The sequence below is a fragment of the Balearica regulorum genome, chromosome 1 (genome assembly GCF_011004875.1).
Source record: "Balearica regulorum gibbericeps isolate bBalReg1 chromosome 1, bBalReg1.pri, whole genome shotgun sequence".
Taxonomy (NCBI): Eukaryota; Metazoa; Chordata; class Aves; order Gruiformes; family Gruidae; genus Balearica; species Balearica regulorum.
Genome location: NC_046184.1, coordinates 69,267,640 through 69,330,578, shown reverse-complemented (window position 1 = coordinate 69,330,578; position 62,939 = coordinate 69,267,640). Strand labels below are relative to the sequence as shown.

The window sequence follows — 62,939 nt, the reverse complement described above, 5'->3', positions numbered from 1 at the left end:
TATTCCCAGAGGGGTGGCCTAGCTCTGAGCTGCCTGCTGGTTTCCCTGTAGTACTGTGGAGGTTTGGCCAGAAGGGAGTGCCAGTCACTGCAGAGCTCTGAAGGTTCATGTGCTGAGGGAGGGAGGTTTGAGGGGTACATGTCACAGCTGCTTGCCCCACTCTCACAACAGCCAGTGAACTGTAGGGCAGAGACATGATTGCTCCTCTTCTTCAGGGAGCTGTGTCACTAAGACTCAGGTTAATCCTGCCCTTGAGGAAGGAAAGCCTGACCTGAGCTCTGATGGCTGTATTTCCCAAATGTCTTGGGCCTGAGGTCTCGCTGTTGCCTTCCTGGGCTCCCCAGAGCTTGGCAGAACTGGAAGGGGAAAGGAATTGCCAGAGAAACAAGAAACATCCTTGTTCTCTCCGCTTGGAGCTGTGGGATAGGTGGGGCTAGCAGTCAAGCCAGGGTAGAGGCTACAGGGCATTTGGCCCCAGCTTCAGTAGCTAACCTGTCGGGAGGGAGAGGAAGAAATCCCCTCTGTGTGCACACACATGTATACTAAGAGTAGGTACTTCTTAGGAATGAGATTTGAGAGTGGTCAGGTCTGTGGTCCTGCCACCCCATGGAACAGTGGCAACCTGGTTGTGGGTGCCGCAGGTCTGTGGGGCGCCCCTGCACTGCAGCCTTGCCATAGACAGCGCTGGCAGTGACCTGCAGAGGGGCCCAGCTCTCCCTGTGCCATGAGACTGGGCAGCTGCCTGGCACAGCACCCCCGTTCTCTCCCAGGCAGCAAGGCACACTGAAGTGTCTCTCAGCATTGCCCTCCCCTTCACTGAGCTTAGCTCAGGGGTGCTGCTATCACAGAAACCTGTCACTAGGGTGCGAGACTGGCCCCCGTGCTGCCTTACTGCTCCATGGAGTGCTGCCACAGCAGGCTACTAGCACAGCGCAGGGAGGGCAGGCAAAGGGCTGCTGGTTGCTCACCCACCCCAGTGTAGTGGTATTCAGAGGGGGCCAGAGCTGGGCACCAGGGGCTGTGCCGTGCTTTTCCCCAGGACTGTTGGTGCCAGCTCCTTCCTTGCTGTTAGCACAGAACTGGGGGGGGGGGGGGGGCGCTGAGGGGTGATGGCAGCCGTGCAGTACAGCAGGTGGCAGCGTTGCCACAGGGTTTGTGGCACTGGGGACTTGCAGAGGCTGCTGCCAGGCTCCTCAGGTGGGAGGGTGGGCAGGCAGGTGCAGGGCCTGGCTGTGGTTAATGCTGGTTCTGTTTCTCTCCCTCTAGCTGCGTGAGTGAGCTCTCCAGCCCTCAGTGTGGAGAATGTGGACTCTCGAAGACTTTTTACTTTCATATATGCAAATCAATTTTTCTGTTCTTAACTTCTGAGATACAGCTGTGAAAGGGAAGGCAGAGCTACATAGATAGGCTTTTGTAGACTAGCACAGCAATAACGGTAGTGAGCTGTGTGCCAGCTCTGCCAGTACTTGTAAGGAGTAGTGCTTGCCCTCTCTCATTTTACAATAGTTTTTTTCTTTTTATGTTCTTAGCAGTAACAGACTCTGTGCAGACCCCAGCCTGTACCTCCAGAGGAAATGCTGTGGGCGTGAAGCCTACCTTCTCAGTAATTTTTCTGATGAGCTGTAGCATTTTGCTTTAGTTATGCTCTTCCCAGCCCTGCTTCTGGTGCTGTAGCTGAGCCATGCAGAGTGTTAATTGTTCTCCGGAAGGCCTCAAGCTGTAGAATGGATGGTTGATCAGCACAGATCACCAAGGGGGAAAAAATAATAATCAGGTCTATCTTAGAGGGGAGCTGGCAGCAAGAGGAAACAACCCTAAAGGAGGTAGGGATGTTCAGGGAGCCAGGGAAAGCTGAAGTATCAATTTCCATAAACCCCTGCTTGCTTGAAAAATAAAACTGAATGACAAATTGTAAAGAAAAGGGCAGGGGACAGGTACAAGGAAAATTCTTTCAGGGAATACTACAACCTGGATATGCTTGAGGAAAAGTGTTTAGCTTTAGAATACCTTGCTATAACGAGAAAGAAGGTATCAGCCTTGCATCAGGAAGAATATCTGGCATCTCTTATGATTTGTAGTGCATTCACATCTCAGGTTAAACAAACTTGGACTCAGGTTGTTTAAAACATACCTGTAATTGCAGGTAATTCACTTGTGATCCAGCTGCCTCAGAAGTTTTGAAAGGATGTAAATATTTTGTGGGGTTTTTTAAGTTAAATAAAATTGTCAGTTCTCATGGCAATACAGCTCTTAAGAATTTCAATTTCCACCTGGATTTTTTTGGTGTTGTCAGTTTTTTTGTGCAAGTACTCCTGGCTTTCCTCTGATTTACTACTGCTTATGATGCAGCTGGCAGCACTAGAGATGTGCCTCACATAACCAAATCTTGCGTAAGTAAAACCACCTTTTTTTTTTTTGGTGCCTGCACTAGAACAGGGAGGGGGGGAAAGAAGCACAGAAATGCTGTACACATGGTTTTTGAAAACTGTACCATTTATTAAAGTGCAACCTGGGGGCATGGTCTTACAGCAGTGTCCCATTAGCAAGAGGGAAAAATGGTACATACCCCTTCACTTCAACTGAATGTAGACCAATGAAGCTGGAAAGAACTTTCTTTTAAAGGTGGAAACACTTTTATTAACCAAATGGCACAAGAAGCTTTAGACAGTTTTCCCCAGGAAGGCTGCACTTGCATATTAAAAGGAACAATATGATCAGTTCCTTGGATAATGGGTGACTTGAGGAACAGTCAGGGTCTCTTCCCCCAGGCAGGCCTCTTGGGAACAGAATCAGAAATCCCTGTGAGTGCATCACTACCTGCTTACACCCCGTGGAAGCCTAGTAGAAGATAGCCCTAATGTGCATACTTCAGAGTCAGTCCCATTAGTCTTTGCTACTTAACACATCAAGTGGCGTTCTTTTGGTCTGAGTGGGTTTTAGCTTTACACTTGAATAAAAGCTTATAATGTGAGTTAAAAATGGGGAGAGACCCCCTAAAGGTACAGCAGTAAGATGTATCCTCTGCAGCTTGTTCTGTCCAAATCAATAGTGTTCCTTCCCTCCCCTGCAGATACTGCAGGGAGATCAAAAGCAGCTTCCACTGGAAGCTAACTGTAGCTCCCCCATTTCTACAGCATAACCATAGACCTCTAGCTAGGAGGAAGCAAGTCAGCCTACCTATGAGACCGAGAGAGGGTCACCTCTAAGTAGGGGAAAAAAAAAGTGATAAAGTTATTTAACTTGAGGTGGATCTGAGCAATGTTGGATGTATTGGTAACACTACAGCTGATCCCTTTCGAGCTGGTGCAGTTCTCATTCCCCAGCCAAGTACACTACCCAGGAGAGTTCACTTCAGCACACACAACTGAGTACTGTTGCCTAGAGCTAGCCCTGCCCTCCCTGCTCTGTATGGGCCTGAGAGCTAGCTCTACCACAATCAGCTAGTCCTGGCTTAAATCTTACAAACCCCCCCCCCCCTTTTTTTTAATGGCAATACAGCACTTGCACTTTGAAGCACAGATGCATAAATGGAGTCAAAGCAATACTGTTCTTGTAACCTTCCTTGTGCTGAAATTAAGCAGGCCAAGCCAAATTGGTCATGCACAGCTGCCTTCAATATGTACAGGACATAACGTGCCTCACCTCTCCATGTTTCACTGGGAAATGCTCTCCTGTTGTGTAACCCACTGGAGTGGACACACACAGATGAGTTGACATTCAGCATGTTTTATGCCTGGAATGAGACCTTCTACTGAAGACCTGGGCTCTACCTAGGCATGGCAGCTGGGGCTGTGTTCACTCTTCCACCCCCCCCACATTTCACAGCAAAAGAATCTAGTAATTACACTCTCAAATTCTGTAGCATGAGCTTGCTCTGGTTCAGTGAATGAGAGACTATGCTGCCAGAAGCACTTTTTTTTTTTTTAAACCAGAATAACAACAGCTACCTTACTATGGTTTTGCTAGTACTGCCATACCACTGTAGGTGAAATTAAATGTAGGGAAGGCTTATGACCGCAGATTATGTTGCTACCACAATCATTAAAATGAAAAAAGACCAACCTTCAGAACCTTGCTTGTTTAGTACTAATGAAAGTTGTCATTTGTGACTATTAGAAAGCATTGATTAGTTTAAAAATGCAGCCCAAAGTGTTAGCCTAGCTGTGGTCAGAGCTACCCAAAGAGGAAGGAAACAGGGTTCTGACATCAGAACTTGCCCTATGCAAGCGCACTCAGTGCTACGGCTTTCAACTGTCCCTTGAGCTACAGATGCCTGAGCACAGCCCCCAGCCGGGATGGAAAAATCAAGCCCTCACAAACAGCAAGGATGGATTCTTGTAGTAGTAATTTGCTCTCTAGAAGGCAGGTTAGGAAAGAAACAACCAGCTGCAAACACATCATCAGGCACTTCACTTACTGCCAGAAGTTAAACTGGTGCCCAAGACTAGTACAACACTAAGCAGAGAATGTGCTGCTGCTGCAGCAGCCTGTGGCTCTGTGCTGCGAGCTCCTGCACTGACAGGTAAGTACCTGGAGCAGGCAGCTGCTTGACTGATTCACCTCTGAAGAGACAGAAGGCTGCAGCAGTGTTGCTTCCTTGTACTCTGGCTTGTTTCATTGGGCCAGATCTTGTATTTTAGATCCAAGTTATTTTCACTGTTTTTCAGCAGCCAAATTACCACCCTGAGAACCCCTACTTAGCATCCATCTAGCCTGATGAGAACCAGAAGCTGGTTTTCAAGCCACCTCTCTCTGCCCAGCTATATTCTGACTTTGCCCTAGCTGAGCAGCTCGGCACTGCTGTGCCAGCTCCAGCCTGGACCTTCTGGAGGTGAAGGCCCTGGGGAGGCAGGAGGCCTCAGGTTCTTGCACCGTGTGTGGCTGCAATGGGCCAACGTAGGTCTGTCTGGGGTTTGGGCTTTTAATGCAACAGCAGGGTTCTGGGTTTCAGTCCTTGCTCTCAGCCTGTCGTTCCAGGGATGCTTGCTGGAGCAAGCCCTTGTCCAGGCCCCGGCCACAATGCCCAAGTGAGCACAGGTTAGAGTTAAGCTGGTAAGTTGTACCTCATTGTGAAAGCCTTTTCCTTGACAGCTTCTTATTCAGCGTGCTGTCCACTGCAGGCCCTTAAGTATTTAATGCTTTATTGTAGATCCAGTCCTCTGCTGTTTTAGCATCTCAGCTTTCAGGGTGTGCTGCAGACAAGGATAAAGTGAGGAAAGACTGGGTTTAAGGTAGATATTTTGTTAAGGTACAGGCCACTCGAAGACAGATATTGAGGCACTTTTGGGAAGGGGATAAGCAACACAAGTGAGAGTAAGTCTGTATGCCCTTTCCTAAGCATATAGCTACTGACCCTTCTCTGCCAGCTGCAAGAGATCCACTAAAGAGAGGTTGCCTCACACTGTTTGGGGTAATTAGACCCTCCAGTTTAGGATTACTTTGGGGGGGGGGGAACCCTTCCATTTTCTAATTCACACCTATAATAGAGCAAGCAGCCTGGCACTCAAGTCTGTAAGAAGGCTGTCATCTGAGCTTACCTGCCTTTTGGTGACTTCACAGGGCCTGTCCCAGCTCTGACCACAGGACTCTCAATTCAGCAGAATTCAAGTCCGTAACTGACCTGTTTAGGTAACGGAGTGTTTCTGGAGCAGAGACACACGTACAATACATTTCCTAAATGCGTGGTCAGTGGTGCGAAGAAGAGGGTACAAATTCTTGCTGACTTGTCAAATCTGTAAGACCCTAAAATGATTCTATCAAGAAGGGACAAGCAACCAAACCACACAGTGCAGCTGATGCTCCATTAAGTGTAGCAACACACCGGATACTCCAGGGTTTTGCCCCACCACAGAAGCTTAACAAAACCAAGTAATTTGTTTCCCTTACTACTGCTGCCACCTTCTTCTCACTGCTGCATGTGAAACGAGACATTTTTATTTAATGCCCCACTGGGCTCCTTCTGCCAACAAGGATTTATTCTCATCTGTCCCATACCCATCTCCCACACTACTACCGAAACCACCATGTACGGTGAAGAGCTGAAAGGGCAACTGACACATCTCCCCTCTCGCCCTCCCCATGATTTGTACACAAGTTACACAGAGTGTCAAAAAAAAAATCCACCTCTGCTTCAGTGTGCATGTGGGTACTTCTGTGTAACCTGCTGTGTGGCTACAGGTGGGAGATGTCCCAAACACAGGTGCAACATCTTCAAGTAAGGAGAGGCTGGAGGCTGGGTTAAGAACAACCAGCCCTTCTCCTGCAGCGAACGTGCCCAAAGAAGAACCGGAACCCATCAGCAAAGCAGCAGGAGAAGGGCAAACCAGCCCTGCTTACCAGGCAGTAATGCAGCCCTTGCCACACAGGTGCCTGCACAGATTGTGTCACTTGTCAATAAACACTGTTGCAACATGTGAAATAAAAGAAGCAAAACCTGTAAACATTTGTGCACGTCAGCAACAAAAGAAGCATCACGACACCTCTCCTCCAGACAAGGGGACCGGTGGTGGGCAGGCAGACAATGGAGAGGTCATAGTGGCAGGAGGTCCCAGTGACCCATCCCAGGGACACAGCACAGCAATGAGTACTGGCAGGGCACCAGGAAATGGAAAAAACAAACACCAACCAAAAAAAAAAAAAAAAATCCCTTTTGCAACATGGCAAAGATGTGCTGTGGTGTGGTTTGTTGGGGTTTTTTGGGGTGGATGGGGGAGGGTATTTGTTTGTTTTCTGTTAAGGCCAACTTGCTAGCTTTTGTACACGGAAAAAGAGCAATCAATGATCAAAAGTAAAAAGTCCAGCATGCCAGAGCACCTGAGTTCAGTCCACAGCAGCAGCACATATGTAACAATCCTTCCTCTCAGTAGTCAACTTCACACACACAGAGTTCAAAAGCCAAGGTGGTTTCTTAAAAAAAAAAAAAATCCACTCTCAAAAAAAGCTTAAACAAAAACAATTCCTCAGAATCTGCCAGGTTCTTACTGACTTCCCAGCATCCTGGGCTATGGGTGGGATAGGAAAATGTAGCAAGAATACGCTAAAATAGAGAATGTGCTAAAAATCTCTTCGCTCTCATCTCGCTTAAGAACAGGCTCATTAGGAAACGTACTCTAGATCAGGTTATTTAGAAATAAAGTACCTTGTCTTTGTGCTTTATGAAGAGTGAGCTTCCCGTGAGCTCACGTCTCAATTTCTCCATCATCCCCTCTCACCTACCTCCACCTGGCCTAAGCCACAGTGACAGCACAAACCCTCACAGAAGCCCCAGTAGTTCTGCCTGGAAAGCCTAAGGTCTTCCCACAGAGCTGCCGCACGGACGACAGACACAGCAAAGCGCACTGGCAGAGGAACACTCGCACCAGGATCCGCCATAACTAATGCCTGTAGTAATACTTAAAAGGGTTCTCTTCACACACTTTTGAAGTGGTGTGATTGCAGGAAGAGGGATTTGGCGGGGGGGGGGTGGGGTGGGGGTGGGGGGTGTGTGTGTGTGTGTCCCCACAGTAACTTGCTCATCATTTGCGAATCTGTAAGTTTAGCTAATTACAGATTCAGAGTCGCAAAAGAAATCGCACTGAACAACACGCCGGGTTGGGTCAGGAACAGGCAGATAGAGATGTTTAATGCTGTTTTGCTCAGTTACTAGAATCCATTGCCTTATGTATCTGGGATTCTGTCACAGCCAAGACCAAGTTAGGACTAAATATACTCTGGGAGAGACGATACAAACTGCAGCGTGATATAGGACAGCGTAGCGTTTAACCTTGGAATCACACAGGAGGCATCAGCCTCGTGTCCATGTAGTTTTGCCGTATCTTTGCTGAATATACCCTGGTATCAGAGTACTGATCAGAATGGCACTGTGTCCAGCATGGATTTTGCATCTCTGGTAACTGGAGGGCAGCAGTAAAGTGGGCTGGGCAGGAACAGAGCAAATGGATTCTCAAAACCAGCAAATAGCATGTCCCTCCCACCCTCCTGGGCTGCGGAAGCTGCACCTCTCCCCCAGGAATGCCAGGATGCTCAGAGATAATACAGCTATAGAGAGGCAGCATCTTTACAGGATGGGGCCCTGGTAAATGTCAGGGGCCAAAACCGGTGTGAGCAAAGAGGTAAGAATAAGCACTCTCCCACTGGGGCTTAGGAGGAACCTGCGAGGTTACGAGGAGCAGTGCTGTACCTGAGAGGAAGCCGAGACAAAAGGGAGACCAGCCTCTCGCTACGGGACATGGGTTGGCTAATGTTCGTTAGGGGGAGCTCAGGGGGCGGCGGGGGGGCGCGCGATGGGAAGTGACAAAGACAGCACAGCTGCAATAGCGGTCAGTCGGAGAAGCCAAAAACTCCAGGGGCTGGCAGCAGCTGGCTCTCCCCTTCCCCTGGGGATTCTCTGTTCCAGTTCCTAGAGTACAAGCACCCCTTTCTTCAGCACCTGCACTTAAGTTCTTAAATTTGCAGAATTTATTGTAATTTTTTTTAAAAATACCCCTGTACTTTAATCACGAAAAACCAGTCCCCACCCCAATTCTACTAAAAACATGATTGTCCATAGCTGGAGGCTTACTGAACGACCTCATCCCATCACCATTAAGTTACTCAAACGTCCAATTAAACAGCAGGCAGCTCAACCTTTAGGTAACACAACTAAAAAAATTGGATCGTGCTCTCTTCTCTCTCCCCCCACCTCCTCAAGAGAGCTCTGTTACTTTTTTCTAAGCGCCAGCGCTACTCCGACTGCTACAGCTAATATAGCTACCGCAGCAGCCCCACCGTACAGCAATATAGATTTCCCTTCAGGCAATAAGATAGGCTTCTCCTCTGCAGCGGAGGATTTCTCTTCTATTTCTTCCAAGCGGCCCTCTTTCCCCACTTTTTTTTCCCCTGGAAGCAGTATTTTCTCAGGTTCTGGTGCAGCCTTTTCTTCTGATGGGGCTAACTTTGGGACAGGTTTACTTAATACGGGGATTTCAGGTTCAACAAGCTCTTCAGCCACTTTTCCCTTTTCTTCCTGTTTTGTACGCAGAAGCACGGAGGAATGTGCTTTTTCAACAGCAGCAATTTCAGCTTGAGGTTTTGCTTCCTGTAAAGAAGCAGGGGTTTGTGGAAACGCTGCCTGTATGGTCTCTGCAGCAACGGCTGACACCACTGCTTCCTCAATCCCCTCCTGGATCTCTTCCTTCTCCACGTGAACAATATCTGAGTTGGAAGAGTTGTTCTCACTCCTCTCTTCACCCCCTCCGTTGCTGTCCAGGCTTTTGACTTCTTCAGGATCCATGGCCACTTGCTGCCAGGACTCGGGTCCCAGGGAGACTGGCAGGCTCTCTGTGTGCCAGCTCTGACTCGCTGACAGGGAGACGGGCAGGCTCTCCGACTGCCACGACGTGGTCACCGTGGGGGACTCCGGGGGGCTCACCTGTCCCGAGTTGTCACTGGTCAGGATGTAGATGTCATTACTGTCCTCCGCGATGAGCCCGGGGTACTCTTCCTCTTCAGATTCCAAAGTAAAGACCGTCCCCTGTGAAGGAAAAGGAGGAGACAACACGTGAGCGACGGCTCCAGCATTACCCCCTCTGTACGGGAGGGAACAGGACACCTGGAAACCTAGCGGGGCTGGTGGAAGGAGGAGAGGGCCTCTGCAGGAGCAGCAGCTGCTTGACCTACATTTTGGAAGGGATTACAAAACCCAGCTGGTCCAGCTGGCACTTCCAAAGAATGGAACCACTTATAAGAGCTTTGCCGGGAGCTCCTCCTTTCCCTGACGCGACTGCATCGTCAAGTACATCACCAAAACATACCGTGCAGGTGTTGTTAACCAGAGAACAAGGAACCAGAGTCTGAAACCAAAGAAAGAAAAAGAAACCAAACACATGAGCCCAGTTGAATACCACTCCCCTTTCCATTTTGTGGAAGTGCTCTGTGTTGCTTGTCCGTTTTCATCTAGCAGTGCTTCTCTTCATTAATTTTATTACATTTTCAGTGCTCTCTGAAGCCTGTATTTCTACTTTGTACCAACGATCTGTAGTCTACAGGAATTCTAGTCATTTACTAACATTTACTTTACTAACAACCTTAAACGAGTTCACTTTCCAAGACTGGCATCATAACTTCAAGTCAAGTTGAAATGAACAACCGAGCACAGACATCCAAAGATGCTGACAGGGTTTGCTTGTTTTTTATTTAGCTAGGAAAAATCTATAGATGTCCTAAAACTGTGACAGTGAGCTCCAGTTTGTGAAACTGCAAGTGTAAAATACTGACTGATTCCTTCCTTACAGAAAGAACAGCACTGTTGATCCTAGTCGTGCATGGACTGCTGAGTATGTAACACAGAAGAGATTTACAAGAGGAAAAAAATTAAGTGCAGACGAAGAACCTCAGATGGGTGTGATACCAAGAAATTAAAAACAAGAGATAGAGGCAGAGAGGAACCCGAAAGTTTGCTATGCCATATAATAGAAGTCTCTGAAACCATTAACGATTCAATTGCTCCCTCGCTCCTAACAAAAACGATGCAAACGTTTTGTCAAGTACTGCAGTGCTGGGAGGTCTTGCCCTGTAAATTCCTCATTCAATCATCAAGCTTTCCTGTTCAGTCCCATCGTAACACAAAAAAATTGAAATAATTAAAAATCCATTCATTCTCTTTCTCCCTGCCCCCTTCTGCACACAACAGTTCTCCTAAAGCACTCCAAGCAGTTGTCCCTGTCTTTTTAAGCCCCTCCCAAGACCTGTGAATTTGGGGTTTCATTCTGTTCCAGTCTCCTACCGATGGTTTCCCATTCCAAGATACCCCCTCGATTGTTCCACAACTTTTTATGGATTCATGTGGTGGTCTGTGTCAGGAACCGATCCAAGTTAAAACCAAATTCAGTCTTTATTTTTCTGAGTTGTTTTTAACCCTGATCAGTGCCCAGCCTGGCCCACTGAGACACCCGAGTGTAACCAGGGCTGGAGCAGGGCCAGGAGGAGAAAGAGCCGAATCGATACCAGTGCCTGGCTTAGAGAGCAGAGGGAAAATGCATTTCAGCTTTTGGTAACTCCCAGGTATCACTTAGTTCCTGGTATGCAAGGAGTTCAGGGCCTACAAGTCCCTGGTTTCCAAGTCTGAGTAGGCAGACTGGCAGAGCTCACAGCGCCCGGGCCAGCAGCAACGTGCCTTTCTCTCAGGGAAACACAAGAGGCCCCAACTCTCCAGAGAGACACCAGACACACTGCAAACTCCTCACATCCCTAGAAGGGGGAAGGATCTCCACACACACACAAAAACCCGCAAAGCAAGCTGGCAGGCACAGGAGAGACAGCATGAACGCTGCTGGTCGCTGCCAGTGACAGCAACTGAAGCAGGAGCGGATCCCTGGCCAAAGAGCTGAGCCGGCACTTGAGAGATCTGTGCAGCTTACAGGAAGCAACGCTTCAGTCTTTCATGGTGCAAACTATTACCGTATCAATAAACTTTGTGAAAAGGGGTCAGTGGAGCCTGAGTTGAGTACAGGAGTGAGGTTTCCCTATCCGCTCCCCCAAAACACCTTGCCATTTTGCAAAACTCGACGGCCTCATTCTTGGAGACTTTTGTACAACAGTGGAGGCTGTGGTACAGGACAGCACTTGGAACGTCAAGATTTTGTGATGTATTTTGGCAAGGGTGGGATCTAAATCTCATCTCCTAAGCCCATGGAGTTTTGGAAGATACTTGTGCATGAGTAAAGGAATCTCACACAACACTTCAAAAGGAACTTTTTTTCATAAATGCCTTTAAATTGCTTGGCTATGGGAAGCATCATCTGGCTCAGTAACACGTTCAGAAATTCTAAAGTGAAACAGCACACAGAATTCCTCAGGGGAATGTTAGAAGCGATCCAGACATTCACTGAGCACCTAAGGATCTCCATGAAGTCTTGATGCAGAAGGAAATAAAAATTAAAAAGGCATTATGTTCATGAAAATGTTCAGACACCACACACACACCAACAAATCCAAAGCAAGTTCTGCTCTGTGGGCAGTGACTGAGAATTCAAGACTCCAGTACCCTCTTGAAAGTTGTGTTTCACTAGAAGAACAATTTTTTTTTTTCAAATGCAGCTCAAGCCGTTAAAACAAAATGGAGTTCTACAACCTAGGAGGAAGCAACCAGCGTCACAAAGTAAGGGCAATGGAAAAGAAGAGCCGAGAAGCTTAAGTAACGGCAGAGGTTACTGAATCCAGAAAGAACAACTAGTGAGCCGTGTGGGCCAGGGCTGCTGCACAGCCTGTGAGGACAGGGCTCCACACGCAGCGCCAGCCTGTCCTGTTCCAGCAGGCACTCGAGAGCAGCAGCGCGGGGAGCGGGTTCCTGTGGTTAGCTTCCACCACCCCGTGCTGAGGGCGGAGAGGCAGCCCACTGCCCACACACCTGAGATTGCACATTTGCTCCTGTGATCATCAGGGTTTTCTCTGGATGTTGATTAAGTAGGAAATATTCTCACTGTAATGTAAGTTACTAACAGACACCTACAATCACAGCAATGTTTCTCCCCACAGGCGATACAGACTCAGAACGAGGACAATTAAACAACAAAGTAACTAGAGGTAAAACCTGCAATCTCATGAAGCTCTATACTACATTCCTCTCTGCTCAGCTCTAGCTTTCCACAAATCAGAATCCATTTCTTTCCCACCTGCAGCACATCACAACAAACCAGACTACATCTGTGATCCGACGCTGGCAAAAAGAACAGGGATATGCACAATTGACAACAGCTCTTCTCTTAGCACTGGAAGCGCACCCGTGCTCCTGCAACTGGTTCAACATGAAGCATATAAAAAAATATTCCAAAACCACACTACGCTTCTACAGGCTTGTGCGCTCTGGCAATTGTAGCAAATGTCTTTTCAGTAATAAACTAAAAAAAAGCACCAACTAGGGCCATATGCTGACAGGCTCAATTGCCCTGAAGTGGCGTACTGCAGAGTGGTGAAAGCCAAGGATCTTTGAGCAGTGACTCAGCAGGCCACAGTAGGGAGGGGGGAGCCACCTACAGTCAATGGGGACAATCGGGTAGAGAGACTGTGGAGTCTGCTGACTGCTCCTGACACTGCTCAGTACATATTCCTCCAGCCCCCGCTTCTGCTCTGCTCCTGATCCACCGCTCTCTTAACTTTTCCCTCTCCTAAGGAAAATCGAAGTTGTTCTTTGGGAGGAACCCACAGGTGATTTGACTCTCATGAAATTGAACAAGTAACACAGACAAAGTACCATCACAGCTACTACATGGACCAGTAGCTGCCCAGGCCCAGCAAAATCTCTTACCTCAGTATGATGTGATGTAATGCTAGATCCTCAGTAGGTTAACAAACAGATGGGGAGGCAACATTGACACACCAGGAGCAGGCATTAGTTATTGTAGTTATTCTCACATATCAGGGCATTTTTTAAAGGCCATGTGCTTTGCTGGAACACTTTCACTGGAGATTCTCTTCTCACAAAATACAGGTAAGGTCTGGGATATGCTGAGGGTAATGTGCAGGATAAACTGCTTTGGAGAGGGTAAGGAAATGAAGGTATGGTAATACAGGGAACACGAGCAATCCTCAACATTTCAAATACTTCATTAATACCTGTAGCAATGCTGCATGCCCATCCTGCCTTCAGCAGAAGGGAGGGTCTAGGAGGCTCAAGCATTTTATATATTGATTTATTTATTGTTCCCCTTCTTACGCAGACTGCACTGACCTCAAAAGAGTTATCAGTCGCTGGCTCCCCATAAATCAAAGCCTTTTAAAGCCTGACTGACTCCTTTCTGTCTTTACAGACAACTTAACTTCCATGCCAGTGCCTCAGGGACACAACTCTCCAAGCTTGAAGAGACAGATCGCCCAAGGTTGAGAAACCTGGGGGAAAGCTAAGGTACTGAGTGTCAATGGGCTATTTCACTACTTTTTCATTAAAAGCTTATAAAGTTTTAATTGAAAAGCCAGATAGTAATAGGCATTATTTAGGATACATGATTAATATTTGTTGAGCTGAATTCAGAGTTAATTCACAAAGTCAAGAGGATAAAGCTAGGATTTTGTGCTGATTTGGTTGAGGTTTGCATTTTTTTGTTGGTGTTTTTTTTTCTTTTTTTTAAAGCAGCTGAAATAAAAACTAAATGATATTTAGGACAATTCTCTTGATCTGTCTACAGATGCGACCCAGAAGCAAAGCTCCCACAGACACATTAATTCAGGACAGGATGGAACATGTGGAAGGATTTTTAATAACCTGAGGCCTTATATAAACCCTACACTTTGGATTTAATTGCAAAAAAGGAATGTATGTAAGCATTTCTTTATCTGCTTTATTTATTGTAAATGAATAGTCTACTGCTCCAGACCAGAACATCAGAGTTGCTCTTTTTCAAATTTGGGATGGGAGCCTTGCAAACTTGGAGTGCTTTTCAGCACCCAGCATATACTTAGAGAACCACGTTATCTATGTCCAGAGAAGCAAGAGCAAGTCCTTCACCGCAGCACCCTGCCACTCCTGATCCCAACCACTGCCACTTGAGAGAAGAGTTGGCAGAAGATATGATGATGAGGAGAACTGGATAGTTCCCTTCTTGGCTAGAACACAGCAAGGATGGTCCACAGCACGTGAGGTAGTTTTGAGGAGAAGATCAACTTAATTCTGTCAAGGTGGCACATGCACACCTAAAAAAGGAGCTCCAGAAGTCAATCGCTGTCCTCAAGCCACGCGGTTTGACTTGCAGAAATTTTCCACAAGACTTCTACAAGTAACAGAAAGCACTTCTAACAAATGTGCTAGACTAGCCCTCAGGATAGGTTATAGCCATTATGCTGCAGGGCGAGCTACACTAGACAACTGTAAATTGATAACATAATAATGAATAAAATATCTGAAAGGTCTTCCAATAAGCAGAATCCATCAGTTTGGATTCAGCTGTAGTCCTGCCAGTGTCAGTAATCTCAACTTTGCTGAAAATCACTCTCAGCAGTGGATTCAGAACACTAATAACCTTTAACATATACTGGGAAACTGCTACTTAAAAACACCTGTCAAGTTTCAATTATGATTTAAAAACAGCAAACATAACAAAACCAAAACAAACAAAAAAGAAGGCTTGGAAACTGACTCTCATGATGACTATGCTATTTTTCAGTTTTCTAATAGGTCTGTTATTAAGTGGACACTGTGTGTATTCTTCTAGGGTTCGGTTTAAAGTGTTCTGAAAAGCTCGACTGGTCTCTCTGGTTCAGTTCTTAGAGAAGTATAAACAGGCAGGTTACAGTTAAGTCTGTTCACGAAAGGAATGATGTGGATAGGCAACTCATACAAAACTCATCTTCAAAGACCCTAAAAAGCCTCCAGAAAAGCTATACAGCCCAGCAAGCCACCCATACATCCCAGATCTTGATTTTGTCCAGTAGAAGCAAAAATTCTGTATACAGGTCAGAGAGGAGTGCCACCTTGCGGGAAGAAGTATCTACGTTCCCTGAACTCCCCCCCCCCAAACAAAATAGACCCATATAAAATCCCCAAGAAAAAGAGTGGCTTGAAGTACAGGGGACAACACTGGCAGAACGCAAACGTTCCGGGAGAGCTATCTTTACCATGATAAAAAATTCAGAACGCTCAACACAGCTAGGAAGTTTTTTTACGCGAGAGTACTGACTTTATCTTGTAACACAACGTACCACAGAGAGAAATACGGTTCAGTCATTACTTTCCTTGCACCAACAGCATCACGATGACAATACGACTACCAAGCATTTGCGCTTAAAATCTAGTGTCTGAAAAATGAAAGGCAATGAGTGATGAACTGGTCTGTGGCGGGAATCCCAAGAGATCTCCCTCTGGGGAAACAAGCAAATTTCCCCAGAGCTGGGAATGCGCTTGTCGTATGATTTCTAGCTGTAATAGAGGAGCAGCCGTGTGCCGGTCAAGTGCTGCCTGGGCCACAGGCTGAGCAGGCAAAGGCTGTGCCCACAGATGGCTGCTGGGGTCAGGATGGCTTCGCTCCCGCCCGCCCCGACCAGGCTGCGGTTCTGTCTGCTCTGTGCCTCCGCCCGCAGCCCCGTGCCTCTTCAGACCCTTGCTGAAGTCAGACCTGACAGCGTTACCCTGCTAATCCTTCAGAGAAATGGATTATAAAAGGGGCAGCTGACAACACCCAGATCTAGAACGGTACATTAAAAAAGTCACAAAAATCCCTCAGGCATTTATTGTAGTATTCATCTTTGTTAAACTGTCAAGATAGATGGAGCCAAGAAAAACAGAACAGAGTCCAAAAATAGGACTGTACTTTTTATTAAGGAAAAAATAAAAAAATTTTTAAAAAGGAAAAAAAAGTCATGTGAACCAAATCAAAGCACACTGATATCACAGCCACTGCTCTCATCCGCTTCAAGGAATGCTTTGGCTAGAACAGCCTGCAGAAATGATCCTATTCCTTCCCTTGCCCTCCAACATAACCTCTACTACCTGCAGAGAGTCAGCACCAAAGCAACACCCTTTAAGGTTTCAGTCTTAGCAGTTTAAATTGAAGTAAATTCAGTTATTTAGAGACTGCTTCTTCAGATAGACTGATTTGAAGTTGTTGGAAGGGAAAAAAGAAAGGAGATCTAGTTCCTCCTTGACCACTTAAGTTTCTCATCCTTCAGCCACAGTGCCTAAAAAATAAAAAAACTATTACTGTACCAAAGAAGTTACGTACAAATAAAAGTGGATGTTTCACTGCTGTGGTCCATGATAAAAATGTAAAGTATAATTATTATGAAAGGAAAACTCCTTTCTAGGACTTTTCTAATTAGACTGCCCTTTCTTGCATCTCTACCATATTAAACTTAATTTCTCTCTCCTCCAGTTGAGCATGTCTCTCTATTTCTGCATTGTCATTCTCAAGGCAGACACCTGGACTGCTGCAGAAGGAGATTTTAATCTCCAGTAGCGCAAACTGATCGCTTCGTTTCCCTAGGATGACAAGCATCTCTTTACTCTTTTTCTCCTCCCGATTGTTAGCAGACTCTAGTACTCAATCAGCAGCAGCAAAGAAAATGTCAAAACCAGCAGAAAAGCCCAAGACAAAACACTGGAAACAGAGAACAGCTTTTCCAAGGCTGAGATGTGAAACTGTAAACACCATGCATATTTCAAGCAAATTTACTTTTACTCTCTTCAACATGGGCAAATAACCAGTTAAATTCGAATCCAGATCTGAACATGATGAGACAAGAACCCTGGGAAAGCAGAGACAATTTCAGCTACGGGTCACAAATACAAATACCAGCCTCTTGCAGAGAGAAGAAAGGTTATTAACTGAATACTGATAAACACCGACTGCATGCACTTATATCACCTCTTTCAGACAAGTAAAAAGCAGATGGGCTTGTAGCATGAATCTGGGGGGGGGGAGCAGCTAGCTTCCAAGTAATCTTATACTTTTTCCTCCTTATAGACATTCCCAGACTATTTCAACATAGAGAAAATCTAACCATTGAAAACAGGATCTGCAGAGCTTGAGAAGAAATACATTATTTGGGAGGAGGGGTGGGAAAGGAAAAGGAAAAAAATCCTTACCAACTGACTGGCCTTACTGTGCACTTTTCCAGGAGACCAAGAATTGCTTCTGATGCAGCAGCACTCAGCCCTGGAGAAGTCAGACAGAGCAAAAAGGGAGGGGAGGTACGAGAAGGGAAGGGAGGGGAGGGGAGGAGAAGGGAGGGAAGAGGAGGAGAAGGGAGGGAAGAGGAGGAGAAGGGAGGGAAGAGCATGTACACTGCATGTCAGTTTGTTGAGCCCTAATATTGCCTTTGGGAAAAGAGAAGAAGGAAGCTACTGCTAAATCAGGCTGGGAATTGGTTTGTGATGGCTGAAGATGGTAAAGGAATGAGATCTTAGTACGATCAGGAAGAAATGTGTGTCCTCTCGTGTGTCCCTTTAGAGAATCTGAAGTACCAAACATGCTTATTATTCAAAAAAAAGAGATCCTACTAACACTTAAAATCAAGCAGGGTAAATGTAAGAGCTGCAGCCCAACCTGTCACTGCAATGACAGTGAAAAAAGTGAGAGACAGAGGCTATCCAGAAGCAAGCAAGATTTCCTTCCTTTCCTACAATCCTCCAAACTCACCCTGCAAATCTAAGAGACTGTAAACTAGATGGAGTAGTCATTTCACCTCTTCATTCACGTTTACGTTGCCAGCTGCTTCCAAACACAACATGCAGTGCACTGCAGACATTCCTACTTGGAAGACTGTCACCCCAAATCAGTAAAACAGACCAAGGGGAAGGAGAACAGCATACACAATGGCCAGAATCATAGTATCAAAATATTTTATGCACGTGAACATAAAAATACGCCAGCTGTTCTCTTGCCAACCAACCAACCATTATATCCTAGTCCGACACTACCATTGAAAGTTAGCTGAATTACAATTTTAGTGCCTGCAGGGAGAATGGGAGGGGAACATTCATTGTTTCAACACATCATCCCATCACCACGTCTCTGCAGGACCGGGATGCAAAATCAAAAAGTGACTTCACATCTCAGAGGCTCTATCTCTAGTATCCCAAATTTCCCATTCCTCACAAGCCACACTGACTTCTCGAAATCTACTGCATAGCTATCCAATTTATCAACCTTTATTCCCTTAAGCTAGCAATTTTGCTTCTAGTTAACTGTTGTCCACCATCCTTGCTCAGATGCTTTCCTGGACCTACAAGCCTCCCGAACCCACAAAACAACCTGAAGTCTTGCACGCATGCAGAACCTCGGCAGGTCTTCCAGCCGCATCGTGGCTGCACAGCATGACGCAGCAAGTGGTCCCACTGGATGACACAGCTCTGTAAAACTCTGACTTCACACATCCACAATGGGGCAACAGGAAGGGCTCAGCTGACCCCTTACCTTCAACTGGCTACTTCCCTCCTGGCAAAGGCTGACTCCAATCCAAAAATCGAGGAAGATCCCAAATTACAGGGTGCCAAGGGAAGAGACAGCACCAGAGACACTACAGAGTTTTTCAGGTCTGCCCCTGAAAAGCTGACTCCTGTGAAGCTCTCCTCTGCTTCTGGGCCACAAAAAAAACCCCAGACAGGCTCTTCTGGTAGCTTCTTAGTTTTAAGTAAGCTCTTAGCAGCTGTAGGAAAGACCCATCTTCACACTGCTCAGGAATAACACAAAAAATGAACCCCCTACTGTCACAGCAACATAACTCACTGGAGACTCCCAGGTTTACACATTGCCCTTATGCCTCTCGCAAAGTATTACTGACAACTTGATCCAGCATACAGAGCCCCTGTGGCAGATGCTTATCTTAAAAAAATGCAAACCACTTGCCTGATGGCTGACAGCCTGCCAGGTGGCTCTCCCCCAGCCCTTCTCAGAAACACACACGCACTCTCCCACCCTCACCCCACGCCCTGCTCCCAGCACTGCCATCCCCAGAACACCATCCCACGGACTCGGAACAAACTGAGAAGCATGCCACTCAGTAAAAATGAACATTTTCCTTATAGGAAAAAAAAATACAATAAACCCATATATTCCCTTCCTCCACATAAAGCCACAAGCCCAGTAGGTCCCCAACCCCATCCTCAGAGCAACTCACAATGGGTTAATGCAGCTACATTAATTCGGCTGGAAAGGATTCTCATCACCTTGTCTCTTCCCTCGCCTCTTCTGCTGTTTCAAAAATAGCTCTGGCTTGTTTGCTGTACCGCTTATGTCAGTCTGATTTTATGCCTGACTGGATGTATACAGACAAGCTCATAGCCCATTAAACACCGACTACCCAGATCTGTACATACATGCACAGGCACACAAACACAAAGCCCAGCCCCCTCCCTTGGAGGCCATGCTGGAAAGCTGCTTGTTTTCAGCAGCTTTGCACTGTATTAAGTATGTTTATAGCAGGCCTTAAATGGGGGCTAGACCACAGCCTTTTCTGAGGGGAGAAAAAAAAAAAAAAAAAAGAGCAGAAAAGCAAAATAGCACTACCATCCATCTGTCTTAAAGGTGCAAGTAAGGACCTTCCCTGTGATGAGAATACTTTGAAATGTGAGTGCATATCAACTGACCTAAGGTCATGTGGCTGCATGCTGTTAGTGTTTCCATCCATTAAAGACAAACAAACCCTCCCAAAGGCTTTGAAAACTATTATCCACCATTGCCGGGAAGGGAAAGGATATAGGAAGGTGCAGATGTGCAGAAATTCTGGAACAACTACTCTTAAAAAACACTTCAGGTAAAGTCCTGAAATATGAGAAACTGTCTGAATGAGATTTTTCCTACTAGCACTTTTTAATCACTGGGTTTTCCTAAACGGCTTTTCTCTTTAGAATCAATCAACTTGCTGGAGCCACTTCACTAATCTGAGATTAACTCCATTCAAATCTGGCATCCTTCCCAAACCCAGTAATCTAAAGCTCAGCCACCTTTAGCATAGTTCTACCTTCAAGACCCAGCTCATCGGCTGTGAGCTGCCTCTGTGATGTATTTTTAAACGAAACTCTCTCAGCTTGCCATGACTCAGGAACATTGGGTACCATGAATTGAAGATTTCCACAAGGAAATGCAGCACAAAGAAATCTTGATTGCTCATTCTATCCATGTTCCTGTATAGCTACAAAATCCAATATGCATTAGCTATTTTATAAAAATAAATTAGTATCTACTGACATTTCTGTATGAAGTGCTCCCCAATGACTTATCTGCTAATAACCCTCCGAAATTTAAGAGGAAAAAAACATGTACCATTTCCAGCAGTCACTAGAGTATGAAGATAACATTAAAAAGATGAGCCTCTCAGGCACAGTATTTCTTGTTATGAGTGTTTGCTTCTAAATGCAATTCTGTATGTACATTAACAGGAAAGAACATACAAACAAAACATCACCATATAGCAACATATTAGCATCTTAACACACAGCGTATGAAAACCTGTTATAATTTGACATCTGAGGACCTCTTCCAATTTCAATGGCAATCCAACAAACCATACAGGCAAAGAACTGGAACAGACTGCCTGGGGAAACTGGAGTCCAATCACATAGGTCTTTAATGTCAACATCCAAAATGAATCGGTAAAAGTCACCCCGGTACAGAGGGGTGACATAGATGACTGCCCAAGATCCCTTTCCAACTATATGGTCCTGACTTCCTGCTTTTTGGGGGGCATTCCTTTCCTCCTAGCAATGCCTCTTACCTTTCACTCCTATTAGTATCACACTTAGAAATAAGCTTTGAATAAAGTATGGAAATTAAACATTGTCTTCTTACCCATCCTCCTTGTTGAATGATATAGTCTGCAGAATAGTCTTCTAGATATGTCACCCCAAAGTTCACGAGCGCACTCAGTGGTTCCTGGCCTCGTCTGGTTAATTCCATCAGAAATTGCTGTAGCAGAACCAGGGGTACCAAGACCTTCAAAAAACAAGAATTGTGAATAAATACAGAAAGCATTACTACTGTGTAGGTAAAACAGAAGAATTCATGTGCTCCACAGAAAAGGCCTGAAGCTACAAGTCCAAAGATATCAGGGACTATACACTTCATTTTTGTGAGGACACAAGGCAGAAACACAATACAATTCAGTAACAAAGAAGCACGTAGTCTGTTAAGCCAAACACCACAGCTGAACTTGAGAGTTTCACAAACGGGACTGCAGCGCTTTCTTCAGCCCCATTTTTTTCCAGCACAACATTCAGGTAAAGAAGCAGAACAGGTTGAGAACTTGCTACCCCAGAAGTGGAAAGATGCAACATTATATATAGTTTGAAGGGTTATGCACCCAAATTGTATTTAAACAGCAAACTCATACACATTCTCAAATAGATGCACTGCACTGGACGGTCTCTTTAGAAATTCACACTTGGCTTTCAGACGGGACAGAAACAAACAACTCCTGCCAGCAGCACAACATTACAGACACATTTAAAATGACAAACACAAACCACTCTCCATGTTAAACTCTCTCTCCTATACCAAATTTAACACATCCGTTCCTCCTTCCAAACCTTTTAACTGAATGCTCCGCCTTAACCCAAATGTGAATTGCTCTGGAAGATGTAGCACTCTGTGAACCCACCTCCTTCATATTACAGAGTTCTAGACACTTCCTTATGAAATTATGTTTTTGTTTGCCTAAATGACATGCAGTTGAACTTTTAAACTCTAACTTTATTCTCTCAGAGCACGCAAGTGGCCCTCTGGGCAAAGTTTATATGCAGCACTTTGCCAAGTTCAGGAAACTGGTATGAATTTAAGTCATTACCATCTGAAAAAGCGCTATTATGACACAAGAGAAAAATATTTGTAAGTTTTACTGCACCTAGTTTGTGACAAGTGCATTGCGTATCTATTCACTGTGCAAATAAGAACGTTGTTTGCCAGCTGCGCAAGGTTGATGCAGGCTAATCCTATCCCTTCAGATTCAACTCCAAATGCCTCCTTCCTTTCCCAGTGTCCTCCTCCTTCAGCCTGATTTTCTTTTCTGTAAATATCCTCCATTACTGTTCCCAGAAATCACACCTTGGGATGCAAAGCTGGAGGAAGATTACTAGGAAAAGTAGGCTGGGTTTGAGATTTGTACTAAATTCATGGTGGGAGTCACACTGAGATGGACGACTGGAAACAGATGGGGCTGTAGAAATGCCTGTAATCTGATAAATTTAAGATGTTCCAGTTGATTAACAAGTAAGAGAGTCCAATACTATGACAGACAGGTTATAGTACTGTTCTTCTGGGAAAAACAGTTAATCAGTGTAGTCACTTAACTAGGAATGAGATGGTGCTTGAATTTTAAAAGCTTTGAGGTTGAGTTTCTCATAATTAATCTCAACTCAGAGGCAGAAGGGGTGGAAGCTTACAGTGCACAAACATAAGGAGCAGGTCAAAGTGAAGTTAAGTGTCAGAAGAAACTTCAGTCTTTTTGGATCAAAGAAAAAAAAAAAGCATGCTGTCAAGAGTAGGCATCTTTCAGAGGCTTTGGGTGCACCCACATAACTCTACAACAGCATGAACATTGAGATCTCAAAATATTTGACATTTACTTTAAGATGATGGCAAGAGAAACAACAGCAGAAGAGGCTGCTTAGGAAATGAATGGAGCTCAAATGTTGGCATACTGAACATCACTGCTGCCATCTTCCTTTGCCAACTTAAATATCTAATCCATCCACTCCTCCCAAATTTAGCAAGCCTCTGAAGGCCTCAGGAGCAAGGGACCAAATTCAAACCCTAATATCCAGTCCCATGCACACCAACAAACATCACCTGGTTTTCCTTTCCCGCTGAAATTATTGACACTACCTTCGAGACCAGCAGGAACAGGAACAGGTTTGCATGACACTGTCCCTAAATTTATGAAAGGAACTACCTTCACAGTACTTCATAAAGGTTAACAACAGCTTTTGGTACATCAGAATAGCTATGGGAATGGTGATGAGATTTAACTGACCAAAGTAAAAATATAGCCTTAGCAATTCAAAGCAACTGCAACTCCCTCCACCAGTACACCTGGGAAGAAATGCTAGGGGCTATTCATGTTTTAAATGAAGAAAAACATACGCAATATCAAGCATAGCATGCCAGAAAATAGTTGGCTGAAGAAAACTTCTAGGGAATCATTTAAGAGAAAAAAAATTTACTATCAGAAGATTTCTGATCAATATTGTAAATGAAAGATTTCTGTCAATTATACTATTGCAATCCCATAGTACAATATTACAAACTTAAATACATGCAAAAAAAAAAATTGCAAAGAAAGTTCAGAGCCTTTGAAGAAGCTATATCCAAAGTAATGGCCACTTTTGTGTGCCTTTTGCCTATTTCAACATGAAATTCATCTAATTCTTTACATGATTTTATACTTACATTTTTGTTATATTATTCTTTGGCTCCAATAATCACTAAAAATGGGACATTAAGATGACTGCTAACCTACTTACCACTTCAGTTGACTCTCAATATCAGTATTTGTTATCATTTTATCTGATGCACAATAGTGGGATTATGTATTTTGGAGTATGTATATAATATTTAATTTTAAGCAAAGAACATAAAAACTCAACAGTGGAGTATTTCAATTTTTTATTACATTTATCTTACTACAGAAACATAATTTCCCCTAAGTTTCAGGTAGTTTGGGTTTTGTTTTGTTTTAATGAGGCTCATATTTCAAATACAAGGTGAAGACTCCTTTTCTTTACAGGATCCAACATCGTGCCTATTATTTTCACATTGCAATTTCTGAGAAATACATGAAATAATTTTTGTTCCCAATTTTTTTTTTTAATTGAGGAACAGCACTTCTAATGTCCGTGGGTAAACTTTGCTTCTGTGGGATGTTAAAGAACTGATGTTCTTATGTATTAGTTTACCCTGCAGTATTTCCTCATCCAGATCAATATTCATGTTTTAGTAACTGAAAACAGTCCTTTACATCCCATGTGCTAGTCAGTTAACCAAACCTCTTCGGCAGTTCAAACATATCATTGCACTCTGGAAAAGATCCATATTTTTAAATGGAAAAAAATAACAGTTGTATTCTTTCTGCTCATGTTTGTATAATGAACAGGTTCTCTGAAAAATGGCATGACTAAAAATGACACCTTCCCAATTGTAAACCAGACAGATCAAGCCTTTGGCCACATTCAACCTCCAACCAGCTAGCCAGCTAGGTAATCCAGCACCTCCCAGAAGTATATGCTTACCTGTATGCCATGTTTCTCATACACATGACATCAAGGAAGATTTGCAAAGACTACTTTAAGTCTGCTTTGTGCCACAGAGATATTCGGCCTTTAAGTGATCAGCGTGGCTCTCTGAGTGCACCACATTTAATATATTAAATAGGTAGGGCTTTTGTACATACATATGTATAATAATACATACCTACAACAGCAAGGGCTCAGAAGTTTAAAGTGAGATTTTATATACTAGTTCATAGCGACTGAAAGCAAAAAGAGTATCTTGCTGTGCAAGATGCCACTACTGAGCACAACAAATACAACTTACATGTAACTGAAGACACATTTTATCTACTAGCTTCAGTTGTTTTATTTCTTCTAGTCTGGATCAAACCACAAGCCTCGATCACATGGAATTCTGTCTATGGGAAGGTATTTCCACATTTTTAACCCTCTGACATCTGCCACAGCTACTGTGATTCAATTTCTGCTCCACCCAAGAAACTATAGGATGTGTAACGGCCGTGAGCATGTAACAGGGAGTGATTTATTATTCTGTTCAGCTAGCTCAGCTAGTTGTATGTTTTCTTATTATTTAGTCATAAAAGGGAGTAAGCTTCAGTTCTCCTGACAGAGTCAATTTAAGTATACCTCCTTCAGATTTTCACAAACTTGAGGCCAGTACAGCCTCATTTTGCTGCTGTATGCCTGCTAATTAGAACTAACGCTATGTCTATTTATAGCCACTTTTTAAAATTATTTTTCCAACGGCAGCTTCTTTAGAGTGAAAATTAAGCTAGGTTGAGGTTGGAGTAACTATATCTAGATCTCTTCTGTTATAAAATAAGATTCTGATTAAGATCATGAAAGAATTTAAAAGGAAATGAAATCTACACAAATATATTCCATCTCCTCAAAACAAGTATTATTAAAGGAACTGCCAGGCATTCCTGAAGCATCAAGCTACCACGAAAATAATACAAACAGATGCTGCATTATTCTACAAAATTTCCATTCTGGTTTGCTTGTGGACTGTAAGTTTTGCAGCAACAAATGCTACCAGTAAACAAACATGAAGACAGACATCTTCTGGATGATACTCTCAATCATGAGCTGACGGGGACCAAAATCCACTAGCCACAGGGGCTGCACAGATGTAGCAGCAATAAAGGCTGAATCACAAACCCCTAAACGTGGCTGATCCATCTACCCAGGGCTGAATCTTCATGAGAGGTGTACCAATAGCATAGGGAGACATAACAGGCAACTCACAAGTTCCATCTACCCCCTCCCTTGCCAGCTGAGCCACAATGACTGGTTTTATGCTTGTTTTTAGTTTTCACTAAATTTCATTAGTAAAATGTGCTCACTTAAGCCACCTTCTTGATAATCAGATTTCATGGTTGTTTACATTAAAATGCTCTGAATCACAAGATGATAAACTGAAAGCACACACACACCAATTATAATAGCTGGTGCCCTGGGCAGTAACTTGTCAAGCAATGTTTAATAAACTGCTTTAAAAGTGCCCACACCCTTGGTTAGAAGATCAGTTTCTGAAGTAAGCAGGGGAATTTAGTTAAGGAAAAGTATTTCTGGAAAAAACAACGTAAAGAGGGGGGAAAAAATCTTGTTCTATTTTAAATTTAAGACTAAATTTTAACACTCAATTTGTGATTAAATTTGCAGATACTTACTTCATTCTTTCATTCTTTTTCTGATGCCCACTGAATCCATCAGAGAATGATTAAGATGATGAATTTGAATGATAAATGAAAGATGAATCTGTGAACAGTAATTCTACTCATTCTACATTGAAACTATTATAAGAGAGTTCATTTACAGATTTGTGTTTTAAAAAGAAGCTTCATATAATTTGAGATAACTACTCCTGAAACCAGGTAGGCACACCATTCCTTATGTTTTCTGAACATATTGTGAAGATACTACCAATTTTTATTTTCACCATGTTCACCACTTGTTTTTACATATATTTTGAACCTAAGATGGGAGCAAAGAAACAGTAGAGAAATAGTATGAAAACATCTGTCTCAGATTTCATTACAGAACTGCTAAAGAAATAATTCTCTCTTGGGAATTCAAAAAAGTTCAATGATTTTTTTAAAAAAATGTCAAGCAACAACTCTAACTTTTTCATTTTACCATAATAAAGGAAGATTGACCTAACACTTCCATTAGATAACGTCTGGCTAAATTATCTAAAAACCACACATTATGTCCACAGCTACCATTTTGAGAGTGAAAGTTACTCCATACTAAAAACAACTGGGCTCTTTTTATTCTTGGTCCTCTATGAATCATAACTGTACCTAGTAAAAACACTATGGACATCAAATAGATGTGAGAGATATCAAAGTGAAAGTCACTTATTTGGTACCTTGTTCCACCCACTGGCATGAGCAGCTGTCTCTTGTGTGCGCTCTCGATATTCTTGATATGTCACCGGCCTGCAGAAGTTAAACCAACACTGAAAGTTATAAAAGGAAACAAAAGAACAAGAATAAAATAAAATTCTCAGTTTCCAGAGAACAAAATATTTTCACATGTATCACAGCAAATAGTTTTCAAGAGCTAACAGGTCTCACATTTCCGGACATAAAACACCAGCACCAGACAGGGTCAGGAAGGCATCACCTTCTCCCAGTTTCACAATTTCATATAATTGGTTATGTGAATTTCATAATAATTTGATGCTCTACAACTTAAAGGACATTAAATAAATAGGTTCTCTGATATGCTACCAAACATTCTAAGTTCTTGCATATAATATTTTATAATCTAAGACTTTAGAGATAAAAAATTCTACTAAGAAATTTATCTGAGAGATAGAGGCCGATGCAGAGTAAAATTTTAATAAACAATGTAGGCTATGAACCAACACAGACTGCTTGACCACATTAACATTGTGTTAGAGTTGAAGCCTTTATTTGCAAGAAACAGCACTTTTGATCACAAAACCCCCTTCATATTTCTGCAGATAACTCTATTTTAGATTGATCACATCTCTACATCTCTGAATGGGGATGATGAAATTCCTCTCTTCCATAGTCCTTCCTCCATGATGATATAGTATCTTAGAGTCAGTAACGACTTTCTGCCAACTGACAGCAGAAAGATGTACTGCTTCAAAAGTGTTTGTCCTAAGCCAGATCATGGCAAAAGGCAAGTTCAGACTTTAGTTTAAATGGAAATAGTGGTAACTGCTATTGGACAGAAGACTGCTTATTGAACTCCAAGAATCTTTCTTGGTCTAACAGCCTACTGTACCACAACATACTTGTTTATATGCACATAAGAGGACAGGAAAATATAAGCAAAATAAGTATTGCATCAGATAGCACTACTGTAGCAAACATGGGTAAAAGAACAGAGTTAAAGCACACTGGGGAAAACATAATTCCGATTTGTCATTTTAAGTGCATTCTCTTAACTTCTTTGGTACGTTAGTTCCTTTAAAACACAAATCCAAATCAATCAGTGGAATGAGAAAAGCAACAACAGCTGCAGGAAGGATATTATCAAGAGATTAAACAGTAGCTCTAGTTTGCCTTATAAAAAGGCATGTGTCTCAACATGTTTTCACAGGCATTTCAGACTTTATATGTATGTATGTACGTACATATATAAATAAAAAAACAAACTTAGAATGCAAACATTTCCCTACAGAAAACACAAGAAGCCTAGAACATTAGGCTACTAACAAGCTAGAACCACTTAATTTTCAAAGACTTCATCTGAGGAACTTTCCAAAAACAATTATCTGCAATCTTTAAGACATTTAAACTTAAAATGCTGCTATTTCAATTTATCATTTTAGACACACAAAAAAGATGGGTTGCAAAGCTTACTGTTAATTTTCCAACTTGCTACCAGTCTGTTTTTTTAGTATTTTTAGTGTAGTGAGGTATTTTTAGTGTAGTGAGGTATTTATCAAAACTTCAGCTCTTTAGAAGATACCAAGTACAAGTTTTTAAGGCCACATGACACAAATGCCTGGCTTGTAAAGGCAGATAAGCTTCTGCTATTTCTGGAGGAACACACTAGCGTATCTTCTGCCGCTTAAGGAGAAACTTGTACCCCACATATTCTTTTCTGTGGGTAAATAATTGTTAGTTTACACAATACTGAACTTAATTTTTGATGCTACAGAAAGTTCATATAGAAGCAGACAGTATATATATTAGTTTCTGAAAGTTAAATGCCAAGTTGACAGAGTGTACTTTTCCCTTGGATGAAAAATGAGACAACCACATTCATCTGTCTGGTCAGATGTTACTTGGCACCTTTGCTGTGAAATCCAGGTCAGTCATAGAATCATAGGATGGTTTGGGTTAGAAGGGACCTTTGAAGACCATGGGCAGGGACATCTTTCACTACATCAGGTTGCCCAAAGCCCTGACCTACCTGACCTTCAACAGCCATTTTTAAATTTCATTGGTCATAAAGAGTCAACCCTTAGTTGTTGACTAGAGAACTAGTTAAGGAATAGATGGGCTAGTTAAGGAATCACAAAATGGTTGAGGTTGAAGGGCACTGCTGGAGAACATCCTGACCAGCCTCCCTGCTCAAGCAGGGTCTCCTACAGCAGGCTGCCTAGACAGCTTTTGAATATCTCCAAGGATGGAGACTCTACAACCCCTCTGGGCAACCTGTGCCAGTGCTCAGTCACCCTCACAGTAAAAACATGTTTCCTGATGCTCAGATGGAATGACTTCCAAATTCATAATCTTCCAGAAGTCTGCCATAAAAGGTATTACCTTAACGAGGGCATGAGATCCCTCTCCAATGCTTGTATGGAAGGCTTAAGCCCCATGCATCAGAAAGTTTTAGGTACTGATTTCTAGTCTTCCAGTACCTTGTTGTTCAAACAGTTTGTGAACAGCTATGCAAACTCTGAAAGAGTAGTACTAGAGATTTTTGGTTTCTTTTGAGCCATGCTATTTAAACCAATCCACAAAACAGACTCAGATACCTATTTGCTAATGCAAATACAATGTGCTATTTAAACAATAAGCTTAAACAGGCAGGACAGCTCTTAAGGCACCAAGTTTAGCCCAGCGGCCCACATGTGCTTCAGATGTGTACCTGAATGGTACACATCTAAGTACCATCCTTCCAGGGAAACTCTCCTACTCATCTTTAGCCAGACTACCAACAAACCTTCAGCTCCACTCTTATCTATAAGGTAAAATAAGTTAATCTGGCTACAGCCCAGAACTCATGGAATTGGCAATGGCAATTGGCAGCTGCCAGCTGCTAGTTTCACCAGCAACTCAAATTAGTCTCAGAAGTTCAATGATAAAAGCTTAGAAAAAAATTTAGAACTTACATTACTGTAAAGAGCAAATACCACAAAGAACTATTTGCACATTACAACACAAAACAAAAAAACAGCCAGATAAAGGAACATTGAAAAAGAAAGAAATGCAATACAAAATGTAGTCCCATCTTTAGCATTTCAGCAGCAGTCACAATGCAAAAGTAAATACCTTCCTCTTTGAAAAAGCAAATGGAAACTCACTTGCTAAGCAAGCTCTGCAGTGCTCTGTGCAGATGTTCTTTCAATTCCTGGGACACTTTCTCCCCCAAATGAGCCAGGCAGTCTTCTATTGAGCTCTCTGGATTGGCAGGACTGAACACTGGGGAAGTGTGGCAGTCAAATCCCGTAGTGGTAAATGCTGAGAGAAAAAAAGTATACAAAATAAAATAGATTCATATAAGAATCAACAGTCTTAGATTTCTTATCCCATCAGCTAACACAGTTTACATGAGGGATGAAGAAATCCCAACTCTATAGTCAAAGCATGCTATGAACAAATTGTAGTAAAATAAGTATAGTCCAAATATATTCTGGAAGCAGTACTTACAAGCCATAGATGACTTTGAGCTATGCTTCCTCTCCAGCTCTTATTTCACAGCTAACCAGCATCCTAACCAGCAAGTTAGCTGAATGTGCAGCTAGTCTCAATTTTAAGGTGATGCCAACCCTGATGGAGCAGCAAGACAGCCACTTTTCCATGGTAAAATTTGCCGGCATGTGGACATATCTGCAGCAGTACTAGAGTATCATTTTTTACAATAATATTTTGTTCATCTAATCTGTTCCTTCTCAGTTCAAAACTTCTAAGAAAGGTCTATATGGATGAATGTAAACAGATCTAGAGCCTTTCTACTTCAGATATCCAATTTGCAACATACATGCAAAGCAAAGGTTGTTTCCAAACCATCCCTTACTGGGAGTCTTATAAAAGCCACATCTACAGGTCGAAGCATGTAAAAAAAAATAAACCTGGTGGAAGTGAGAAATCTGATGGTTTAAGTCCACACTCCTCTGAATGTTAGCTGCTGAGGAATGATTTCACTTCTATCATCAACTGGAGCAGCTCAAGAGCTGCTTGCATTTCATTATTTATAGTAGCCTATTAAATGTCATTCAATTGTTTGCTTTGGCTAGACTCCACCACTCCAAACGGTAACATTTAACTATTTGACTTCACGTGACAATGTGTAGAAATCTTGTGGGGGGAGGATGGTAAAGAGCTTCAATGCATCCAAAAATCTCTTTAACTAGAGTGCCTGTTACAAATTAACCACCATTATAGTGCACAGAGTTTATCGACTGAAATGGGAAAATCTGAAGAGCACCTTCCAAGATTTCTTCATCAAGATGTTTTAGCTCCTCCTCTATTTCTATTTTAATCTTCTCCAAAGCCTCTTTCTCCAAAGCATGTTGTGCTATAAGCTGTTGTTGAGTCCCTAAAAGAAACCAGAGAAATTATTCAAATATAGTATTTCAAATAAGGTAGATTATAGTTAATATTTCAATATCATGTTCCATTAAGGAATTCAGGGTGAAAGTTCTATTTCAGATAGCAACATAAAAAGTATGATCCCTTAAGGGCACTTATTACAAAAGTTTTATTATATGAACCCAGGAACACATAAACTTCCAGTCCTATTTGAGATAGAATAGGTGCTTGAAATATGAATATATTAAAAAAATTAGAACTGTAAAGCCAGAAACAGAATACATGCAACAGCTTTAAAAACAAACTTATCTTAAATTTAAGACCAAAATCAAACCAAGGCACATAAACAAGCAGTCATTAAAACTAATACACTCATTATCAAACTACACCAAAACAAAGCAGACGTAGGCATAAGCTTGGTTTTTAGTAGCAAAATATAAAATTGATATTGATGCCTGCAAAATCTACAAAAATACTCAGAGCAACTATGTAATGACATCAGTGAAGAGTCCCAAAATCTATTAACTGTGCATCATTTCACTGTTCATGAGGAGTCTACAGGCCACAGTGAAATAATTTAAGACTGGCTTCACAAGTAACAATAGAGACAAAGGACCCCACAATTGTCAGTCAATTGTCAATTCTCATCCCCTAATCAAGTCATTTAGGAATCTGAAATGGCTGCATATCCCCAGAAATACACATGCCATGGTCTGAGATCACGAATACATATTCCGTGTGCTGACTCTAGATATTTGGTAACAAGAAATTGTTTCAGCCATATCATTCCGGATTACATAGACTCCCAATCGTCTTAATTTGTTTTGCTACAGCAAAACAGAGACACAAAACTGTTTTCAAGCAAGCCAAGTTATTTAAAACATTTGAATATTTGAGGAACTGCCTGCTGAATGTCAACCTTTCCAATATAAGGCCGTACGGCAAGGTAACTACTCAAGTAACTGGTTTATGGGATGGGTACTAATGGAAAGACTAGATGTCTGGGACAGAGTTCCAACTCAAAACTCTTGCTATTTATCTGCTTTTTCTTTGGGTTTGCTCATCTTTATTCCTTCCATCAGCTTTCAATCCCATTCTTAAAGCACACTACAAAAACCGTTCCATTAACTGCTGTTTTATTTTCACCAAACATCACTGAATCAACAGCCTACCACTGAAATTTTCTTCTTTCTTTCTCCCAGTTCCTCAAAATGTCCTGCTTAGAGATAAAATGGATCTCTGTTATATCCACACAAATATAAAAGTGAATTTTGTATCAACTTACTCTTGAAAAAAACAAATAAATAAAATTGACCACAAAACTTCCCTTTGCTAAGCAATGCCCCTTCCAGCCATTTTCTTCCGTAAGTTATGGGTCAATTATCAGTCCCCATTAGCCCTGCACCCTGCTACTTTCAACAGTATCAGCGACGGAGTTACCAAAACCACATTTTCTTAGCCCTCTTACTTCTGAATATTCCTTAGAATTCTTTTTTGGGACTTCACATTCTCTCATAGCCATGATTTAAAGATCACCCCCTGGCCAACCTTCTGATTACATTGCCCATGTCCACTGTTTCTTACTCATGCACCCAAATACTGATGACTCTCCAACCTATCTCACCCTTTCTGCACCTACAGTGACTGCCTACAGCTCTACCTTGGCATCTAGACATTGTTCTGCTCTACAAATGTTCTTCACTCAGTAGAAGAAAATAAAAAGGGAAAAGATTTACATCTGTAATGTTGGTATCACATGACTTCATTTCTTCCTCATCACTTATATTTCACAGCCAAATCTTCAGGTAAGTCCTGCAACATCCAGTGTAGCTTTCTAGCATGTCTTCATTCTTGTATTGATGACACTAAATCATAATTTGCTGGCCTTATGAACAACTGCCTATTTTCTTTGGTTCATCTCTATTTAAATCTGCTTGAACTCACTTTAAGTGTTGTATTGCCTTCCCCTTTCCTTCATAATCAACATGTAGTATCAGTAGGTTTCATATCAGAGTGTGTGAAAACCATAAAAGCAACAATAGTAGTTAACACACAGATGTGTAGTAAAATACACTGTGCTTTTTCTGTATTTAAAAAAACACTAGGAAATAAGCTTACAAGGTTTCCTATATTTGAAAAGTTAATTTAAAAATCCACAGAATCAACCCACTGAATGTGTGCTAATGCTTAAAAACCTCAGCACTCAATAGATATCTGAGAGACAAAATCTTTCTAAACCAATGCACAAGTCAGTGTAAAATGTTTACATTTATGTGAGCAGTTTAAAGGAACAAATAGTCACTTTAATTCCATTTTACTTAACCACACAGATCATCATCACTATGTTGAGAATAACTTTATTTAGCTTCTTAAATCCCTTCTCAAACAGTCTCGTTTTGCCACTTTGAACAATAAATTCCAGAGAGGAGCAAACTGTTCCTCCTTTTGGTTAATGAACAGACACTCACTAATGCCTTGTCAGTCCCTTCAAGGTCGCCTCTTTGAACGACCAAACCGCTGCTTCACAGTCAAGCGCAACAAGTATATGCAAGTACAAACTCTTTTTTTAACCTGTGCTTCACCCTGTATATGGAAGGGATGAGGGTATTCAGAAGAGCGCCTATTCTCACGAGACTAATGTGATGATGATCACACATGACAAGCTGTCATACTTGATAATAAGTCACCTGGAAAACGGAAGGAAGAGAAATTCCATTGCTGCCAGCATACAAAAGAGCTGTTTAGATAATCAGTGCTGCAGTCAATGGTTTCCATCTCGTAACACCCACAACTTTGCAGCAGCTGCTGATTGCAATAGCACCTGACTTTCAGTTGTACAAACCATCAAAACCCTGCCCCTCCCGGAGCAGTGACTTTGCCCTGTTTATTCCCCTAATTATCAATGGACTTCAGCTTTCTGCTTCTCCGGTATGTTGACCGCTACCAACAAAAGTTGCACCCCATGTTGGAGAACAGCATATTCCAATAGCAAAGCGCGCGAGTGGTATCTTCTTCTTTAGATGACTTCCAAGTCAGGTTGCAAATAGGTAGAATAAAACAGTAAAAATAGCTTCTAGTAGATGAGAACATATTTTCATTGTTTAACAATGCAAATGGTCACATCAGAAGTGGTACTTGTAAGATCCACAAACACTGAATGCTTTCCTATGCTAAAAAAAAAACAGGTTTGCCTATTACAGGCTTTTGGTGAATTGACTCTGAAAGGCCTCTTCCAAACCCAAAGACAAAACACACCTCCGTTACAGGGTCTTACACAAAGAAGTTAGTGTATTCTACTTTTTATTCATGGAATAAACATTCCCTTTTGCACAAGCGTGTTCTTGTTAAGATTTTGTTTTTCAGGTATTTGGAGGTAACCTGCAAAGTAGGGGAAAATGTATTCTAAAAGTCCATCAAGCCCCGTGTCACTGACAATCAGACAGTATTATGACTACTAAACAAATGTAATACTTCAGTAAAACTGCACCGATAAGGCCATTCCAGAAGTTTAGTGACATTACAAGACTAACTTGTTTCTCAGGTTAGATCCCAGGAGGAGGAGGGATGGGAAGTCATTCATCAGAGCTAGAGAGCCTGCACATCTGATTCTACAGTGTTAGTGTCAAATTATGGCTAACAAGAGACAACAGCAACTATAAGGAGAAACTGAAAATGTGTTATGCCTCTTCAGTTCAAGTGAATGCATAGTCAATTAAAGCCTTTGATGCCAGAGATTGCTGCCCCCCTTTTTTTTTTTTCATGCTTCTAAGTTTGATCTAACAACATCTGTTTTCAAGTTCTACCTCTGTAGAGTCAATATTGACTTCAAAATTTACTTTCAGCATGATTCTAGTATTTAACATCTCAGACTTTTTTAAAACAATAAGTAAGTTTCTAAAATTTCTGCAAGAACTGAGAAGTGACAAAAATATAAGAAATCTCTTTATAAGTATATTCATGTTTCCTTTAATGAAAAGTATATCCATTATCCCAGCAAACTTCAGAACACAGACTGCCATACATAGATGTAGCCATTGATTTGAGAAACGTTTAAAAGCAGCTCTTTATAAACAATAAGAAGGCTCAGCTTAGAAGAAACTAAAGAAGTTCAAAATATTAAGAACCAAAGAGAGACAAGACATTGCCAACTAATAGTCAATTTTTTTTGTGGGCAGCAAGGATGCCTAAGTGGGAATTCACATTCTTGGAGGGACCACCTATTTCTGCTCCAAGTCATACCCCCAACTCCCCCCTTTCCTTGCCTCAGTTCAGGAAATAACTCCCTCATTACCACGAACTGGATTGGTACACATACGTGTACCTTTTCAGCCTGTGATTTTTCAGCCAAAGTAGGCATGTTTTGCCTTAAGAGAAAAGTTTCTAAGGAATGAGTTATTCATCTAAGCTAAAAAACACCTCAAAAACTCCTTCATTTCCTACAGACCAATAGTAGGTACTATGAAGAGTAAGTGAAGATATGGGGATGGAGTATGAAGAAAAGCAAGATACTCTGCAACAGCCACTCCAAGTGTCACCTGATTACAGAAAATCTTGCAATGACAGGTATCCAACCCACGACAGTCAAAACCATATAAAAGAGGTACTACTAGGTAGATTTGGGATGGCCACTAAAGAGCCTTGAGCTTACCCACAATGTATGAAACCTGACCATCTCTGCCTATCCGTACATGTATTTCCTGAAATGTGACAGAATTCACTTCTAACCGAAGCAAGTGAACAAATGAACGTAAACCCCATTTCTCTCTAAACCCCATTTCTCTAGAAACTACTAAAATGCCTTGATCACTGACTATATACAACACTTCATGCAGCAATCCCAAAACAGATAATAAATGGTCAAAAGAACACTGTGCACAATAATTGGATTAAAATACTGTGGATAGCATGCACCTCAGGGAAACTGTAAAACTGTCAAAACCTCGTTCACCTCTTGAGTAATCTATGCCACCATGCAGTAGCAGCATTCGTTATAAATCTTCCAGACACTATGTGAGCTAAGGGATTATTTAAGATTTCTCATTCTGTCAAGGAAAACACAGAACAACTACTTTCCTTCAGAATCTTTGTTACAGCCACAGGCTCATGGGATGGGGTCAAACCGTGGGGATGTAGATTTAAAAAACAGAAATACACTAAAAGTTACCCTTTGATGAAACACAAAGAAACATTTATAATATAAATATATTGAATCACAAAAACAAAGTACTTTGACTCACTTAAAAATTAAGTAGGACTAATAACTGCAGCAACCTGGAAACTTCTATAATGAGCATGAACTTCAAGGGGAAAAATGTAGAAATGTTTTCCAGTACTTGGTATTTATTTCCTGTGTATGAACCAGTAGTTATAGATATTACAAGAGTCCTGAAAAAATACTAAAGCATCTCTCCAGAATCGAATGAACAGATAGCTGAGAGCTTCCACACATTTTAAATAATTGTACTCATCTGTTGCCTCAAACCACATGAATTTACACAGATTGTGTCTTATGGTGTGTGTTTTATCAGATTTATCCAAGCAATTTGTATTATTCACCTACCTGAAAACCAACCAAAACTAACAGAATTTACTGCTAGAGGACTTTGCTTCATTTACAGTGAAGTGAGCGCTATGCAGAATCACTATTCTGCCAAAACGGTAATAGGAACAATCTCTCAAACTACTGCCAAGTTAAGTTTGCTGGATTTTCCTCTGGAGATACTGAAATCAACTAGAGAATACTATAGAGCTGTGATGTTAGAAGATTGGTTTGTCCAGTAAAACTGTCTTTTCTTCAAGAGCCTGGAATACTGTGGATGGTCCTCTCTCCAGTCCCTGCACTGAAGAGAAACTATCTAAATAAAGCTTTCACAGTAGTAATCAGATGTTGACTTAGATCGGCCTTCTTTGCTTGAAGCCAGAAGTGTTTTTAGCTCTTGTAATTGAAGCCATCTTTCTTGCAACAAAATCAAGACCAACCAAAAGATCCAAAAGGAAATACAGTGAAGTAATTTTCTGTGTAATTTGTCTGAGTTTTCACTAAATAAAATCCCTCTGAAAACCATCGATCTGGTAAAGCATGTTATGTCTGCAAAAAATGAGATGTTTTAACATGAAATCTAACAAATATCTTAAAGATTTATTCTTATCTTTTTGAATAAAAAGACATGCATGAGAAAAAGAACTCGCTAATACAAAATGCAGGAAAGCAGAGGTTTGGGGGAGGAGATGACCATTGGAGGGGAATGGACAAAAGCATTCAATTTCTCCTACCAGTTCTAGCAGAGATAAAATAGTACAACTCCTTTTGGGAAAGATGGCTTTTTTTGGTTGTTATTTTGACCTATCATATATTCTCTGGTTTAAGTGGAGTGTTGAAACTTCACTGAAACATGGGAGACTGCTGTAGAAGGAGACTCAAAGGAGGTACAGAAATACTAACTACACCTAGCATGCCTTATTTCCCCATGTTCTGTATACATGTGATGGAAAGGGAGAAGATCCTCCAGCGGGTGACAGAAGGTGAATGTAATCAGGGTCCTGCTCTGAACTGCCCTCTAGAGGAGTCCCTCACTCTCCCACACCGAAGGAGATGAAGGAGGTTAACACAGTGAGGACAAAGCCAGCCTTTCTGGATACTCGCCTTATATTGTAACATGATACAGAAATCAGACAAAGAGCAAGGACTTATTTGGATCTAAGAAAAATATATGAAGGGAAAGTACCAGATACCAGAGTCAACACCTCATATGAATGAAACACATAAAATTGAGAAGTGTTCTGCAACTAAAATAGAAACAGGCAAGAGCCAAACTTCACTGTTTCAATTGTTTCCCAAGAAAGGTCTGTCAGCACAGTAACCAAATTAAAGCAAAATAAGATTAAGTGACAGGTACTTTGTATCAGAATCCTCTCAATTCATAAGTCAACGGTGTTCAGCCATAGAGAGTAGAAAGACTACTGACCAGCATTTAAAGTACTACAAAAGCCATCAATGAAAGGAAGTTAGGATCAGTCAAGATATCGTATCAATGGTTCATGATGCTGCTTGAAAAACACACTGACAAGCACGATGTAATGCCATCCTGTTATTACCTCTCACATGTTTTCCTTACAAAAACCCAGAAGTTTCCTCTTCGTGATGGGATTCTACACAACAGCTCTTCATTTTCATTTACTGGCTTTCACATCTCTCTTGTTCCAACCAGGTTTCTCAGACCACACTTGTTACTGTAACACCCAGCTACCTTCCAGCAGTGCATTAGGCACTGCAGGTAGTACCCATTACAGGCTGCTGCTGCTTCTCTCGCTGCCTCCCTAGGGGAGAACATAGAGCATATAGAGCAGAGTGCTTTGGTACAGCTCTCCGCAAGTAGGCATCAGCCACATGCTAGACAACAAGGAGACACAGACTGTATATATAACCTACTTAATATTCAAAGAAGATGTATACAGTACTTCAAAATAACACAGGGCTGTGACCACACATACCCTGGGAGTGCAGATGAAACAACTGATCAATTACAAGCAACAAGAGAAGTAGGAGAAAGGATTTTTATAAAGTAACTGTCAGACAAAGGAAAGCTGTTGGAACTGCGGAAAGCAGAAAAGTACCAGGAAAAGTGAGTTAGGAAAGAATGAAACAAATCCTGAACCAGAAGGATGAAGTGTTTGCACTTAGTTCAGTAGCAGGCTGAAGTCCATCCAAAGCATTACAGAACAGAGTGAGAAATAACATGGCAGATTAGAAGTAAGGGAAAATTATTTTATCCAGAACCTTTGATCAGAAAGCAGTAAAAACACTGAAAAAGATCTAATTTCAGTGAAAGATGACCAGGGAAGGAGAAGTTGTATTCACTGTCTGGTTTTGGGAGGGAGGGTTGGGGAAATGCAGGAGAATTTCCTGTTTAGAAGGGAAGGTTTAGAGCAACAGGGCTGAAAGAACAGATTTGAAAAATATTAATGCTTTGGAGTATTTTAATAGCAAATCCAACTACACCCTGCTGTCACACACGCTAACATATCTAAATAATATCTGAAAAGTAGACTTAAAAGTTATCTATATTCAGGAGCATGAAAGTCCTCTTAACTGACTACATTTTTATTTAAGCATTTGCAGCTTCCTCTTTATTCAGTTTTAATTCAAATATTTCTGAGAGGTTTCAGTAATAATCGCAGAATCATAGATTCACAGAATGGTTTGGGTTGGAAGGGACCTCAAAGATCATCTCTTTCCAACCCCCCTGCTATGGGCAGGGACACCCTCCACTAGACCAGGTTGCCCAAAGGCCCATCCAACCTGGCCTTAAACACTTCCAGGGAGGGGGCATCCACAACCTCTCTGGGCAACCTGTTCCAGTGCCTCACCACTCCAACAGCAGAGTTATAACTTTTTTAAAAAAAGTTATAACTTTCTAACATCTAATTTTCCCTTCCAACCCAAACCATTCTATGATTCTATGAATTTAAATTGACCCTCCTTCAGCTTAAGCCCATTACCCCTTGTCCTGTCACTACACTCCCTGATAAACAGTCCCTCACCATCTTTCCTGTAGGCCCCTTCAGGTACTGGTAAGCCACAATTAGATCTCCCTGGAACCTTCTCTTCTCCAGGCTGAACACCCCCAAGTCTCTAAGCCTGTCCTCATAGGAGAGGTGCTCCAGACCTCTGATCGTCTTCATGGCCCTCCTCTGGACTCTCTCCAACAGCTCCATGTCTCTCTTGTACTGGGGCCCCCAGAGCTGGGTGCAGGACTCCAGGTGGGGTCTCACAAGAGCGGAGTAGAGGGGTAGGATCACCTCCCTTGACCTGCTGGTCACACCTCTTTTGATGCAGCCCAGGACACAGTTGGCTTTCTGGGCTGCAAGCACACACTGCCGGCTCATGTTGAGCTTCTCATCAATCAATACCCCCAAGTCCTTCTCCTCAGGGCGGCTTTCAATCCATTCCTCGCCCAGCCTATAGTTGTGTTTGGGATTGCGCCGACCCACGTGCAGAACCTTGCACTTGGCCTTGTTGAACTTCATGCAGTTCGCACGGGCCCACCTCTCAAGCCTGTCAAGGTCCCTCTGGATGGCATCCCTTCCCTCCAGCGTGTCGACCACACCACACAGCTTGGTGTCATCAGCAAACTTGCTGAGGGTGCACTCAATCCCACTGTCCATGTTGCCAACAAAGATGTTAAATAAATTCAATGTTATAAATGATATATAACCAGCATATGCTATATGCTTTAGTGCCAAACTGATAAAATTACTTCTGTCATGTTTGATGCTATCTTTTCTTTTCAGGAATTTCTCATTTCATGACAGGTGAGTTCAGTAAATGACAGAGTATGCATTCTTAAGTGCTTGTTCAAGAAGAAAAAGATCCTGAAGTCTTTTTGTTTTGTTTTGTTTTTAATACAGCTTTCATCAAAATAAGTTCTGAATCACAGCAACTAGTACTGACTGAAACTCATTAAGAGCTGACAAGCCACCAAAACAATCTTGACAAACACCATTGTTTAAGTGCATGCTACCACAAAATAAAGGAAGTTTTACAACCTAGGTTTATGTGAAACACAATCTATCAAACTTCTTTTATTCTGCCTCCTATTTACTTATTTAACCTCCTATATGCATGAACGTCTTCTGGAAGAAAGACTCTGACTCCACGCAGTCCCTGACGTCTTATAAATAAATTAATAAATGCAGCATAGGCCATGCTAAGCCTCACATCGCCGCACTACCACTGACTGACAACAACAGAAGTGTTAACATAATAGGGCAAAACTATTTAGCACATCAGATTGCTCAAGTCATCGCTTAGAGTTTATGCCAGTAAACACCACCTCATCCCTGCTTACTTCCACCTGCCTCCCAAAAAAAGCAAGCATGGGCTCAAATTCTCAAGATAGCTCATGAAGATAATATACATTCATCCCTCCTAACCTTTAGACAGCTACTAAAACCACTTATTTACTTCATAAACGCCAATCAGCCCTGGCATAGCTCAAATTAAAACAGTAATCTAAATACAAACAACTTTTACTTGATCGTCATCTCTTCCCATTATTTTAAATGAATAAAATAAGAGATGCATTACACTGAACATCAGGCTAACAGTCTGCATCCACGCACAAAGAGTTGAAGAACTAATTGCATACAGTTGCACATGTAAATGGGTACAGATGAATATGCAAATATTACCTTGAGTTGAAGGAGGAGGATGCTCCTGCGGTTTCTCTTGTGATAAAAGTCCCAAATAGCTGAGAACTACGTATTTTGTTTCGTAGTGAAATCCTACAGGCACAGCAGTAGACGACGCCATCGGGTTGGCTTGTGATGCGGCAGTGCTTTTATGGGGCACGTAGGGTTTTCTCTGGGTAACTGAGGAAGACTGTAAGGAAAGAATAGAGTGTTTTGCTGCAATAGGTCATGAACTCATACAAAACAAGGAATTATGTAACAATCGTAAAGTAATATCCAGGTTTTTGCCCTGATATCCTATGCATTCTTATTTTAATAAGAACGTGCAGAGCGAAACGAACTGCCCCCTAGTCCAAGACCCTGCCTGCCTGCCGCCAGCAGTGGCATTTCTCACTCCGGCTTGATGCACATACTCTCACATTAAAGCAAACTGAACAGTTCCTCACCATGTGTCCGCCTCCTAATGCCTCCCACCTTGACCATGCACAAAAACACACATGTATTCATGCAAAGAGTTTTTGAGGGATTCTGAAGACTTAGTTAACTACAATTGGAGGTAAAAATACAGGTTCTGAGGAGTCACTCCTCCCCTAAGGTCCAATGAGTACTTTCCCAATTCTTTGCTTTCCCAGATTCTCTAAACAATTTTAATGCAGAAAAACTGACCACAAGTGCCTCAAATTCATTTTACTGTTCCAACAGCAACGGAAAACATATAGTCAACAGAGGAAATTCCACATTCATTGCAGGCATTGGAAGAACAGATGGTTGTGTGTCTTGGATTTCTCACCCAGACATTAATACTTATAAAACAGAAATCCATACCTAACTATAACATCTGGCCAAAGAATTCCATGTTTTACTCTAATCGTTTTGTCATTTTTTTCAAACATCCAAATAAGAAAAGCAGGAAAAACTAAGGTAGAGAGGAATTAAAAACAGCCATAAAGGACAAGGCAAAAAAAAAAGTCAGAAAACAACACAGAAGTGGTGGAAAAGCCATAGAACAGATTGAAAGGAAGTTTCAGATTAATCAACATGTTTTAGCTCTTTATATTAGGAACAGTCTGGATAACGAACAGTGGGATCGAATGCACCCTCAGCAAGTTTGCTGATGACACCAAGCTGTGTGGTGTGGTCGACACGCTGGAGGGAAGGGATGCCATCCAGAGGGACCTTGACAGGCTTGAGAGGTGGGCCCATATGAACCTCATGAAGTTCAACAAGGCCAAGAGTAATGTCCTGCACATGGATCAGTGCAATCTCAAGCACAACTACAGGCTGGGCAGAGAATCGATTGAAAGCAGCCCTGAGGAGAAGGACTTGAGGGTCTTGGTGGACAAGAAGCTCAACATGAGCCAGCAATGCACGCTTGCAGCCCAGAAAGCCAACTGTGTCCAGGGCTGCACCAAAAGAGGTGTGACCAGCAGGTCAAGGGAGGTGATTCTGCCCCTCTACTCCGCTCTTGTGAGACCCTACCTGAAGTCCTGCACCCAGCTCTGCGGGCCCTAGTACAAGAGAGACATGGAGCTGTTGGAGAGAGTCCAGAGGAGGGCCATGAAGACGATCAGAGGTCTGGAGCACCTCTCCTATGAGGACAGGCTGAGAAAGTTGGGGTTGTTCAGCCTGGAGAAAAGAAGGCTCTGGGGAGACCTTAGAGCAGCCTTCCAGTACCTGAAGAGAGCCTACAAGAAAGCTGGAGAGGGACTTTTTGCAAGGGCATATAGTGATAGGACAAGGGCTAACAGCTTTAAGCTAAAAGAGGGTAGATTTAGACTAGTTATTAGGAAGAAATATTAGGAAGAAATTCACTGTGAGGTGGTGAGGCACTGGAACAGGTTGCCCAGAGAGGTTGTGGATGCCCCCTCCCTGGAAGTGCTTAAGGCCAGGCTGGATGGGGCTTTGGGCAACGTAGTCTAGTGGAGGGTGTCCCTGCCCATGGCAGGGAGGTTGGAACTATATGATCTTTAATGTCCCTTCCAAAACAGACCATTCTAACTACTTCCAACGCGCTGTCAACTTGATGAATCAAATAATAATATTTAGGGCTTTAAGACAAAGTCTCAAAATTGAGTTCTCCATCACTTCAAAGAGTCATTCCTAAACAAGTAGTAGCCTATTCTTGGCCATCAGAATGGATGTCTAAATGAAAGGCATGCAAAAAACATGCAGAACAGCTACTTAACAGATACTGAAGGAGCTAGACAATTTACTAGTGTGAGACTCCAGTTACATTTAGAAGAAAAAAATTAAACCAAGTTTAAAGCAGTTAGAATGAGAAAAATGCTATATACAGGGAACAGAAGTGGGAACATCTCAAGAACGTTCCCAATTATGCAGGAAATGCCTTGAGACTAACAGAGAGAACCAAACCAAAGCACAATCTGCAAATGAAGCCTCAAGATCAAATATAATAATAAAAACCAGAGCAAGCAAAATAAAAGCATTGACCTGTCTAGCTATGCAAGATGTCTGGGCTAATTTCTAACCCTCCTCCTGCCTGCAAAGGAATTCAGATTAATAGCAGTAGAACTGGTTACGGAGGATAAACAGAACTATAACTGTGCTGTGGCATGGTTACCGTTTGAGTAGGTAGCTTGGCAAAGAAAAATTTATCTGTCAAACTAAAAGCTGCAAAAAGGAAAAGAGCTGGTGTAAAATTGGCTAAGCGTTCCTTCTTTAATCTTTAGCAACTGTAGTTTCTGAAACTCATTCAGTATTGAAAACAGAGGAGGACTCTTTCATGAAGATTACACTCTGGAAGCCCTGCCTCTTGCCACGTATTTCAAAATGCTTGAAATCCTTTACTAAAAAGATTCAGTTTAGTCTTTGCTATGGCTTGAAGTAGTGATTTATATAGGAAAGAACCAGTGTTGAAACTTTTGAGCAACGTCAACTTAAATCCTACATTTAAGTTGCCTCTTCCAGCCCAGTGCTCTAGAAGCAACATACCATGCTTCAGAAACATAAGGAATTATAGCAGAGGACAAGCGCAGCTTTTGCACAACACACAGTTACCCTTCATCCACTTCCACAGTGACACCTGGAAAAAATAACTGCTCAGAAGACTGTAGGATCCTTTAACAATAGATCTAGTCTTCAGACCAGATCACTAGATGCCATCACTACATCGTATCTTCACACTCCAGGTGTGAAAGATGACATTCACCAAAAAGCAAAAGCTCCCCAGCATGTTTCGGTTCTGGTTTGTTCAGTAGAGATCCACAGTTCTGAAAACAACACACTTCTCGCAATGCCTACACAGTGAATGGGAGCCCTTCCAGACAACCTGAACTGATCTGTCCTAAAAGAATCGGTCTGACAGATCATCCAGAGACATCCAGACACTACACTGTGGATCAAAGAACAAGTCTGTATATATAAAAAAGATTATTGTTCAAAATATAATTCCAAATCAACACAAAAAATGAAAGAAAAAAACAGTCAATCAAAACAAGCATGTTGATCCATATGCAACAGTGAGGCCTAACCCACAAAAATTCCAGCATGCTTAGCTCAGCACCTCTGCAGGGAGGAGGGAAAAAAAAAAAAAAAAAGAGAAAGAAAATGAGACCACAGCTTATTTAAATAGTGGTTTCCCTGGGAAAAGAATGAAGGAAAAAAGCTTTGGATGAAAAAAATTCATCACTTTAGTTGATATATTCTGAGAGGTAGTTTTACACTGAAACGAGAAGGCGGACTTAAGAACTTGAATGGAAGAAATATCTTCAGCTCCACATAGAAGAATGTCAGACTGGAAAAGCACTTCAGAATCACCGGTCTTCCTTTGACAGAAGCCCACAACACAGTAACTGAATTACTCATTTTGAATTGTGAATTACTGCTTTTGTTTACAAAAAGAAATAGAGAAATATTGACTCAGATACTGTAAATATCTCAGAAAAGGCCATTTTCAGGAATGAGTGGGATTGAAAGAGGACACGCAGCTTGAAAGACCAGATCAGAGGAAGGAGAGCTTTCCGCTACAGAAGCAAAATGGAAGAGAGTCCAGAAATTGTTTTAAGAGACTAAGACAAAGGCTTGTATGGGAGATATAATGGAGCAGAGGAAACAAGGCATTTGATACAGACCTCATAAGCCTCAAAGCAAGGGCAAGAAGGTTACTTCTGGTGTAAGAGATTCACTGCAAGAATACAGTGTCTTAAAAAGCTAAAGAGATCAAAATGATTACCAATTACTCCCTACAAAATAATTTCACCCTTCTCAATTCCTGCACCGTTGGAAGAATAAAAAGCTACACCTGTTGAAGCCTACTTTGCTTGTTACTCCTCCAACCCTGCTGTCACTTGTTTCATGTGGGCTGAGCTGCTCAACCAACCTGAGAACAGGAGTTCCAGCCAGACTGACATTTCCTCATGCAATCTGTCACATCCTAATCCACAGAAGAATTATACATTAGATAACAGGCAATGCAAGTCTACCAACGAATACAGTGAATATAATCCCTTGGATGAGGCTCTGCTATGTTTCAGTCCTCACCTGCAAAATCCTAGCATGCATCAAGCTGCGTTTACCGTGCATCATTCAAAAGACAAAAATACAACAGCGTTATGATGCTGCCCATAAGAACAGTTCACCAGCTGCCACCAAGATCTACTGCGTACCTGTTTGACTGTTGCAGGTCAGAGACTTGCCTTTTGCATTTAGAACTGTAGCCTTACAAAGTATTTTGCTGCATGTTTATAAACAAAACAGTAGGTGATCAATATTGCTACTGATTTCTAATGGAATAAAAACACAGGTCAAGAAACAATAGCACAGCCACAGACTGCCTTCTTTTTACAAATAACACCGTAGTTAAGTCCCACTTGAAAATGGATTCAATCTAGGGCTGGATGCAGATGCCAGCTACAGTTCAGTTTACCAAGCCTCACTTACCAGCTACAAACTTAATCATCCAGACCGCTGCTCTAGCAGAATACTTACTGCTCCTGGAGGATGATTTCAAAGCACACATGGTCTCAGTCAGCAAGTGCTCACCCAAGCACGAACAGGGAGATTTAGGGAGGAAACAAAATGGTAGCACCGGAGTTCAAATCATTTTTAGGGCAGCGTGCCACTGATATATTCACGGGTTTGGGTCATCCACCTGGTATCAATCTCTGCAACAGGTAACCACTCGCTTCGCTCTAATCTACTGCCTTACATCTGTATGGTGCTCTTTATCCAAATGTACCAAATTTCAAGGAGTTGCAGATCTACAAAACCACACCCCATATCAACAAGATGGAAAATATTCAAGCGCTCTGCAACCTTACCGGAAGGCTTGTGTGGGGATTTTGGATGAGACTCGCATGTGTGGACTAGTTTAACCTCGCAGCAATTTGTCTCTGAAAACACTTCACATAACAGGTAAGACTTTCCAAAGCACCCGATCACGATGGAAGATAAATTCTTCAGAGTACTTTTCCAACAATATACAATGGTATGACTATGAGATAGTTTTTAATAAACTGAGAACTACTGAGTTCAAATATGTCAATTCCTACTGGAAATGAATCAATACTGCATCCATTACTGATCCTCTAGTGGCACTCAATGGATAGAAATACTGGAAATTAAGACAGTCGTTTATGTAGGCTGTGGCTTATAGCTGACCTTAGAGGGAAATGTAATTAAGTGAACATTCTAGGCAAGCGGTTTGATTTTTCTTTTAGGAATAAAACCAAAAACTGCATGAGTTATCTACTGGAAAGATTCTTCATCTTTTCCAGCTCTAAACAATCTTACCACAATATTAAATTATGACAAACCCAGCTTTCATTAACAAACTTTCATTCACTTTCTTTTTTTAATTTGCCAAGCGCTATTTGGATTTGACAGCGAACAAGAGGCCAGATAGGTAGGGCAGAAGCCCTGCGCTCACCCTAAGTTTCAACAGCACCAGAAAAACGCAGAGCCAGAGCGGACAAACAGCCTGCGAGAGCGCAGCGTAAGCTACTCAGTTACTACGGCGATGAATGAGATATTTATATCTGGGCAGAAACGGCAAGGAGCAAAAAAGCCGAGATGAGTCAGCCGGCGGGGTCCGCGCGGGAGTCACAGCCTACGCGCTACAGCGGCAGGTGCGGGCCGGCAGGCCGCAGCCCCTGCGGCGGAGGAGCCGCCGGCTCTCCTTGCCACCGCCCTTCAGGAACTGTCGGGGGACGGAGGGGGCGCAGCCCCTCACTCCCACACCGCGGGGCGGGGCCCGGCCACCCGCTCCAGGGCGGCACCGGTCCCGCAGCCCAGGGACACGCTGGGGGCACCACTGCCACCACCGCCGGCCCTCGGGGCTGCCCCGGGCGCGGCAGGACGGAGGGACGCGTCCTTCAGCCGCAGTCACGGCGGGGGCGGGGGGGGCGCCAACGGCCACCGAGGGGCGTGGCCACGCCGCGCCCCGCCCCCGCGGGGAAGTTCTCCGGCCACCGACCCCGCGGAGAGCGGCCGCCTCCCCCCTCCCCTCACGGACAACGCGCGGGGGGGAGAGGGGGGAGAAGTGGAGGCGCGCGCGCGGCCGCCGAGCTGCCTAACGGCTGCGCCGTCCTCGTGCTCGCTCCCCACCCCCCCCCCACCAACTCCCGGCCGGCGGGGGCGCGAGGGGAAAATAAACCGATAAACCAATAGATCACGCGCCCGCTCCCACCCCCTTCCTCACCTGCGAGCGCCGCGGGGGAAGGAGGAGGAGGAGGAGGAGGGGAGGGGGGGCAGGCCGGCCCGCCGGGCGAGGAGCGACCGCTGCTCCGGGTCGGTCCGCCGGGGGGTGGTGGGCGCGCGCGGCGATGCGAGCTCTGCCCTAATTTGCCGCCGCCGCCGCCATGATGGAGGGGCGGGGAGGAGGGGAGGGTGAAGGGGGCATCACGTCACAGCAGTTTGTGTCACGCGTCACGGCCCGCGCCGAAGGGCGGGGCCCAGCAGGACGCCTCTCCCTCTACGTGACTTCCTGAGGGGGCGGGAAGAGGTGCGGCCGGCCCTTCCGCCTCGGAGGGGGTCAAGGGGACGGGAGGCGGCTCTGCCCCGCCTGGTGGGCCACCGGCGCGCAAGGAGGGGAGGAGGGAAGCCCCTCTCCGGGGCGGGCACCGGCCTGAACGGGTTATTCCGCGGTCAAAGGGACACGTACGAAAGAAAAACGCGAGTGGAGGATTCGTACTAACCCCTTCGCGGTTTCCTCGCGGATTTTGAGGAAAGGAATGGGTGGCACTGAGTTTCCGCGGCCCTAATCCAGGTTGGATGGCTCTAGGTGTGGGTTAGCTGCGTCAGAGTCCCAAACAGAAAGCGTCCCGTAAGGCTGGAGGGTGTGTGTGTCAGAATATACTTCTGATTGTTTTAATATTATTTAGATTGTAATAGTAGTAATAGTAATAATAGTAAAGTGTAATAGTGTTACAGTGTAAAGTGTTCTCAAGCCCCAAAATACAAGTTGATTCCCTGCGTTGTAACAATTGCAATTAAAAAAATACTAAAGTTACATACATATTTTTATAATAAACTTTTTTACATAGAAAAAAAGGCACAATAAAATTAACAACATTGAAATAAGCCAGGAAGAAGCACAGATATGACAAATAGCACATTTGACACTGATTTGTAAGGAACAGTTGTATTTTTTCGACTAAATGTACCTGCAGAATGAAAGCACAAGCTTCCTGCCAGCTAAAATGACCAAATACTATCACAGGTTATGAAGATTGCTTTACATTTTGCTGTAAAGAAAACAATGGAAGCAGTAACAGAGCTCCTGAAGAATCAGCACATCATTTGAAAATGGTCCTGAACATTCCTGCATCACAAAATGACAGAAAATAATGATGACAATGATAATGCTTTGAACCCCCACCATGTATTCCTACAGTGAAATGCTGGCGCCATGGCTGTTAATCATCAAAGCAGAACAGAACTGAGGGAACCACCACAAGACTTCCCGCAGCCACCTCCACCTGAAGGCCGTGGCCTCCCACCGCCAGCTGCATGGCCGTCCTTCCCCTCCGCTCAGCCAGCTCCTCCCTGCTTCCTGCTTTTCTCTTCGTGCTCCTTAGCGCTACCCACACGCCCCTCAGGTGCGGGTTTAAAAGGCTAGTTTGCCAGTCCAAACCTGGAAAAACTGTGAGATTTTGAAAACAGCGTTTCACAGCTTTATATGACTGACAGCTGAAAGTGACCTTGAGATACCGAAGCGTCCTCTGATGGGGAGCCCAAGGCATTGCCAAAAGAAATCTACTTGAGGACCTTATAAGCAAGTTTCTCTTCATGTTTAATTTCTGCTACAAGTTAAACACATCATGACATTTCTTGGGACGCAGTATTCCAGCCAAAGCCTTAAAAACACTACACACAAGGGAAAAATTATTTCCTCCCTTCACTGTCCCTGAACTCTTAGGCTGAACTCTGACGTCCGAGCCTGTCCCCTCAAGGCTCACCACCATGGCGGCAGCAGGCGGGGAGCGGCGGGCTGACCCAGCTGCCTCACTCCGGCTCGGCGTCAGGGGCAGCTGCAGCCTCTGGCACCGGCGAGAGGCGCGAAGGAAGGAAGCTTTCCCCCGACAGGAAAAGCGGCGTAGCGCAACCCCCTTGTCCCGTCTTGAAGGGGGCGAAAGACAACACATGTCCCCGACCACAAGATGGCAGTCTGCTACACGCAAGTATCAACCCTCATGACGCCAGCCAACATTCAGGTTTCTATTGGCCCGGAGGAGCAGGTGGGCGGGGCGGCGTGACACAGCGGCAGCAGCACCAGCTGTGACCCGAACCGGATTTGATTCCACTCGCGGTCGCCAACGGCCCTCACCGCCTTCCCTGGAGCTCCGCCGCCAACGCCGCCGCCATGGCGCTCAGTGATGCCGACGTCCAGAAGCAGGTAAGGCCGCGGGCCCCAGCCCGAACGTGAGCCTATGGCCCCAGGAGCGGGCAGCGTGGCGGCCCTGGTGCCGCTGCTAGGTCTGCCGCCTCCACACTGCGCTCGGCCCGGCCGCGGCCCGGCCTGGGGCCCGGTGGGGAGCTGACAGGACGGACCCAGCGTGAGGAGAGAGGCACTGAGGGCTGAGCCGGGGCAGCGGAGGCAACTTTCAGGCAGCTTCCTTGGCCTGAAACCGTGCTAGGTGTGGGGTTCAGGTGTGCCTGAGTCGAAGAGCCGTCTGGCTAGTAAGAGGCCAGTCGGAGCTGGAGGGGTAGTGACAGCTCTGAACCCCGCAACAGCAGAAGCAGCTGCAGCCAGCTGTGGCTGAATCACGTTCTAGTTGTGGAGTAGAGTCTCCTGCTCCGTGGGTGGAACAGTGGTGCTCTCCTATGAAAGCAAGCGTTGGTGAAGAGGAAAGATCTCTGGGAATCGTAGTGAGAAAGGGAAGTCTCTGAAGACTGGATCTCTGGGAGGATTGATTGGCCACCCATTGGGGAACTTTGTTGAAGCATTTTGATGACATATAATGCCAGATTATAATGAAAGGGATCATGAGTAGCCTTTATGCTATCTACAGTGTTTCATTGCACTTTAAGGCAGATAAAAGACAGTATTCACCTAGGGCTATGTATTTTAGATGTTGCTTTCCATCTCTTTTTTATTTTCTTACAGCTATAGTACATCTAATTAGCTGTAACTTAGCATTTGGGTAGGCTATTCAGCATTCTTGAATGCCTCTTTCACTTTTATATCCTAAGCAGAGTAGTGCAACCTGGGCTTCTCTTGTAATGGAAACTTACAACCCTGAGGTCTGACTGTGGACACTTCCTCTTGAGGCAGGACACTTTGTCCTTATTGACAGTAAACACTACCCTTGCCTAAAAAAGCTGCTTTGAGCTGGGTTGAAAATGGTGTGTCATGTTAAAGACTGCACGGATCCAGTTAGCGCTGGTCCGTGGAGTTTCCTGCAGGCAATGGGCAGATCAGCCAAGTTCCCTTTGTCCTTTGCATTGCAAGTGCTTCATGTCTCACTTTCTCATTCAGTAAACATAGTCTCTTGGCAAGGAAGCATCACATTGAAAGTAAAATCAGTAGGTTACCTTTCTGCAAAAAGGGAATTGTAACATTACATTCTCCTGCCTTTTATCTGCAAAGCTTGTTTGCTTTTTCCTGTCTGTTCCATGAAGAAAATAAAAATAAAACCAACTTTGGGGTGGTCTTGCTCAGCCGCCATGAACCTGGACTTCAAAGGTTAGTTCAGGATCTGTTGGTATACTAAACATATAATGCTAATAGCAGTTCACATCTGCAACTTCCCTGTCATTGTTTTACACTCTTAAGCCTAGGCTAATCCTGTTAACTGGAAAAGAGAATACTGCTGATGGCATGACAGTTCTGCATGTGTATAAATCCATTATGAACTTGCCAACTGGTCCTCTGAACTCTTAACGACTTGCCATGGTGCTTTCAGTAATTTCACTTTGCAAATCATCTCTAATTAAGATTTTTTTCCCATTGATAGACTTGTTTTATTCTGTCAAAGGTGTTTGATAGATTGTTCCATCTAATCTGGGTAGTCACTTCTAGCTAAAGCCAGTCTAACATCTATAACTTCCCATGGAAAGGATAATCACGCTACTACTGATGGGGAAAAAAACATCTCTTCCTTTCTATAGGAAATACTGCTATGCTAAAGTTATTAACTTCATTTAAAATTAGTCTCTCCTTTAAAAATGCATATTTTTGTCAGTGTTATTAAAACTAATCCTATTTATAGATGTGAAAGTCTCACTTAGGATCTCTTTTTCTATGACAAGCAAAAAGGGATTTTGGTACAAGAGATTTTGAAGGGAATAACGCTGTTCAGTCTTATGAGACATGGGGAAATGGATGCCATATCAGCTTGCTTCCATCTTATTCTTCTTTGTTATGCAGAGAACATTTCATGAACACCTGGAACTCTTTATTTTTCCAAAATTCAGAAACCAAACCAAACTGGAAGAAGTGACTCAGTAATGTAAGGGTTACTACTGCTATAAAGTTCTTAGTCTCCTTCGATAACAGGCTATTCAGCAAAATTATTTCCTTACTTTATATACCTCTCTTGTCCTTTCCGAGATGCAGGTAGATCTAAAGCTTGGTTTAACCAGTTGTCTAATCAGGAAATTGACGCTTTAGGTGGATGTGCACTTGGAAGCATTGCAAACTGGAATTAAAAATTGCTGATTTGATTTTGAGGATGTAGATATTATTGTTCACTTCTTCCACTGCATGTGCTTAAAATCTTCCACTTGTCTGTTCACTTCTGTTTTTTCATCTATATGGGTATAGTGCTGTTCTGCACAGTGGCTCAGTTTTCATGTTGGCACCTTTATCTCTTTAAAATACTTCATTTTAACCTGAGATTATATAAATAGAATATTTTGTGCAAGTTTATTCAGACCAGATTGTTTGCAAAATGTGTCTCATCACTAAGTGGAAGCAAAAATCGGTAGGTATTTATGGTCTGCTCAAGTATATGGTCCATTCCATCTGCCCTTGGAAATGACTGCAGTCTGATTGGGCATGAGTCCTTAGGGTCTGCCCCAAACGTGAACCTAAACTTAGGCCTGGTCACAGAAAGGCATGTGCTAAATAAGCAGAACTCAGTGTAATTGCTTTCCTTGTCTTTAAGCTGTTGGACATGTGCTTTATACTGTTTTAGGTGGTTTCAAAAAGGTTCTTCAGGTAGAATATATTTGTGCATACCGGGCTTTAAAGCAGCATGTGATCTAGTTGATGTGGTCTTGATCAACTAGCGCTGCTATCTGTCTCCTTCCCCAGCTCCTCCAAACTAATATGCAACTACTTTATAAAGTCCTTTTGAGTTGGACCATATAGTGGCATTTTTTAATGACCTTGTAAGTCTTTACAGAATTTATTACGTTTTTTTCAAGAAAGATTTCTCAGGTGCGTAAAGGAACTTCTGGTTGTACAGATCTGACCAGAGTGGTTAGCCCTTTGCTTTGCTTCACCAGTCATCTGGTGTGGAAAGTCCGGGTTCATTCAAATGCCATCTATGCCTGATATAGAGCAGGGTCTCTATGTTAATCTTATATGTTTCATGTAAATGTCATAACAAAGAGACTACTCTAATTTACTGTGTGAGGATACTGTTTTTTGTATAGTCACATATCTAAAGTATATTCTTCTAATGACAGCCAGTGAAACAGCATTACATAGAATTATTTGAAAAAAAAATTTATTGTAATCAATGTTAACGTGAATTGACTCTTTGACCTGTATACTCAATTTAATTTCCTTGAAAAACAACATTATATGAATTAGTAAATGGATATGGAGGGGCCTACTGTACAAATGAGGAATATATGCATACTTCCTCTCATCAGAGTCCTTTCCAACAGAAAGTATTTTCTTTTCTCTCTCTTGTTACAGATCAAGCATATGATGGCTTTCATTGAGCAGGAGGCCAATGAAAAGGCTGAAGAAATAGATGCAAAGGTAAAAATGGAAGTTCAGTGTTAGTAAGTGCAAAAGGAAAACTGTATCTGAGATCCTGTTTTTAATAGTTGCAGTCAGAGCAGTCCTAGAACACTTTTGTAAACTACAGCTTACTTCACATTTAGTTATTACATAGCAAAAAATGATGCTACCAAATTAAGTATTTGTTAGCTTTTGATAAATCAAAACAAGTCGGAGCTATTTTTTGGTCAAAGTTTTCTTAGTGGTTCTTAAATATAAATTTATTCATATGCAGGTTCACTCCTTTTTTTTTTTAAGCAATCAGGAGACCTGAGTGGTAATGTGAATAGACTGGATTAAGTAGAACACCTTCCCCCACTTCCTATATAAAACTTGACATCACTGAAGATTAAAGGAGTTCTCTGCATAATTATGAATTCTGCTAGGGTTTGTCATAACAAACTATTACTGGAAGGTTTAATTTTAATTTTTGCTTCACTTCCATAGCATATCAAGCAGAGACATTAGTAGTAAATTAAAGCAATAATACTAGTAATCTTGCACAAGCATTCATACATGTACCAAAATGAGAAAAAATGAAAGTTTAAACTGGTTGAATTATGTTGATGAAAGTTTGTTTGTAAGCAGGTTCGTAACTGTACCGAAACCTTTGTAGCCACCTGCAAACTTAATTCTGGATGTGGTTTAGTAGGTATGCTGGGGAACTAAAACATAAATTTATATTTAAGGTATGAGTTTAATTACTTGCAAGTTCTTCACTTAGGTTATGCCACAAGAGACTGAGTTTAATATTAACCTGGTGATAGAATATAGATGTTTACTAAATAAGGATTAATGGTGTCTTACAACCCTAACAATCTGCATTATACCATTACAGAAATATCTTACTGGTATTGGACTCAGCATATGTATTATTAATAATATTTAACCTCCCTTAAATGCTTAGATCTACACAAATATTTAACCAATACTAAAACAGGTATTCCTGATGATCTGCAAACAGAAGGCAGAAGCTGAGGTTGGATTCTCAGGTATAAATAGGAGAATTTGCCATGTGTTTTCACACGCTATCTGGCTAGGCTTTATAAAAAGTAATAGCTATACTGTCATTCTCCTTGTGTAAGAATTGCTTAAAGTAATGAAGTTTGTGGACACTGAGGACTGGGTAGCTTACTTTAGGTAGAATCTCTTATAGCCAGAAAAGAGACTGATTCTACAAAAACAAATCAGGCCCAAAGCTTAGATAAAATGAGTTTTGCTTAGAGTATGTAATATATAAATTTGGTAATTTTGTGCCTGAGGAATAAATACTGCAAGGAAACACGTGTCAGTCAATTGATAAAATAAGCTGTATCTTAGTTAGCAAGGTTCTAGTTCAACAGAACACATCCTGAACTCCCTTTGACTTGAGTGCTGGTTGAAATGTTTTATTTGTATGGAAACACAAATTGCATCATCCTAGCTTATCTATGAATGTGCTCTGAAAGCATGGCTGTTTCATTTTGATTCTGTTTTTTTCAGCCCATGGAATCAATTTCCACTTCAGTTATTTAATTTTTACTATAGGCAGAAGAAGAATTCAACATTGAGAAGGGTCGCCTTGTTCAGACGCAGAGGCTGAAAATCATGGAGTATTATGAAAAGAAGGAGAAACAAATTGAACAGCAAAAGAAAATGTAAGTTGGTTAGATTAGATGGCTGGCTTTAGAGCCTGAGTGCTCATTTTATTGCTAATTTTATACAAAACTGTTTTTCCCTGGAAAATAGGCAAATTGTAGCCAATGTATTTAGGTCTAATTATGAGTTTCTAGTTTTTCCTGGGGGGAAATTATGAAAGGTGAGCTGCAATAGTATAACTGTTAGTAAGTGTGGTGAAAGAATCTTTCATATTTTCTTTATGTAGTTAATGTCTAGAACTCTACCCTGGTCTGTTACTCTGGGACAAATATTCATGTCAGGTTTAGTTTTGGTGAGTCTTTACTGAAGGACAGGGTTCTGCATTGTAACCATTTGCACCAGTTCAGAAACAGATTCAAACAGGTAAACAGGCTTTGTTATTAAATGTTGTAGTGTTGTTATCCTTAAATGTAAAGTATACAGTTAAATGTTGCAGTTCTGTCAAACTCCGATGGATTGATTCAGTTTTATCATGCAACTTGCAGTCAGATGTCCAACCTGATGAATCAGGCAAGACTGAAGGTCCTCAAGGCAAGGGATGACCTTATTGCAGTGAGTATCTGTAGAAAAGACACAGAGGTTCTATCCTTACCATCGTTTAGGAAACGTTCTTAACCGTTCTTTAAAGAAAAATAGGATTTGTGATTGAGTGACATTTGCTTCAACATACAAAAATGGCTTTCCCAGCTGCCCTGAAAAGTCATTGAGGATTTAGTCCAGCTTCAGTAGTCTGCTTGAGCTTATTTTCACAGTTTCTATTACCTGCTGTTTTAGGGAAATACAGTTTCTCTACCAGGAACATTTCAGGCAGCAGTTTTATTTATCATTTGGATCATAGCTTATTTCTTTAAAGAGCAGGAACTCTCTCTTGCACGGATGGTAGAACTTTGAAGTTCTGTTTGCCTGAAACAACATTTATGCATTTAAATGTGTCATGGCTTAAAACACCGCTGACGGGGTTTGTCTGTCTCCTTTAGTGGCCCCTAGTATATGAAAAGGTTTGCTGCTTGTTCTAGTAGGTGACCAGTCTGTGTGGTGATGTATAGGGTGAGTGATCATTTATCAGAGCAGGCTACATGTAGTCTCAGTTCAGACTTACTATGTTTCTCTTACACCACGTGTAGTGTATTCTCATTCTACTCATTATACAGCTTGCAAGTTTTCTATTCTCTCCTGCCCGGTCTCAGAAACAGCTTGAGTTGTCCATATTCTGCTAGATGGTGCTGTTGAGCTATTGGGAAACCTGCGAGACCTGTAGAATTAAAAAATAAAAAAGGGGGTAATGTTGGTCAAGTTGATGTTACCATGAAAAAGGGGAGTTAGCAGAAGAAAATCACCAGTTTATTGATTCTTTAAACCTAGTTTCAAACTTTGTATTGTATTCACAGAGAGGAGGAAGGTGAGTGGCTACAGAGCTAACTGTATTGTGATAGTCTCTGCTGGGTAATCTCTTCCTCGTTTATCAGCTGACAACCTCATGCTTCTGAGTAATGCATAGCATTCTTCCTCATTTTAAACCATTTAAAATCACATGCTGCTAGCTCTTTCTTCCCTTATCAGATCTTTGGCCTCTTTCATGAGCAAGAGAGATGACCAGTTCCAGAAATACTGTGTTACTCTGGGGTAGACAGTATAACTAGGTTTGACTGTGATGTTAAATTGTGATAGTCTTATATCCTAGTACCGTGCAGTTTTCTTTTAAACAGTGAGGCAGGACACTAAAGAAAGGTCTATACTAAATCATACAATTTCTTTATTTGAAGTAATTATGATGGATCTGAAGTAATTATGAGCTGTGTTTGAATTGACTCAAATTTCTTAAAAATTCAATCTCATCTGATAACTGATTTGGTGAATAAAGATAATCAAACCCAGCTACTTCAGATTAAACATTAGCTCTCACTTTTAAATTTAGACTTGCATTTACTTGCAATGAAAAAATACCTAACTTGAATATTGTTTGATAAAAAGATAGATTAGATTTCTTTGCTTGACCAGAAAGCTGAAAAAAATAGTTATTTGGACAACTTTATCACTTTATGTTAGGCAATGATTTACAAAATATTTTAGTTTAGCTGTCTGAATTTAGTATTATACATACTATCCTTTTACTACTGAGGTCTCCCTTTTTCATGAAAAAAGAAACATTGTCAGGTTACAATGGGTTCAGATCAGGGCAAGGAGAAGGGAACTGTTTGGAAAGGATATTGTGCCATGCACAGAGATGAAGGTCTAGCTTGGATGAACACCAGCTGGAGTGTACATTTACGTGTTGGCAGGGTGTGATAGCTATAATAGGAGTACAGAAAGTTGGTAGGCATGAAACCAAATGCCAAACAGATGGGCTCTGCTGATCTGATTTCTTCTGGATGTAGGATTTGCTGAATGAGGCCAAGCAGAGACTTGCCAAGGTGGTGAAGGATACTGCCAGGTACCAGACACTGCTCGATGGACTAGTTCTACAGGTAAATGTTTCAGTTCTAACAAAAAAGATGATCACAGCCCCATTCTCCAAGTGTCTGTCTTCAAACATAACCTGCTGGAGGTTACAGTTGTATTGGAGTATAGATCGAATCTTGCTGGGTAATCTTTCAGTTTTCAACGTCAGTTCTGCTCTGTCTTTCAATCTTGGGTTCTGAACAGATCAGGCTGCAGCTTATTTTGAAGTGTAAAACCTGGTATACCAAGCAGCAGTTCCATTATAAGAAGAATTGCAGATGTGTGCACATACATTGCAACACGCACGTTTAGGATGCACACTTTAAGCTTCTGTAGTAATTATTGGATCAAATGCACCTTTGACAAAAGCTGTTTCTCAAAACCTGTAAGTTGATAGATAGCCACATTCAAAATCTTTTCAGCATTTGAGACTTATGTCCTGGCTTTGACAAATTTACTGTAGTATGGCATGCGTTTGTGACAGACATACAAAGCATAAATCAAAGGTTTGCTTCGCTAGAATACCATCCTCAAGCCCCAGAAATCGGGGACTAAAAATGTAATAAACTTTGGCTGGGGTCAGTCGTGCGACCACTAGTGCCACCTTCTGGTATAACTGGTCCTGTTGCTACAAACGCTCAGGAGCCTGCCACGACCTCTCCTGCTGCAGTTTGATGGCAGAATTTTCTTTAATAGTGTTTCCTACCAGCTTGTGATTCCAATTCAGTGTTGTTTCTTTGTCACACCTACATCTGGTATTGCTGTACGTCAAACAAACCTGTCTCACTCTTGCAAGCTGGCCACATCTGTCTGGGCTTGTTATATTTGACCCAGCGAGGGATCTGTATTCATCAGTACTCACAGTTGGACTAGATGATTGTTGTAGGTCCCTTCCAACTGGAACTAAACCTATTCTATTCTAATCGAATGTAATCTAATCTAATGTATTACTACAGGAACTGCAAGAGAGGAGTTACTAGAACAGGCATCTGAAACTACTGCACATCTTCTCCAAGAGCTGCATAGGAGAACATCAGCTTAGCTGCATGCTCAGTCAACTTAGACAGAAGTGATCCTTATGTATACATGTACATTGTCTGAGCACCTCAATCCTATGATTCATACATTTAGTTGCACTTGAGTTCCAAACTTGAAGCTAACAAAGAAACACATAATCTATAGTTGTAGGCTCTTTCCCAGATACTGATGCTGTCCTCCAGAATGTCTGCATGAGGTGAACTTGCAAGCAAAGAACTAAATAAAAGAGGCTGATATTGTCAGGTTTTTGTTTTCAAATTGATCAGTTCCTTTCCTTTCTTGGGGTCTAATAATTCTAAGACAATTAAAATGTTGACTTTCTGATACTGTAATGGTTATCTTATGCAGGGATTCTACCAGTTGCTTGAGCCCAGAATAGTTGTTCGATGCAGGAAACAGGATCTCCCTATGGTTAAGGTAAGACACCTAGAATAGTTCCACGGTACCCTGCTCCTGAAGGCTGGGGCCTGACTGCAAATATTTGCTGCTCAGATCCCATCTATGTGACATGAAAACAAGCTTTGGTTGCTGCACTTCTGCTGCAGATACAATGCAGGAGAACAAGTATGCTTTTCAAGTTGAGGATCATTTGCTTGCTTGGATATTACCTAGGAAACTTTAGACATTGCTACAATATTAAGAATAAAAATTGGTTTTGGCTCAAAAGCCATACTGAAATACATTTGCTTAATTAAAAAAAAAAAGAAAGAAAAAAAAGAGAGGCCTCAATCCCTTCATCTTATTACTACAAATGATTGAGTGACCAAACCCAAGTGGTGTGCTAGCATTTGTCAATGCTAATTAGAGGTTTATCTTGTGTCCTAGACTGCTGTACAGAAAAGCATTCCTGTCTACAAAAATGCCACAAAAAGGGATGTGGATGTTCACATTGACCAAGACAACTTCCTGCCAGAGGAAATGTAAGGAAAATGGGAATCTTTTATACAGAGCACTAACTTAATGCAACTTTTCAAGCCACAGCTCCTACTAGAGCAGTGTCATAAAATTGTGTATGGAATATCCTCACACTATGTCTGCTGCTCTTCTAGTGGAATTTGGCACTACTTTGTGTTAATCAAGCACAGACTCTGCAGTTTCCTCCAGACAAGCACTGTCTCAATTAAAAATGTTAATAAAAGTTCTGTGCAGCCTCCAGCCTGATTCACAGTACTGAAGCAGAGAATAACTGCAGGTAGAAACTTAACTATTGGTCTTTTAAAGATAGAGAATGTGGATGTAGCCATGCTTTCTATCTCAAGATGAAGCAAACTGAGTCATAAGGTGCTGCAGGATAATCGCTTGATGGGGTTTGTGTCTGCTATGTCTGCAAGGCTCTATTTCCATATAGTATAATAAAGAATGTGGCACAAAGCTGTATATTCTGATTGTCAGCCATCTTTATGTATGGGCCAGCAAATAACACTTTTAGCACTCTTCCTCACTTCCCAAAATCTGAAAGCTCTCTATTATTAATAATAAAATACGGACTCTGAAGTTACTTTGAAGTGACAAATTCCATAGCTCCACTTGCATTTAGATCATGCTAACAAGGACCCTTGTATGTAGCTGTGGTCTCTGATAACTCCAAAGATGCTTTGCACTGCTGCTTCACTGGATCACTTTGTGCTGATTCCTATTAAGACATGATCAAAAAAAGTTTGTTTTTAAAAAAATAAAAATCTTATCTATATATCTGACCTGCCTATAAGCGCTGATTTGGGATAATCTCTCTTGTCACATTCTGACTTTGATGTGTGTCACGGATTTCATGGATTATTTTTTCCCCTTTCTAGTGCTGGAGGTGTTGAAATCTATAACAGCGATGGTAAAATTAAAGTTTCCAATACCCTGGAAAGTCGACTGGACCTCGTAGCCCAGCAGGTGAGTTTCTCTAACAGCCAAGGTGAACAAGATATAATTGACTAGTTTTGTCTTGTAATTAAATCCTAGTGTTTCCAATGTGTTAACTGTCACAACAGTGTGTGGGATCAGATTTCAACATGGATGACCAGAAGTTATTTTTTTAATGGAAAGAAGCAAATTATCTACTGTTCGTGCTTCTCTCTGACAAACATGGCTTTTCCCAGACTGATGCCTTTTGAATTAAGCATGAGCGTAAAACTAGAAATTATGATACTGAAAGACTTTCTATGACTACAGTGCAGTCAAGATGTTGAAATGGGTATCTTGAATTACTGAAGCTAGCTTGAGTACTTGAAACTTTTCCTGAGGCCTATTATACCCTGGTGGAAAAAAATAGCTCTGGCATCTCTTGTGCTGCAGTATAGGCAATCCTTTATAGAGTAGCTGGCAATACGTGATCAGGTAAAGGCTTCAGAAAACTCAAATGAATTGACTTTTTAATTTTGAAGCCTAGCCTAGCTATCACACAGTGCCTGCAATGAGGAATGTACAGCAATTGTATTGCCCATTGCGTATAACTGATGTACTCTTTCTCAACAGATGATGCCAGAAATCAGAGTGGCTCTCTTTGGTGCTAATGCCAACAGGAAGTTTTTGGACTAAACCTCTATGAGAGAAGGTGGGATCTGTTCCACTGCCATACTGAAGGGGATGCAAAAGCATCTGCTGATGTAAAATCTTGAAATATAACATTACCTTGTCATCCAATATCTGTTCTTCAATGGAATAATTTTGCATACCTGCTGTGCTTAGCCTCTCTACTTGTGGTTAGAATGTATCGCTTGAAGGATGTGAAGACATACATATTCATCCAGCAGTGACACTAGAAAATGGAGGCATTTGGGCTCTTGGCTTTCCTTGCACTGTTGTGGCTCTATAGAGACAAGTGATCCCTTTAGGGTCACTTTCTTTGCTTTGGCCACATCTCTTTCAAGTTGTCTAATCTGTGAAGTAAATTACTGTGCTGCCGATGGGAAATACCTTTTCAGTTAAGGTCTTCAGTGTTATAGAGGGCATGCATTCCTTCCCAGGGTTAGTAGTTTAATTCCAGTTACTTGGTCAGGCATTTTTCTGTTCTGTATATGTGATTATAAAAAAAAAAAAAGCCTGAGCCTGTAAAACTTTATTTATTAAAATAAAAATATGTGTGTGTATGGAGTTCTTTGTAGCTTCTCTCTGGGTGATTGGCAGCTAACTTTGAAAAGTGAGCTTGTGTGTATAAGGACTTACTACTGGAGGGCTGTGTGTAATAACTCTTCCGAGAAGCTAGAATTTGAGTGCGTGAAGTACTGTTAAGCTATTTGCTTGAGTAACATTGGACTGTAGGCAAGCCTTTTGAATAGGACTCTAGGATGAGCTTCATTCTTCCTAAAAAATGGGTCAGTAGTTTTGCTCCCTCAATCCTCTTTCACAAGAGAGAACTAGAGTAATGTAACTGCACTATTTAGATATAACAAATACAATCCATTTCCAGTTACAAGTTTGTTGTGTCTGTGTGGGAGATCCAAACCATGCTCCTTTAGTAATTGTGTTTCGGGACTTGAGGAACAGCTGACTGTTAGAACTATTCTGTCTATTGTTAGTAACTTAAACTAAATAACAGTACTGTAACTATTAAGTTTTACTAACCCTTACTTCTCCTTTGCTTCTGCAGCAATGACTAGTATTGCCTCCACCTTTGATGGTGTAGGACAGAAAAATTCTTGAGGTGACTTTACACCTCTGCCAGAATACCTGACTCTTCACCTAGTGCTCAATTCTGAAACTTGTTTCATGGAAATAAGAAACTGCTCAAATGAATTACTGCTTGAATGTATTTTGAAATCGTCTTCTCCAAGTACTGCAGTGATTCAGGAATGGT

At 42.2% G+C, this 62,939-nt stretch overlaps 3 protein-coding genes across 5 annotated transcripts in view; 2 read left to right on the top strand and 1 right to left on the bottom strand.

Moving 5' to 3' along the window:
* Positions 1-2,263, top strand: part of BID (BH3 interacting domain death agonist) — a 22,639-nt gene extending 20,376 nt beyond the window's left edge. For both annotated transcript variants that reach the window (XM_075757105.1, XM_075757114.1), the window contains exon 6: positions 1,267-2,263. In XM_075757105.1, the coding sequence (XP_075613220.1) occupies positions 1,267-1,278 (12 nt within the window). In that variant the 3' untranslated portion in view covers positions 1,279-2,263. The remainder of the gene's footprint in view (positions 1-1,266) is intronic.
* A 5,327-nt stretch (positions 2,264-7,590) lies between these two features.
* Positions 7,591-48,546, bottom strand: BCL2L13 (BCL2 like 13). Of its 2 annotated transcripts, none has more exons than XM_075757082.1 (7): positions 48,284-48,546; positions 41,626-41,815; positions 31,331-31,441; positions 30,207-30,363; positions 27,063-27,132; positions 21,255-21,398; positions 7,591-9,511 (listed from the first exon to the last, which is right to left on the bottom strand). In XM_075757082.1, exons 2-7 carry the CDS (start codon positions 41,744-41,746, stop codon positions 8,699-8,701), a joined length of 1,416 nt encoding a protein of 471 aa, XP_075613197.1. In that variant the 5' UTR covers positions 41,747-41,815; positions 48,284-48,546; the 3' UTR covers positions 7,591-8,698. The 2 variants fall into 2 exon arrangements, with proteins under 2 accessions (XP_075613197.1, XP_075613207.1); XM_075757092.1 differs by lacking the exon at positions 48,284-48,546 and adding an exon at positions 47,513-47,882.
* A 1,776-nt stretch (positions 48,547-50,322) lies between these two features.
* On the top strand, positions 50,323-62,236 carry ATP6V1E1 (ATPase H+ transporting V1 subunit E1). The gene is made up of 9 exons (XM_075757070.1): positions 50,323-50,479; positions 53,954-54,019; positions 55,568-55,677; positions 56,164-56,230; positions 58,054-58,143; positions 59,504-59,572; positions 59,981-60,075; positions 60,949-61,036; positions 61,619-62,236. Exons 1-9 carry the CDS (start codon positions 50,447-50,449, stop codon positions 61,679-61,681), a joined length of 681 nt encoding a protein of 226 aa, XP_075613185.1. The 5' UTR covers positions 50,323-50,446; the 3' UTR covers positions 61,682-62,236.
* Positions 62,237-62,939: the final 703 nt, after the last annotated feature.

Bases quoted from the DNA above. Each gene is read 5' to 3' on its own strand.
- BCL2L13 (XM_075757082.1), bottom strand. From the start codon at position 41,746: ATGGCGTCGTCTACTGCTGTGCCTGTAGGATTTCACTACGAAACAAAA. The intron at 31,442-41,625 runs GTAATATTTGCA...GGTTTCTTTTAG, and splicing joins TCCTCCTCCTTCAACTCAAG to GGACTCAACAACAGCTTATA. The intron at 9,512-21,254 runs GTAAGAAGACAA...TTTCCTTCACAG, and splicing joins TCATTCAACAAGGAGGATGG to GGGACGGTCTTTACTTTGGA.
- ATP6V1E1 (XM_075757070.1), top strand. From the start codon at position 50,447: ATGGCGCTCAGTGATGCCGACGTCCAGAAGCAG. The intron at 54,020-55,567 runs GTAAAAATGGAA...TTTTTACTATAG, and splicing joins CTGAAGAAATAGATGCAAAG to GCAGAAGAAGAATTCAACAT. The intron at 56,231-58,053 runs GTGAGTATCTGT...TTCTGGATGTAG, and splicing joins CAAGGGATGACCTTATTGCA to GATTTGCTGAATGAGGCCAA.